This window comes from Mustelus asterias, chromosome 15 (assembly GCF_964213995.1).
Source record: "Mustelus asterias chromosome 15, sMusAst1.hap1.1, whole genome shotgun sequence".
Lineage (NCBI taxonomy): Eukaryota > Metazoa > Chordata > Chondrichthyes > Carcharhiniformes > Triakidae > Mustelus > Mustelus asterias.
Window position 1 is genome coordinate 55583887 of NC_135815.1, and position 60948 is coordinate 55644834.

Genomic DNA, 60948 nt, shown 5'->3' on the forward strand with positions numbered 1-60948 from the left:
GCTGCTCCTTCGTCAGATGAAGTGGAAATCTGCTCTCAAAAGGGCACAGAGACACAAAATCAAGTTACAGAATACTGATTAGAATGCGTAGTAGAGATTCGCATTCTAATCAGTATTCTGTAATTTGATTTTGTGTCTCTGTGCCCTGTTTGAGAGCAGATTTCCACTCCATCTGACGAAAGAGCAGCGCTCCGAAAGCTAATGGCATTTGCTACCAAATAAACCTGTTGGACTTTAACCTGGTGTTGTTAAAACTCTTACTGTTGCTAAATGAAACAACCAGAGCATTGAACCCCTTAAAACATTCTACTGCAAAAGTGTCAACTTTATCACAGGAAACGATGAAATATTCACATCACAACATTAAACATTACTCACAGCAATATCAAATTTAAAGTCAAAATCGACACCATGGCAAAATGTAATGTATTGTTGAAGATGCTTCTGCAGGAAATCAAGCCCTGTGCAGCACTAGATTCCACGAACAAAATAAATCTCGTTGCATATGGTGGACAGACCAAATGCACAGAAGGGATAGTCACCTTGCACTGCACACAGGGCAAGTTCCACATAGTTGACCAGGTCTTCAAACCGCTGCTGGGTCTCCAGACAGCATTGTGCTGGGGATAATCCACCTTGGGCTTGATGTACACACCTTACATCACTAAGCCCCAGAGATACTAGAATATAAAGACCCGATTGACTTTGATATTATTGGGAAGCTGCCTGTCATATATCACATGAGGCTGGATGACTCAGTAAGGCCCCTTGTCTGAGCTCCAAAAAGGGTACTCTTTGCCATGTAACAGAAGGTAGTTGACGAATTGGATCAAATGACAAGATTTGGCCACAGAATGGGTTTCTGCAATGGTAGCTGTGGTAAAGAAAGATGGCACAGTCAGGATCTGCACCAACTCAGTTCATTTGAATAAAGCACTTCTGAGGACCCACCATCCTACGAAGATGGTTGAACAGGTCACAGCCAACATGCCCAATGCTAAAGTTTTCAGCATCCTGGATGAAAAATGCAGATTTTGGCAAATTCCGCTGGGTTGAAGAATCTTCAAACCTCATCACGTTCATGTGTCCACTGGGCACATCCAGGTTTCTCCATGTGTCCCATGGTATCTCCACTTGTGGTGAGTTATTCCAATGGTCTATGGAACCAAAGAATCACTGCACCTCCATGAAATCCCATGGTCAGTCACCACGACAAATATATTTGAATGGAATGGGAATCATATGAGGACAGACTAAGTCAGTTAGGATTAGATTCACTGGAGTTTAGAAGAGTGAGAGGGGATCTCATAGAACCTTATAAAATTCTAACAGGATTAGACAGGGTAGATTCAGAAAGAATGTTCCCGATCATAGGGGAGTCTAGAACTAGGGATCATAGTTAGAGAATGGGGGTAAACCTTTTAGAGCTGAGGTGAGGAGAAATTTCTTCACCCAGAGGGTGGTGAATGTGTGGAATTCACTACCACAAAAAGTAGTTGTGGCTAAACAGTTGTGTTATTTCAAGAAGAAATTAGATAAAGCTCTTGGGGCTAAAGGGATCAAGGGATAGGGGAGGAAGGGGGGAATCAAGATATTGAATTTGATGATCAGCCATGATCATAATGAACGATGGAGAAGGTTCGAAGGGCCAAATGGCCTACTCCTCCTTCTAGTTTCTATGAGAACATCAGGTCCTTGTTGACTTATTCTTGGGTTGATGTGAAGTTTATTACATGAAGAGCACCTCAGTAATTGGAAAGCTGAAGAGACACTTTGCTGCACATGGTATTCCACAAAGGCTAATGACGGATAACACCCGGCAGGTTGTCTCCAGGAAGTTCGAGGATTTTGCACACACGTGAGACTTTGAGCATATTACAAGCGGCCCTTATACCCATAATCGAATGGTTTGGTGGAGAGTGCAGTACGTTCAGCAAAGCAGCTCCTTGGAAAATGCTTCCGTCACAATACTAACATCTACGCCGCACTGTTTAGTCTGTCTAATCTGCCAAGAGAAGGTCTGCCCTTACCAGCACAGAGAATGTTCTCCAGATGCAGAAGAATTATGATGTGTGTCGCCAAGGCTTTGTTGCAACCTTAAGTGGAAAGGAAGCTGAGGAGAACCCTCATACAACAGCAACAAAGAGGGAAAAGTTATTGTGACCATAATGCCCACAAGCTCTGCACTCTGGAGGCATGTCACACTATCTGTAACCCCCACGACTTGCCTGGACTTGCAAAATCTCACCAACTGTCCTGGCTGGAGACAATACACATCTCTTTAACCTGTGCTTAACTCTCCACTCACATTGTCTGTACCTTTAAGACTTGATTACCTGTAAAGACTCGCATTCCAACCATTATCTTGTAAATTGAGTTTGTGTCTATATATGCCCTGTTTGTGAACACAACTCCTCACTCACCTGAAGGAGGAGCAACACTCCGAAAGCTTGTACTACCAAATAAACCTGTTGGACTTTAACCTGGTGTTGTGAGACTTCTTACTGTTCTGGAGCCAGGCCAGATAGTCAGAATGCAAACCATTAGTGGCTATGACAAACTGGCAGTGGTCCACAGCCTTACCCCTCAACCAGACAGTTATGAGGTCACCTCAGATGGTACCCTGTGTGTCATGAATCAGTGTTATATGTTACAGGTACCCGAACCAGCACCGCCAACTGCCACAAAGGTTGACACACCCAGTCCACAATCTATATCCACTACGCTGGTGGAGATGGAGCCCCCTCCTACTACCAATGTAGCAAGCCCTGTAACTGCTGTGCACACACCAAGCATACCTGATGCCATCTGCCACGTGGACAATAACCCAGGCAAACCCCAAGCACAGCCAACTGGTATAATGTTACATACTCAGCGTGGCGAAGCAGACCAAAACCCAAGCTCAAGGACTATGTACTAACTTAGCTGTGTATATGTGCCAGGTTTAACAAAGATGTGGGGGAAGGGAGAAGCTTGGGCTTTGTGGCAAGTTTGGTGGCCCAACCTCATGCTCTGTACAATTTAAATATTTAGGATTATGTTACTGCATTCACTGCAGTAAATATGAAGCAAAGGTCTCGTGATTTATTTGCAAAATGTTACATTGTTGAAGATCTGGGGCTGAAATGTCTTCATTGCCCAAAATGGTGTATGTGCCTATAGAGGGCAAAATATTTAATGTCTGGTAAATTGTTAAAATAGTTGAATAAAGTTGTTTATATTTGTTAAAAGCTTATAGATAATAAAGGTATTTAGCAGGGTACATTATTAAACTTTGCAGAGAACACTGACAGGTAACAGACTTTTCTTTTATTCATTTGTGGACATGGGTGTCACTGGTTGGCCAGCATTTGTTACCCATTTCTAGTTGGCCTTGAATTGAGTGTCTCGCTCAGCCATTCCAGAGGTCAGTTGAGAGTCAACCACATTGCTGTGGGTCTGGAGTCACAAATAGGCCAGACCGGGTAAGGACAGCAGGTTTCTTTTCCTAAAGGAAGGAGTTGTAGTTAATAGACTGATGAGAAAGCTTAGAATTGTATTCAATCAATTTGTTTATAAATCAGCTCAACAACAGCTTCTAAATGTTACTCAAGGATATAAAGGTCAGGAAATCTCAATACCAGGGACAATTGTAACAGACTGTATCTTGTACCTTCAGGTACTTTGTTATTAGAATCAAGCATTGATCCCAAAGTCACTTCATGGAATTTTTGTTTGCTGCTTTCTCACGTCAAAAAGGCATTCATGGTCAACTCCAAAGGGCAGGTGACTGTGAGGCAGAACAAGTTTATTTTTAGTTGATTATTTGGATAACACAAACATAACATGCCAGTGTGCTGTGCTACATTAAGTTGCAGAAATAAAGTAAAGTTTACTTCACTAAAGGGTAACCTGTCTTTGAGGGAACATTTCCAATGGTGGAGCCTGGCATGATGCATGGCAAGAAGCATGGGAGATTTAACAGCAATTCAAACAGGCAGGTCCAATATGTTGAGTTGTATGTTGATGTTGAACATCAATAACCTTCAAATAAAAATAGATGAATCATAGTGACAATGAGATCATCTGAGGCAGTGACATATTTTATTCAGTGAGTGGGAGCTGAGAGCAAAGGAACTGAAGAGAAACTGGAATAACTAACGTGGAAAATGCACCTGCCGACTCTGTGATTACTTTTCTGCCTCTACACATCATGAGCCCACTATAGAACAACACCCCATTTTCCTAGCTTGCTCCTAATTACTCTTCCAGAAATCCACTGCCTCCAGTTCCTCATTCAGCCTAGATTTTTCCAGCCATACATCCACCTCTCCTCACCACACCACCCCGCCCCCCATGTTACATGTACTACAGAATTCTCCTAAGAGGCTAATATTTTATATCCTGTCCCTCTTATCTCCATTTATCTTGACTATAATCTTTAACCCCCATGTCCAACTTAACCCAAACTACATCTGTGACTGTCCTGATGTGTTTTACCACTTTGAAAATGCCAGGTTCTTCAGTCCCAATTGTCTCTTTTTCAATGTGAACGTGCCATCACTACACACACCTATTCTTCACCAGGATCCAAACTCTCCTGTGTTTATTTGAACTATGGACCAAGTCATCTCCATCCACCGTTGCCACAACTGTAAAATACTGAGGATGATGAAAATCTGAAACAAATGTTGAAAACATTCAACAGGCCAGGCAGCATCATCAGAAAGATTATCGATCCTGAGGAGTTAACTCTGTCTCTCTCTCCTCACCAATGTTGCCTGCCAGACATGTTGAGTATTTCCAACACTTTCTATTCCCTCATTCACCACTCATATCCCTCTATGTTCTGATTTTGAATCACTTCTGTTTCAATTCCAATCACTATGGAAAGTCACATGTATCTCAGCAATGCCTGTCTTTGTGGGACATAGTAACGAGTTAATTTATTTGCGAACTGTAGACAACCCATAAGACGTTCTCGCTCTTTATTGGACACAGCCTGACAACCAGTGAAGTCGAGAGATTTGCCAATGCGGTAGGAACGTCAGCCGGTTTCTGAGGAGGCGGAGGGGGGAATTCCCCTGCTAAACTTGAGTACAATCTTACAGTGCCTCTCCTAACTTTGCGACCAGTTCGTTTTGGAGTGAGGACAGCGCAGTTACATATCCGTATAATTGTGTGGGGGTTATAACAGGGAAACGCGGCAAACAGCCATGGACGGTAAGCTGAGTTAGTAATCAAATATTTTGGTAGCTGTGTGTTTGAGGATGAAGATTGTCTGAAATTACTGGCAGAACTAAAAGATTAATTCACTTTTCAAGCATCCGCGGTATTTTGTTTTTGTGTTGTTGGCGGACCTGCGTCTACAAAGGGACTTTTTAAAAACTTTTGAACCCCTTTTTAAATGAAGATAACAAGACGAGTTAAATTGGTGAATAAATCGCGTCTTTTAAAACCGGACTGTTTCACACGCCGATCTTGCGTTTATTATCAATTCCGAATTACTCCTTCAAGTATGTATCTTTCGAGATTACACTGTTTGGGTGAGTTTGTTTGCTGCTCTGACAGTGTTTTGACTTCCGCTGTTTTCAGACAGCGGCCAAGAGTTTGTGGAAACTTTTTTGTGGACATTGGCGCCAACGAGAGAGAGAGGGGAACCCAGAACCTGGGACAAGCTCAGCCCCGCGAACGCCCTAAATGTCTTTTAAAATATCACAAGCAGTGGGTGGGAATTTAATTGAAGACATTTCAACTGCATTTTAAAACGACAAGCGCCTGCCTCGGGGACTTTTATTTACCATTTTTACCGAGAGCTGTCCCAATATCTTTGGCAGTTCAGAGAGAGGAGGGACGGCCTGTACAGCGAAGCTGTTGCATCACCTCCCAACTTAATGAGGAAGTATCTACTGAAAGTCAAATGTGTTTGAAAGATCTCTGAGTTCCTGCCGTGTCCATAAAATGTCTGCTGAAACTCACAGATGAGACGCTTGGTGAAACTCTCGGGGGCGATGATGAGAACAGATTTACCAGAAACTTCCCTGAAGTTCACCAGTTTGAACTGGGGGATCTTTTGTCTGAGGGATGAAGGACTGTCCATCCAATAGGCACGGAGAATATCTCATGTGTAGTTTTATTGATAGACTGGTTCTCTAGAATGGAACATCCCTTAAAGGAGTTAATGTTGTGACTGAAATTCTGAGTTGGATTGGAAGCCTGACATTTTAAGTTGTAATTGTAGTTGGTGGGGAAGGGGGCAGGTGGAGGGAGAATTGTTAGCTGCAAACAGTCTCGTCTGACTAAAGGGAGCTTTTCCAGCCAACTCCTCTAAATGGGGGGCACTTTGTGATATTGAAGTGGTTCAATCCAGCCCGAAAGCGGTTTGGAGTTGCTTTGATGCCGCCGTGCGCGTTATGAGCCAACACCCCTCACTTGCCCCACTGAACAAGATGAGGCTAGATGTTGGAAGGCAGCCATTGGTTTACTTTATTATTTTAAACGTTAAACGAAATCTATCTGTGTATATCCAGTTACTCTGGACACGCGATCTTCCGTGGCTACATAGAGGTGATGTGGAGATGCCGGCGTTGGACTGGGGTAAACACAGTAAGAGTTTTAACAACACCAGGTTAAAGTCCAACAGGTTTATTTGGTAGCAAATGCCATTAGCTTTCAGCGCTCCGAAAACTAATGGCATTTGCTACCAAATAAACCTGTTGGACTTTAACCTGGTGTTGTTAAAACTCTTACTTTACACAGAGATGAACAGGAGTTAGGTGCTGAAGCAGTGGATTATGTCCTACTTTCCACTCTGAAAACGATGGGAGAGGGTTTCGAGCTCCCCTCAGCAGGGTGGGTGAGATTTCTCTGCACATACTCCAGTGCAGCCACTGATTTCTAATGCTGCTGTTTGATTAAAATATAATCAACAGGACATTAAATAAATAGTACTTTTTAAAAATAATTTTTTACTCCATCCTTAAAGTTATCAAGCCAATGTTCAGAGTGGACCAGGCAAACCCAAATCCAATCCTTATTTGCTTCAAAAAACAAATTCAACATTCAGTTGATTCCAATTCATTGTCCCGCAAAAGAGATAAACAAGATTCAAGCTGACAAGATAAGTTAAGATGTGGAGATGCCGGCGTTGGACTGGGGTAAACACAGTAAGCAGTCTCACAACACCAGGTTAAAGTCCAACAGGTTTATTTGGTAGCAAAAGCCACTAGCTTTCGGAGCGCTGCCCCTTCGTCAGGTGACTCACCTGACGAAGGGGCAGCGCTCCGAAAGCTAGTGGCTTTTGCAACCAAGTAAACCTGTTGGACTTTAACCTGGTGTTGTGAGACTTCTTACGAAGATAAGTTAAGGCATTGCATCCCATCCTAGGCTTGATCTGACGCTTGATCTTAGCCAATTTAGAGAGCTAATGTTGAATATACAGGAAAATAACTGCAAGTGGCGCTTGAGGCTTAAAGACATATTTTCAGCTCAGTCCGCAGAGTGATGGTGATGACCATTGATACCATACGTCTAACTAGTGATTTGATTCTGTCTTGTACATACTCTCTAATGTGTCAGATTCCTAGATTTATTGGGTATGGGTTACTATGGTCACAACGTCAACCCACTGGTAACTGCACAAACATTTAATTGAAAGTAAATTAATCACATTGGGTAACTCAGTTTTAATTATCAGTAAATGTTATATTTGCTTTAGATTCATTACCAGCCCCTCAGTAAAACAATAGAATATCAAGTGAAACCAAATACATATGTCACTTTCAACAGCTTACCATTTTAAAAAATACTTACTATAAAAGTTCCCATAGCTAAGCATGTGATCTGAAAACCATACACAGGATACCAGAGAATTATGGAAGTTGGAACAATTGTCTAAAAATTTGGCAACTTTGTTTCCACTTAAGCTACAGCAATCCCATTGTGTCCCAATATTTGGCTCAACTTCATAATTTTTAACATTGTTTGATGCTTTATTCTTTATGTGTTGGCAATTGGACATTTACAGTCCTGAATAGAAGATGTTTTCTTGTTTTATTGGCAGGACTATACAAATTAATTTTCTCTATGACTAACTAATGTGATTTTTTTTTAAACTGTTGGTGAAATTATGCAGAGGTGTGGCTGTCCCAAAAAGGTATTTTTGTGAAAGCAGAAGAATTATTGAATATTCAAATACATAATTATTACAATTGGATAATCTAATTCAATAGTTTTGAGTTCAACTGTTTTGACACTGAGAATAAATGATTTGTGACAAAAAAATCTACAAAGCTATATTTATAATGTATCGAGAATAACTTAAAAGGAAGAGGAAAAAGTCTTGAGGAACATATTTTTTGTTTTTAGTGGGTGCATTTAGCAGGACCTGCATCACTTCTGTTTGAGTGCACACCCACCATCTAGTTGTGGGTGGAACTCAAGTGACCTTTAATTTTAAAGATAAATAATTTCATGATGACCACATTGGAGGGCAACACCAACTATCACTTTGGATCTTCCTTTAAGCATATTGTACAAATTTGCTTATTTAAATATATATTTGTATCCTTTTTACAATTTAATTTTAATCCAAGCATACTGGAAACTTGATGTGTTACTCTTTTATTCCTTATAATAGATAATAAGCAATAATTATTTCTGGAATCCTATCTTTACAGTGCGAGGTCACCTGCCTGCTATGTCAAGGCTTCCCATTCAAGGTAAGAGACTTCTCTATGTTGTAGGAAAGACCTTAACTCTATCTTAGAAACATAGAACATAGAAAAACTACAGCACAAAACAGGCCCTTCGGCCCCACAAGTTGTGCCGAACATATCCCTACCTTTTAGGCCTACCTATAACCCTCCATCCTATTAAGTCCCATGTACTCATCCAGGAGTCTCTTAAAAGACCCTATTGAGTTTGCCTCCACCACCACCGATGGCAGCCGATTCCACTCACCCACCACCCTCTGTGTGAAAAACTTCCCCCTAACATTTCCCCTGTACCTACCCCCCAGCACCTTAAACCTGTGTCCTCTCGTAGCAGCCATTTCCACCCTGGGAAAAAGCCTCTGAGAGCCCACCCGATCTATGCCTCTCAACATCTTATATACCTCTATTAGGTCTCCTCTCATCCTACGTCTCTCCAAGGAGAAAAGACCGAGCTCCCTCAGCCTATCCTCATAAGGCATGCCACTCAATCCAGGCAACATCCTTGTAAATCTCCTCTGCACCCTTTCAATCTTTTCCACATCCTTCCTGTAATGAGGCGACCAGAACTGAGCACAGTAGTCCAAGTGGGGTCTGACGAGGGTCTTATATAGCTGCATCATTATCCCCGGACTCCTAAACTCAATCCCTCGATTGATAAAGGCCAGCACACCATACGCCTTCTTTACCACCTCCTCCACCTGCGGGGCCGATTTTAAAGTCCTTTGGACCCGGACCCCAAGGTCCTTCTGATCCTCTACAGTACTAAGAGTCTTTCCCTTTATATTGTACTCCTTCATCCCATTCGACCTGCCAAAATGGACCACTATGCATTTATCTGGGTTGAAGTCCATCTGCCACTTCTCCGCCCAGTCTTGCATCCTATCTATGTCCCTCTGTAACTTCTGACATCCCTCCAGACTATCCACAACCGCACCAACCTTCGTGTCGTCGGCAAACTTACCAACCCATCCCTCCACTTCCTCATCCAGGTCATTTATGAAAATGACAAACAGCAAGGGTCCCAGAACTGATCCCTGGGGCATACCACTGATGACTGACCTCCATTTAGAAAAAGATCCATCTATACTCTCTCTCTGCCTCCTTTGGGCAAGCCAGTTCTGGATCCACAGGGCAGCAGCCCCTTGGATCCCATGCCCTCTCACTTTTTCTAGAAGCCTTGCATGGGGGACCTTATCGAACGCCTTGCTAAAATCCATATAAACCACATCTACCGCTTTCCCTTCGTCAATGTGTTTAGTCACATTTTTGAAGAACTCCACCAGGTTCGTAAGGCACAATCTGCCTTTGACAAAGCCATGCTGAGTATTCTTGAGCATACTAAACCTCTCTAAATGCTCATAAATCTTATCCCTAGCTTACCAACCACTGAGGTTAGACTCACCGGTCGGTAATTTCCTGGGCTATCCCTATTCCCCTTCTTGAAAATAGGAACCACATCCGCAATCCTTCAATCCTCCAGCACCTCTCCCGTCTCCATCGACGACGCAAAGATCATTGCCAGAGGCTCTGCAATCTCTTCCCTCGCCTCCCACAGTAACCTTGTCTTTCTATTTGTGTGACTGATTGCTGTGGTGTACTTTGTTGAATTCCATTTTGCTGCAATTGTTTTTTACTTAAATTTTAGGTGAACCTTATGTTGAAATTGTTGAGCAACCCAGGCAACGTGGCATGCGTTTCCGGTATAAATGTGAAGGACGATCGGCTGGTAGCATTCCTGGGGATCACAGCACAGATAATAATAGAACATATCCTTCCATACGGGTATAACATTACAATACATAACATGTTTTAAGTTTTCTGTGAAAATACCTCCTATTTCTTAATCATTTTAAAGCTATTAAAAACATAATTAATACATCGATGGGAATGAAAGGCTAATGCTTTAATACAAAAAGTAAATCCCGTTTCTGTGTAGCAGAATTCCAAAGAACTGTGTGAACTGTTTCCTCTTAAATCAATTTTTCAATAAAGAACATAAATGAAGTAGCTTCGACAACAAACTACCCATAATGGGAATATGGTAATTTTTTGCTAAGTCATTTGCTTTTAAGTACAATAACCTGTAAATCATATCTTGCTGGATGTCTTTTGCTGATGTGTTCAGTTGAGATTAGGAACTCCCTGTATGGGTAATTAAAGTTTGACTCAACATTGCACATAGATTATTGATATGACAATATACTGTACTATCACAGCACACTGCTAGATTGCTGCAGTTCACCAGATTGTGGAAGAGTTATGATTTAATATTGGGAAAATAAATTACTGTTATCATTATTATGTTGACAGTTATTTATAAATAAACAAATTTGAAACTGAAACAACTAACTTACCAAAATGTTATATTATTGTCATTCTGGCTTTCTTATTCCCAGTGAATTTAACTAAATTAGCAGTTGGCTTTAAGCATCATCTCTAGTTCATTCAGTGCACTCAATTCTCTCACAGTTCTTGATGCCTTGCTTTGTTTCTTGGTGTTTTTGATACTTAATTAGAGTAATTCTCCTCAAGGTTAATTTTGAAAAAATTAATTTGAAATCATTTACAGATTAAATTGTAGATGAACTGCTTTGATCCTGTCATGATTGAAAATGAATCTAATTTGTACTTGAGGAGCCCGAATCATCTAGGAGCTAGACCTATTTATATTATATTCTCAACAGGAGATCTCTCTTTATAGATAATCCTGCAGAGGCTTCTACTTTACTAAAATTGGACAATTTATAATGTTAAACCTTGCAACAAATCTGTCAAAATTAACAATGAATTTCAGAGATATCTGGTGTGCTGATTTTGCAGTTGTGTCAGCATAGCAGAAAAAAATGCCGTAGAAGCAATTGAAAATCTACCCATCCCAAGAAATGAGAGAGTGAAAGACGTTTCAATATGTCAGACCGTGTTTATGTGACTAACTGTGTACCTTGTTAGCCCCAGTAAAGTACTGTTTGTTTGAATGGGGCTGTTTCCAAGCTAAAGTTTTGAGTTATTCTAATCCGTTAGATTTAGAGTTAGAAAAAACAAAATTTAAACGTAAGAATGTAATTTTACAAGATTTCTTTGCATAATTTAGTTAAGTTACCCTTCCCTTTTATAACATTATGGTTCTGATCTAAATGTTCTTTTATCTACGCAGGTTGTAAACTACTTTGGCAGAGGGAGAGTTTTAGTTACTTTAGTAACAAAAGTTGAACCCTTCAAGCCCCATCCACATGACTTGGTTGGGAAAGATTGTAGAGATGGGTTCTATGAAGCTGATTTTGGCCCTGATCGTAGAATTCTTTGGTAAGTATTCAAGTTTAAGTTGGCACTTGTTATTTTGTTTTCATCATTTTGTTTTAAGAATGAAATGTACACAGATGTTGGTTTGATTTTTGTTTCATGGGTTTGATAACTAGCTCTATACTTTAAGATTATTTCTTCACTGATTTGCATTATGATTTAGGTTGACAATAACAACAAAAACAACTTGTAATTTAGATAGCACACTTAATGTTGTAAATCACACCAAGGTGCATCACAGTGTGCAAAAAACAGAAATTAACACAGCCAAAAAAAAAGAAGACATTAGGCTAGGTGATCAAAATTTCAGTCAAAGAGATGGGTTTTAAGGAGTGTCTTAGTGGTGAAAAGATGATGAAGGTTAGGGGGGAAATTCCAGAGTTTAGCGTCTAAACAGCTGAAGACATGGCTGCCAATAATGGGGTGAGGAAAGTGGGATGATGCATAAAAGGCCAGAGTTTAGGAAAAGTAAAGTTCTTGGAGAGTTGTAGGGCTGGAGGAGGTTACAGAAATGTGAACGAATAAGGTCATGGAAGGATTCGAACAAAAAGATGAGAATTTTAAAATCAAGGCTCTGTTAAACTGGGTGAATGGGATTGGTACAAGTTAGGATCTGAGCAGTAGAGTTTTAGATGTGGTTAAGTTTATGGAGGATGAAAAATGGGAGGCCAGCCAGGAGAGCATCAGAATAATCAAACCTGGAGGTAACAAAGGCATGGATGAGGGACGAATATTGATTGACCTGTAGATTTGTTGATTATATTTCAAGATATCTGTTTTCTTTCTAACTACTATTTAGTCAAACAGAATTCTTATATTACATAAAATCGCTCGCAGCAAATTATTTTTACCTGGATATGATTATGGGGGATCGTTACCCTCAATTTCTGCTGTATGCTTGATTGTCTCGGTCCTTGCAATTATCAGTGCAAATATAACATAATAATAGGTAAAGTATGTAAAATCTTGAAGTAGGAGGCCTGAGATTGAGTTGACTAACATTGTCAATCTAATCTGAAGGGTTGTGTGGGCTTAATTGCATGTATCTCACACATTGTCCTATGGCAATTTGATGAGGATCAACATTGACATTGATTGTAAAGATATTAAAGAGGAGAGTGTGTGGTACAATGGGTTAGCACATTTTCCTTTCACATCTAGTTCCTTGATTTGAAACCTCCCAAACTAGTTGGACAGTGGTCTAATTCTGGTCGTACAAGTTCTTTTTGAAATGAATGTGGGTAGTCTCAACCCACTTCTTAGTGGATGTGAGCTCACAGCACAAAACTGGTCCCAATTTAACACCATGGCATTAGTGTTAGCCATGACTCAGTAGGAACATCCTCACCTCTGAATCAGTAATTTGTGGGTTGAAGTTTCACCCCAAAGACTTGAGCGCACAATGCTAGACAGACATTCAGTACAACGCTTAGTGAGTGCTGCACATTGTAACAGTGCCATCTTTCAATGAGTGATTGATGTGAGAGTCTGCCCTCTCAGAAGGATGTAAGAAAAATTTCCTGGCATTTTCAAAGAAGGGTAATGGAGTTGGGTGTCCCAACCAACATTTATTTTCACCAAAAACCTAAGACAGAATCTGGTCTTTTTTGCATTGTTGTTTCTTGGAGCTTTTTAGTCTGCAAATTGGCTGTCGTGTTTCCCACATTGTAACAGTGACTATTCTTTAAATGTATTTCATTGGCTATAAAATGTTTTGGGACATTAATGAGGTTACAAAAGGCACAATATGAAAGCAGGTCTTTATGTCTTCCTTAAATTGTCCATCTGCCTGAGAAAATGTGTGCAACATTTATGGTGTTTCTTGGAATGCTCCTGCCAAGGTGCAGTTGGAGTTTCTTCTCCCTTTTGTTCACTGGTTTTCTCGACCCCTTCTCTCCTGGAAGGTTTGACAGCTTGCTGGAATATGATTCCATGGGCACCTTGGCAGTCTTTGGTATCTGATTGGTGTAGCCATTCTTCATGTATGGGTGTCAGCAAACTATTTGACTAGGCCTATCACAGCTGAGCCCATTCTGTTTATACCCAACACCTATACACAGTTCCAGATGAAATCAGGAGAACAATTAGGAGTGGAAATTTCATCTGATCACTTTGTTAAAGCAGACATATTGAATCGATGAAGGTGTTGTAATTTTCAATAGTAGCTTTCAAGAAGGAATTGGATAAATAGTAGACAGGTAAAGAATTGCAGGTGCATGAGGAAAGTGCAAAGAAGTGGGCGTACAAGATTTCTCCTTGAAAGAGTTACTGCAGACTTGAAGGGGTGAATGGCCTCCTTCTGTGCTCTGTGATTTTATAATTTATTATTGTGATTGCAAAATTGCCAACAAAGTTAACATGAAGGAATGCCTCATGAATTAGCTATCAAGTAGAAAGTATAGTACACAGATCCAGACCAAATTGATACCAATTAATACCTTGATGAATGGCAAAGTAAATAGTGGATTCTATTACATCCATGTGCCCTCTGCTTATGTAGAATGTATATTCTTCTGAATGTACTAGCATTTTGGCCTGTGGGAAATAGCCACAGCCAAGTCCCACTCCATCTTTTTCCCCTTGCTCCATGACAAAATATACAACAACAACTTGTATTTATATGGCACTCTTAATGTCAAGTTATCCCAATCCATTTTTGAAGAGGTGCAAAGAGACAAAAATGGAAACTAAAACAAAGAAGAAAGGGTAACCAAAACTTTGGTCAAAGAGATGTGTTTTAAAGAGGGTCTTAAAGGAGGAGGGCAATTATAGAGAGGTGACATTTACATATTTTAGAGGCAGCAATGGCAGGGGAATATGAAGGGAGATGCATATAAGGCCAGAGTCAGGAACGGTAAGTTCAAGAGGTGGGAGGATGTTGTAGGAATGGAGATATTTTGGCTGCAATTAGATCAGTAAGAACAGAACCATACAAGAATATTCCCACTGAGTTTCGGTACTGAGGAAAGGTGTTGGAGGAGGGCGGTGTGGTCAATCATGGCAAAGGTTACAGAAAGTTTGAGGAAAATACAAGGAAGGAATTGCGCCATGGGTTACAATTAAAATGGTAGGGAAAATTGAAAAGTAAATCTATTGGGAAACATCAAATCCAAAAACTGGCTGCTTTTCTCAGTAAGTATAAGTAATTGAGTTTGTATGGCTATTGATTTGTTTACTCCATACAACAAGATTTGTCAGAGTTAATGGTAAGAACATAAGAAATAGGAACAGGAGTAGCCCGATGGCTCCTTGAGCCTGCTCCGCCATTTGATATGATCATGACTGCTTTTTAGCCTGAATTTCAATTACCATTTGCTCTCCATATCCCTTGATTTCCCGAGCACCAAAAATCTGTTGATCTCAGCCTTAAATGTGTTCAACAATGGAGCATCCACAACCCCCTGAAGTAGAGAATTCCAAAATTCACAACCCGTTAAGGAAATTTCTCCTTATCTCAGTCCTAAATTGGTTGACTCCTTATCCTGAAATTATCCCTCTACATTTTTGATTTCCCAACCAATGGAAACAATCTCTCAGTCTATCTCCTTCATAATGTTGTATGTTTCAATGACATTGGGCCCTATTTTACCATTTTGATTCTAAGTGCTGGGCGGACTTGAAACTGGGAATGTTTCAGATCTGACTTTTAGACCCGTTCTCAGGCACCCCCATATGCACCCTGCCTGAAAAAATAGCAGCGATTTGGAGTTGCGCTGTAGAAGCCTGTGGGCGGGGCTTAACGCGCCAAAAATCCTACAGCTCCGATTGGCACCTCCAACTGCGCATGCGCAGAAAAAAAAGATAGAGAAATGCTCCCAAAGAACAAGAACAAAGAACAATACAGCACAGGAACAGGCCCTTCGGCCCTCCAAGCCCGTGCCACTCCCTGGTCCAAACTAGACCATTCTTTTGTATCCCTCCATTCTCACTCCGTTCATGTGGCTATCTAGATAAGTCTTAAACATTCCCAGTGTGTCCGCCTCCACCACCTTGCCCGGCAGCGCATTCCAGGCCCCCACCACCCTCTGCGTAAAATACGTCCTTCTGATATCCGTGTTAAACCTCCCCCAACCCCCCCCCTCACCTTGAACCTATGACCCCTCGTGAACGTCACCACCGACCTAGGAAAAAGCTTCCCACCGTTCACCCTATCTATGCCTTTCATAATTTTATACACCTTTATTAGGTCACCCCTCATCCTCCGTCTTTCCAGTGAGAACAACCCCAGTTTACCCAATCTCTCCTCATAACTAAGCCCTTCCATACCAGGCAACATCCTGGTAAACCTCCTTTGTACTCTCTCTAAAGCCTCCACATCCTTCTGGTAGTGTGGCGACCAGAATTGGGTGCAGTATTCCAAATGCGGCCGAACCAACGTTCTATACAACTGCAACATCAGACCCCAACTTCTATACTCTATGCCCCGTCCTATAAAGGCAAGCATGCCATATGCCTTATTCACTACCTTCTCCACCTGTGACGTCACCTTCAAGGATCTGTGGACTTGCACACCCAGGTCCCTCTGAGTATCTACACCCTTTATGGTTCTGCCATTTATCGTATAGCTCCCCCCTACGTTAGTTCTACCAAAATTCATCACTTCGCATTTATCTGGATTGAACTCCATCTGCCATTTCTTTGCCCAAATTTCCAGCCTATCTATATCCTCTGTAGCCTCTGACAATGTTCCTCACTATCTGCAAGTCCAGCCATTTTCCTGTCGTCCGCAAACTTACTGATCACCCCAGTTACACCTTCTTCCAGATCGTTTATATAAATCACAAACAGCAGAGGTCCCAATACAGAGCCCTGCGAAACACCACTAGTCACAGGCATCCAGCCGGAAAAAGACCCTTCCACTGCCACCCTCTGTCTTCTGTGACCAAGCCAGTTCTCCACCCATCTAGCTACCTCCCCCTTTATCCGATGACATCCAACCTTTTGCACCAACCTACCATGAGGGACTTTGTCAAACGCTTTACTAAAGTCCATATAGACGACATCCACGGCCCTTCCCTCGTCAACCATTCTAGTCACTTCTTCAAAAAACTCCACCAGGTTAGTGAGGCATGACCTCCCTCTCTCAAAACCATGCTGACTATCGTTAATGAGTTTATTCCTTTCTAAATGCGCATACATCCTATCTCTAAGAATCCTCTCCAACAACTTCCCTACCACGGATGTCAAGCTCACCGGCCTATAATTACCCGGGTTATCCTTCCTACCCTTCTTAAATAACGGGACCACATTAGCTATCCTCCAATCCTCTGGGATCTCACCTGTGTCCAGTGACGAGACAAAGATTTGCGTCAGAGGCTCAGCGATTTCATCTCTCGTCTCTCTGAGCAGCCTTGGATAGATTCCATCAGGCCCTGGGGATTTGTCAGTCTTTATATTCCCTAAAAAACCTAACACTTCCTCCCTTCTAATAGAGATTTTCTCTAACGGGTCAACACTCCCCTCCGAGACACTCCCAGTCAACACATCCCTCCTTTGTGAATACCGACGCAAAGTATTCATTTAGGATCTCTCCTGCCACATCGTTCCCAGGCCGGATAATGCCTCCCATCTGGAGCCCACAGACATTGCCTCACCGACAACATTACTGACTCCGCCACCCAGACCGATTTCCCCCCCCCCCCATCACACGCAGAGTGGCAGCAGACCTCCCCTGCCCCCTCACCATCTGAGTCAGAGAGCTACCTCCCCCATTATCAATCTGAACCAGAGAGCTGCCTGAAGTTCGAAACGCACCTCCTCAGAAGCTGGAAGGCCCGAATCGGACCTTTGCGGACCATGTCTGTTTCGCGCCGAATCTGGACGGGCGAACGTGGTGGTAAAGGGGGAAGTGCTGGTAAGTTTGGGCATGCAGCCCATTAAGTCAATTTAAATGCATGCAAATGTATTTAAATTGATGTCACGCCCGTTTTGGGCACAGTCCCAACGGCGGCCATTTTCAGCTCTTGCTAAAGGAGGAACCGGTGTGGGGGAGGGTGCAGATCGTGCTACTTGCCTCACATCCGACTTTACCAAGTTTCTGTGCCCAAAATCGGGTGCAACTTGATGGTAAAATCGAGCCCATCATCTCTCATTCTTCTAAACTCCAGAGAGTTTAGGCCCAATTTACTCTGCCTCTCATCATAAGACACCCTCTCAACCCAGGAACTAATCTGGTGAACCTTCATCCTAGCACCTCAAGGACAACTATATCATTCCTTGGGTCTGGAGAGCAAAACTGTACACACTACTTCAGGTGTGGTTCCACCATAGCCCTATACAATTGTAACAAGACTTCCTTTCTTCTTGTACACCTTGTACATAGGCCAGCATCCAATTTACTTTCTTAATTGCTTGTTGTAGTTGCATTCAAATTTTGTATTCCTTGTGCAAGTATACCCAGGTTTCTCTGAACATCATCAAAGAGAACTTCCATGCCTTTAAAACAAATCTGCTGTTTTGTTCTTAATACCACAGTGAATAACCTCACCCTTTTCCACCCACATTTTACTCCATTGCTTGTTGCTGACTCTCATAAACTATCCATATTGTTTTACAGTCTCTTTGTGTCTTCCTTTATAGTTTGTATTCCCACAAAGCTTTGTATCACCAGCAAACATTGATGCATAACTCTCTACCTCTTTGCCGAAGCCATTAATATAATGTAAATAACTGGCGTTACAGCAGTGATCCTTGTAGCATTCTAGTAGTCATGGTCTGCCAACTTGAAAATGTCTCATTTACCTTTATTCTCTGCTTCCCATACATTAACTAATCTTCTATCCAAGCTAATATATTATCCTGAACTCCATGAGCCCTTAGCTTGTATCTTAACTTCTGGTGCGGTCCCTTATTGAATTGAAGTATACCATATCTACTGGTTCCCTTTATCTACCCTACCAGTTGCATCCTGAAAAAAACTTGTAATAAATTTGCCAAACGTGATTTCCCTTTTGTAAAACTATGCTGTCTTTGGCTGATCAGACAATGATTCACTAAAAGCATTGTTAAGACTTCCTTAACAATATATTTCAGCATTTTGCTGATGCCTAATGTTGGACTAACTGGCCTATCGTTCTGTTTTCTCACTTCCTCCTTTCCTCAATAGCAGCAAAGTTCCATTTGCTAACAATCCATTAGAATTATAGAATCTAGAAAATTTTGGAAAATCATAACTGGCACACTCACTATCCCTGCAGCTACTTTGGTTAGAACCCTAGGGGTTAGGTCATCAGATCCTGGGGATTTGTTGGATTTTAGTCCCTTAAGTTTCTCCAATATGTTTGCTCTGCTGAGATGAATTGACTTAAGTTCTTCACTCTTTTTAAGCCCATGGTTACCCTGCATTTTTGGTATGTATCTTTACTGTGAAGAAGACAAAATATTTGTTCAATGTCTGTGCCATTTCCCATGATAAAGGGCGAGATTCTCTGGCCTCCCCTCAGAGTTTTTAATGGCAATGGGAGGCAGTGCACTATTCACTGGTAGTGGGATCCTCTGGTCCCACTGCTGTCAATGGGAATTCCCATTGAAACCACCCCATGCTGCCGGTGGGACCAGAGAATCCTGCCAACGTGAACAGCTGGAGAATTCCAGCTATTGTCTCCTGATCTGTAAGCTTTTCCAAACTGTTTTTATAGTCCTGGCTAGTTTGCTCCGTGATTCTAATTTTTCTCCTTTGCTGGTTTATAAAACACTCCCAACCTCGGGCTTACTACTGTTCTTGCAACATTATAAGCCTCTTCTTTGAATTGAATACTATCCTTAACTTCCTCTGTAAATCCTGGATTAATCTTTCTTGCTGAGTTTTTGATTTTTAATGTCATGTGCCTTTGTTGAACATTTTGTCCCTGCCCCTTCCTGGTCCATTTCTGTTGTATTTACTCAACTTGCTGGACTGCTCTGTTGTTTCAATTTTTCTCTTCAGATTTCTAAATCACCTGATCCCTCTCTTCCCCCCACCCCCCTCCCCCACTTTTTTTAGTTTAAGGCCCTTTTCTAGGTTGGTTATACAATTTGCCAGTTTATGTCAGCCCTTCTCTTTCCAGAGCACAGATGCTAGTGGCCCATGAATTAAAACCCCTTCCCACACTACACCTTGAGCCATGTGTTCAATTCTCTAATCTGCTGGTACTGTGCCACTTGGCATGTGGCTCAGGTAACAATCCGCAGATTATTACTATTGAGGCTCTGCATTTTAATGTGTGTCTTGATTCCATTAACACTCATCATTCCTAGTCCTACCTATGTCATTTGTTCTTATTGGAACAGGACAACTGGATCCACCCCTCCCACTCCAAGTTCATCTCCAGCTGCAAGATGTCCTTTACCCTTGCACCAGACATGTAACACAGCCTTTGGAACTCCCTGTCACGCAGAAGCAGAGAACAGTACTGACTCCTTTCACTACCACATTCCTTTTTATCTCCCTACCATGGTGCCATGGTCAGTTTGCTCATCCTCAATGCAGTCCTGTTATCCACCGCGTACCTATGTGGATGTGGTGAGACGTTCATTAAAGCTCCTCCATGACTTTATCCCTTACACCCAGATCTGCCTGACTCTCAGCTACACCCTTCTGACCATTGAGCAACTCCAAAGTGGGACTTAACCTAAGCGGCGTGGCTGTATCTCAGAAGAACATAAGAACATAAGAAATAGGAGCAGGAGTAGGCCATCTAGTCCTTCGAGCCTGCCCCGCCATTCAATAAGATCATGGCTGATCTGAAGTGGATCAGTTCCACTTACCCGCCTGATCCCCATAACCCCTAATTCCCTTACCGATCAGGAATCCATCTATCCGTGATTTAAACATATTCAACGAGGTCGCCTCCACCACTTCAGTGGGCAGAGAATTCCAGAGATTCACCACCCTCTGAGAGAAGAAGTTCCTCCTCAACTCTGTCCTAAACTTACCCCCCTTTATTTTGAGGCTGTGCCCTCTAGTTCTAGTTTCCTTTCTAAGTGGAAAGAATCTCTCCACCTCAACCCTATCCAGCCCCTTCATTATCTTATAGGTCTCTATAAGATCCCACCTCAGCCTTCTAAGTTCCAACAAATACAAACCCAATCTGCTCAGTCTCTCCTCATAGTCAACACCCCTCATCTCTGGTATCAACCTGGTGAACCTTCTCTGCACTCCCTCCAAGGCCAATATATCCTTCCGCAAATAAGGGGACCAATACTGCACACAGTATTCCAGCTGCGGCCTCACCAATGCCCTGTACAGATGCAGCAAGACATCTCTGCTTTTATATTCTATCCCCCTTGCGATATAGGCCAACATCCCATTTGCCTTCTTGATCACCTGTTGCACCTGCAGACTGGGTTTTTGCGTCTCATGCACAAGGACCCCCAGGTCCCTCTGCACAGCAGCATGTTGTAATTTATTTCCATTTAGATAATCCAATTTGCTATTATTTCTTCCAAAGTGAATAACCTCGCATTTGTCAACGTTATACTCCATCTGCCAGATCCTCGCCCACTTACTCAGCCTGTCCAAATCTCTCTGCAGACCTTCTACGCCCTCCACACGATTCACTTTTCCACTTATCTTTGTGTCGTCTGCAAACTTTGTTACCCTACACTCAGTCCCCTCCTCCAGATTGTCTATATAAATGGTAAATAGTTGAGGCCCCAGTACCGATCCCTGCGGCACGCCACTAGTTACCATCTGCCAACCAGAAAAGCACCCATTTATTCCGACTCTCTGCTTCCTGTCCGATAGCCAATCCCCAATCCACGCTAACACAGAAGAAAGTAACCAGGTAACTCTCATCCCTCCTAATACCCCGTAGTGTCTGCAGCTCGGAATCCAGTCCAGTAACTCTGAGCCAAAGTTGTTCAAGCCGCAGAGACTTACTGTAGGTATGATTGCCGTGACTACAAAACATTCCAAGAATTCTCCACATGTTGCAGTCATGACACACCACTGTTCTGCCATGTCTGTCTAAATTTATTTATTTATTTGATTCGTTAACTAGTTGCTAATTTGGTAAATTAAAGCAATATATTAATCTCCTAGTTTAGAGGCAAAAGAAGAACTCTCACCAGCTGCTGGAGGTAAAATAAAAAGCAGCACCGTCTCACCCTCTCTGTGCCAAATTCCTGATTTAGCACTCAATTCATGAAGCACTCTGATCCCAGACTACTATTGTGTAATAGCAGACACGGAGTACTTCAAGAGTTTACATAGAAAGCACACCCAAGTTACAGCTGCTAAATCAGCTTTCTGCTAGATAATTAACATTTATTTGACAACAAATGTCGGTTGATGGACAGTTAACTGCTAGACAATTCTATTAACTAGGTGTCTTGACTAGTTTGCAGTTTTAATATTCTAAATCAGATTCTAACTGTTAATCTAAATTACAGCTTGAGAAATACTTAGCAGGAAATTTCCATTTGCATTTCTAGCTTGGCACATGGTTCATGAAGCACTCATCGCTTTTTGCTGCCCTACTCTCGTGTATGGCCTTGTCACTCCAATTTGACATTTCTGTTTTAAGTTCACCTCAGCATGCAGACAATACCTTGGTTTAACATCTCTTTCAAAAAAATGGTGCTTCCAATGCAGAAGTCCATCAATGCACTATGAAGTTCAGCTTATATGTACAAATCCATAAAGTAGCTTGCACCTACCACTTTGATGTGTCAGAAGCAAGATTACTTCCAGTATGTGGTGGTGTGTATTCATTCCCCAGGTGGGAAGTTTCCAACTCTGGTGTTCAAAACTGGATTTCCTTTTACTAAGACAAACCCTCAAACTTTCTTGTGTTAGTCAGTTGCCATGGTGCTGGACATATTGTTATTGATTACTGATGCTAGCAGCTACAGTGTCACAACTTTTGTACGAATCTGCCATGTGAGAATCCCAAAAGAGATTTTGAAGAGCACAGAACAGAGTTTCACCATCAACAGTTACAAAAATTTACATTAGGATACCTCGGTGCAGTATTGAGGTGCCAGATAATAGCACAGATATTGCTATTTGGAACAGCCTAAAAGCTTTTGTTTATGTACATCACATGTCAACGCTGAGAGGCCGGAACCTTCATGTTATATCATGTGAAATGCAGGCATCTCTTAGTAATTTGTTGTCAGTTAAACAAAGAAGTAAGATGCCGTGCTTGACTAGACTATCCAGTCTAGTGCAATATTAGGTGGGAAGTTTCCAAGCTCAGCTGAGTCATCAGGGACACTGGTCAATGAATGGCAGGGTATTTTCCCATAGAGAATCATAAATCAACAAGTTAGTCATCCTGGACTAGATTTGTATATCTCCACGTAGCTGATTCTGAATAGCATTGGCAAAGGCTGAGAAGAAGATAGTCTGCTTGGCCTCTGATAGATCATATGGGGCAAGGAGTAGGCCACTTGGCCCCTTGAGCCAGCTCCACCATTCAGTAAGATAATGGCTGATCTGTCTGTAACTTCAACCCCACATTGTTGCCTACTGATAATCTTTCACCCCTTGTTCATCAAGAGTCTATCTAGCTCTGCCTTGAAAATATTAATCTTTGCATGTAGGATCAAACCCAAAGTAGGTGGGTGTTAGCACACTAAAGTCTTTCAAATCTATGTCCTATCTACATCATTATTATGTATTGTTTAGTCGAACATTATTGATGACAGAATCTATTGGAACTTTTCCTTGATTTTTAATGGGAAGACCATTTTATCTGATAACAGATAAAATGAAAGCTGTTGCCTTATCATTGATTGATGGACCTTGATGGGAGAAAAGGGCTTCATCAATCAAATTACATTTTCAATGTATGTAACAAGTCAGCTTTTTTACCTTGCACACCCTACTGCCATGAAAAAAGCTTTGTTGAATGAACAATGCAAACTTGTATTCAAAAACCTAAACATATTTATCCATGTGAGGAAATAAATTATCTTACAATTGGCCTTGGGTAAATATGTTAGTTTTGGTATTTCAAATGAGAATGGCCAGTTTGAAACTAATCCTAATCTTGTGATAATTTACTTGATGCAAACTTCCTTCTATTCTGGGACTCCTTGCTTCAACTAATTGCTGATATGAAATCCTGTCATACGTTTGTCCATCACACCAATAATATCTTTGGATTATAGTAGGTTCATTTAGCATCATTTTCCTTCCCTGATTCAGTACTAACTTTTGACAAGTTATGTCTTCAAGTGTTTTTCTTTTAAATTGTTTTGAGGTTCCTTACCAGCATAGTTTGCAGATGCGTACTTCCCTTTTTAAAATAATAATAATGATAGACACTTTTCCAATCCTTAAACGTTTCTGATAAATACAGCACAAAGTTAGTTAAGCACCATTAACACTCATTTATTTCCAAAATTCACTAGACAAGCATAATTAAAGGCTCATAATGGTATGGTATCATACTACATCCAAACGCAGGCAACGTGGGAGGGGATTGTGTATTTTGTAACTAAAATAAATACTGAAAGCATAAAAATCTATAATTAGCCAAGAGTGAAGTTGAAAAATACATAGATGCTACACTTGACAGTAAACATGTCTAGTCCCTGTGGAACAACAATCAACAAAGCAAAAACAATGTTGAGCCACATTGTTAAATTGGTAGATGGCAAGTCACAAGATGTCATTCTTACACTGTAGAATCTTCTGATCTGACTGCATACTGTCCAGTTTTAGTTATTAAAATGCAGAGGAGCCATTCAAGCCTAGGAGACAGTGCATTGAAGAGCCACAAAAATGAAGCTCAGGGTGATTTATAAGGCCAGACTAGAAAATTTGTGGCCAGAAAATGTGGTAATTTCTGAAAACAGACAAGGGGATCGCAATATGTGAGTAGCAATCCCCATTGCTTTTGTTGCAATTAACACAGAAACTTTATTTAGCCCTCTAATCTAAATGATTGCACCGTACAACCTGTGCTAAGCACACTGAGTGACTGCATGCCAGAGTAAAGTCATGAAAGGCGAGCAGGAGATTAACCTAGCCTACACCACTTAAAGGGGTGTATTTTGGCTGGAACAGGTGCTGGAAGTCATTGTGAAAGTGAGTTTGACCTTGGCAATACACAAGAATGGCAGAATGTGGCAAGCAGCGCGCTCCCAGATTTTATTACTGGAGGCCTTGGTGCAGGAGGTGAGGAGCAGCTGAGACGTAATCTAACCACAGAGCGCAAGGAGGTGTTCCAGATTAACTTTGAGAGAGTCGTGGGCCTGGATAGATCATGATCGATGCCAGGTGTTCAGCCCTGAAGACCAGGCTGCAGTGCCACAAGAATTCAGTGACCTGACTCAAGAGACAAGGTCAGGTCAGTGTATGTTCAAATGCTATATCACCAACTGCAGCAGTAGCCTCACACACATCTCATTATACCACATCCCCATCAGCAACAATGTCCATAAATTATGACTCGTACCTAACTAATGTTCAAAGCTTCACCTCATCCTCACACACTTAGCACTACTGCAAGCCTCACACCCACATCTCACAGCTTGCACAAACTGCCAGCCTGGCACACTGGCAGTGATGATGTGGAGATGCCGGCGTTGGACTGGGGTAAGCACAGTAAGAAGTCTCACAACACCAGGTTAAAGTCCAACAGGTTTATTTGGTAGCAAATACCATAAGCTTTCGGAGCGCTGCCCCTTCGTCAGATGGAGTGGATATCTGTTCTCCAACAGTGCACAGAGACACAGAAATCAAGTTACAGAATACTAATTAGAATGCAAATCTCTACAGCCAGCCAGATCTTAAAGGTACAGATAATGTGGGTGGAGGGAACATTAAACACAGGTTAAAGAGATGTGTATTGTCTCGCATGTGTATTGTTCCGCACATATGAGGACGGCCTAAACCGGGATGTTGGATTTATGTCACATTATCAGTAACCCCCACAGCTTTCCCCCTGATCTTGCAGAATCTCACTAGCTGTTCTGTCTGGAGACAATACACATCTCTTTAACCTGTGTTTAATGTTCCCTCCACCCACATTATCTGTACCTTTAAGATCTGGCTGGCTGTAGAGATTTGCATTCTAATTAGTATTCTGTAACTTGATTTCTGTGTCTCTGTGCACTGTTGGAGAACAGATATCCACTCCATCTGACGAAGGGGCAGCGCTCCGAAAGCTTATGGCATTTGCTACCAAATAAACCTGTTGGACTTTAACCTGGTGTTGTGACACTTCTTACCACACTGGCAGTGTCCAGTGGGCATTGGACAGTGTCAAGGAGGTAGGGCCTGAGGGGTTAGATGGGGTGGAGTCAGTCCAGGGTTGTGGGAAGTAGGAGGGAGGTAGGGGCTGGTGGGAGGTTGGGGATCGTAGGTCAAATCCAGCCTTCAGGAGGCCGACGATCGGGGATTGGTGGTGGTGGGGGAGGGGGGGCATCAGGGCTGGCGATCAGGAGACCAGCAATCGGGAGGCTGGCGATTGGGTGGGAGGTGGGCACTTGCCAGTTGATCACTGGGAGATCAATGTGTGCGTCTTGGCCTCCTCAGCATGCTGCTGCCGATTTCTCAGGCGGAATTAGCCCCTCCGCCCGGAGTAAATCACCTGACGGCCGATGTGATGCACAGAATGGCGGAAATTCATTTCACTAAGGTTGCCCAAAAGATGGACAGGAAAAACTCCCATATTCCCGCCCGTTGGGCACTTTGTTTATTTTTTGGGAAAATTGCACCCAGTGTCTCTGTGAGGGACCACGCCCAGAGGGACCACGACCTCTGTTTCACCATTTTGATTCTAAGTGCTGGGCGGACTTGAAACTGAGTGTGTTTCAGATCTGACTTTTAGACCCGTTCTCAGGTGCCCCCAATACGCACTCTGCCTCAAAAAAATCAGCGATTCCAAATCGCGCTGCGCAAGCCTGTGGACGGGACTTAATGCACCTGAAACACTGCAGCTCTGATCGGTGCCTCCAACTGCGCATGCACAGATTAAAAAAAGATAGAATGCTGCTTCCCTGCCAGGTCGGATAATGCCTCTCCCTGGCCCGCACCCCCCTGCCAACATTATTGCCCCCTTATCCCCCCACCCCTTCTGCCACCCAGACAGATCGCAGGCCCCTCCCCCCTTCTTCCCCCACTAATCTCAGGCAGAGTGGCAGCGGACCCCTCCCCCCACCACCGATCTCAAGCAGAGACGCTCGGCACTTACCTCTTCATTAACTAGAGCGTCCGAATCAGACGTTTGTGGAGCATGTCTGTTTCGCATCGATTCTGGATGGGTGAACGTGGTGGTAAAGGGGGAAGTGCCGGTAAGGTTGGGCGTGCAGCCCATTAAGTCAATTTAAATGCATGCAAATGCATTTAAATGGCCATTGCGCCTGTTTTGGGCGTGGTCCCTTTCGTGGCCATTTTTGGGCCTTGGTAAAGGGGAGGACCAGTGCGGAGGTGGCCGCAGATCACGCTACTCTCCTCACGCCCGACGTTACCAAGTTTTCACGCCCGAAAACAGACGCAACTTGATGGTAAAATCGGGCTCAGTGTGTCTAATTCTGAGCAGCACACAATTGTTGGATGTCAAGGCTTTAGAGAAATTGTGGAGGAGATTTACTTGAATGGTACCGGGGATGCGGAACTTCAGTTACCTGGAGAGGCTGAAGAAACTATGGATGTTTTCCTTCCAGCAGGGAAGTTTGGAGATTTGATAGAGATAGTAAAAATCATGAATGGTTTTGATTGAGGAAGTAAGGATAAAGTGTTTCCAGTGACAGAAGAGTCGATAACCAGAGGATACAGACTTAAGGTATTTGAGAAAAGCACCAGAGACGCAAGGAATGCTCTCTTTACATGGCAAGGTGTTACATCTGGAATGCATTCAAACTATATTGATAACTGATTTTGAAGAGGAGTCTATAAGAGGAATGTTGTTTGAATTGGAACTAATAGAGATAGGTTAGCAGTTAAGAATTGTATCGTGTCATGTTTATGTACTACTTAAAAGTCTTGTATTTGGGCTGCCAGTCTTTGAGCCTCCAGAACACCTCTGGAGAGAGAGAAAGAGACCTGTTTCTTTTATCAGGCCCCAAACAGCAGACCCCATAGAGAGAGAGAGAGACAGCTCTTGCTTCTTTCAGAACCTGGAAGTAAATGCCTGCTTTTCCCTGTAAGCATAGTTCCTCCCCTTAAGCACATGACTGTCTCTGTCAATCAATCTAATCAAAACCTTTAATGTATGTCCTCTGGTTCTTGATTCCTCTATCCAAGGAAACAGTTTCTCTTGATCTCCTCTGTCTAGACCCGTTGTGGCTTTGAACACTTCCATCAAATCTCTTCTCAACCTTCTCTAAGGAGATCAATCCCAGCTTCTCCAGTCTACCCATGTAACTGAAGTCCCTCATCCATGGAACCATTCTTGTACATCTTTTCTGCATCCTCTCTACTGCTTTGCACCCTTCCTAAAGTATGTTGTCCAGAATTGGACACAATACTCCAGTTGAGGCAGAACCAGTTCTTTGTAAAGATTCATTGCCATGTCCTTGTTTTTGTGTTCTATGCCTCTTTTTCTATAAAGTACTGGGTCCACTATGACTTTTAACTACCTTCTCAGCCAGCCATGCCATCTGCAGTGTTTTATGCACATACATGCTCAAGCTTCCCTGTACCTGCAGCCCTTTTGGAATTATACCTTCCAATTTAAATTGCCTGTCCTCATTGTTCCCACCAAAATGTAACACTTCACACTTTTCTGCATTGGATTTCATCTTCTACCCATTTCACCAGCCTTTCTACGTTCTCTCGAAATCTATCACTACACTCTCAGTTCACAATATTGTCAGGTTTGTCACCTGCTTTTGAAGTTGAAAATTGCAATAGACTTCCAGTGAAATTCAGTAAATTTGATTGAATAATAGATGACTTGTTTGAAATGTGCAAAAAAATCCATTATGAAAAACACTAATGCAACTTATTAAAGATACACTTTTAATTCCTGGAGTCTGTAATGGTGAAAGCTGAACGGCTCAATTTTGAAACTAGAATATACTCTTCATTTTAATGTGAATGATGCAAATGTTCCATCTTCAAATGTTGTGCTTTGTAATGTTCTTAGGGCTAATAATAAATGAGAAGTATTTAGAGATCATTTTACAAAGAGGTAAAATGTTTCCTGTCTGCTCTCTGTGATTTGAAACAGTTCTTCTCAAAAGGTTTATATTTTGACTAGTAAATTGTGTGTTGGTTTAGTAACAAGAAGCAAGTCATAATATAGACAAATACAGTATTAACACTATAATATTAATTCCCCAGATAAAAGTTGAGTTATTCCAACCCAGCATTTTGAAATAACTACTTCCTAGTTGTCACATCCATTATGCTGTGATGATGTCATGGTTTTTCCATGTGGGAAATATAATGGGGAAATCCCAAACAGTGAAATAGAGTGTTATGCAAATCAGTCAAGAAATGGACTCCTGCACAATTTTCCATCGCTCTACTTTGTGCTTGATATAGAAAAGAATTAGCATTTATATTTCAAGAAAAGTGAAAGATATGAAATGGAGTTTTGCTTGTACATGGCCAATGCTGTTATTTAATAAGTAGCTTCAGTTTATTTCCATTGAGAATTTATTTGTTTGCCACAAAGTAACCATTGCTGCTGCTGTTGCTCACTGTTCAGATAATGTGCTGGATTTTATGGCCTTGCTCGTCCTGAAACCGTAAAATCCCGCCAGAGGTCAATGGACCTTTCCGTGTTCCGCACTTCGCCCACTCTAATTCCCGTGGTGAATGGGCAGGGCGGGAAATTTCCAGCCAAAAGGCAATTAAAATTTATTCAAATATTTATTTTAATTTATCTCCTAGATGTACAGTGTAAGTACAGTTTCCTTTTATTGTTGTGCTGTTTTTTAAATTGCTCCACATTCTTTTAGTTTTCAGAACTTGGGAATTCAGTGTGTGAAGAAGAAAGAAGTAAAAGGGGCAATTCTGCTTCGGATTCAGCGACGCCTCAACCCTTTTGTGGGTAAGGAATTCTCTCCACCCCTGCCCTGTAACCATGTTCAGTTTATCATTTCACTTTACATGTAGAAGGGAACACTGGCATGATCACCACTTTGAAACCCTTGATGCTCAGGATATTTCTCAGGATAAATGTACATTGGTTGCTTGCAGCTAATTGCAGTTGCTCAGTGCCCTGTGATTGCTGCCGTAAGCTCCATTTGCAAATGCCTTGAATTTTCAGTCAATTTGAGGACTCTACTCCAGTTATTGGGAGTTCAGCCCCACTAAACAACTTGTTGAGCACATGTGTTGTTACGGCTGCTTGGTGCGAACTTAACCCCAGGTAGAATCAAAGGAAGAGAAGATGCAAGAGATTTTCAGTTGGATATACAGAATAAAGGAAACCTCATACTTTTACCATAAATAATATGATTGTGCTACAAATTAATAATGACTGCCAATGCGTAATACAGGTTTAAATTACTGGCAAGGACCTGTGCAATCCAAACTAAGATTGACTTTAAACATCATGAAAACATTTTGTTCGGTTGCTTAGTTTGAACCAAGTAAGATTATAGAATAATTGTAACCGGTTCTGTGGTTTTCAAAATTGGCTAAAGATGCTGTACTTGAAGGAATTAGATTTGTGTTTTTTTTTTAAAAAGGTAAGACAAAGTGATCAAACTGTTTTTTCAAAAGCTTAAAAACATTTTAATCATTTTGCCCCATATGAATATACAACCTCTCCTACCCCCCCCAACTTTGCTTTTGCCCCTATCCCTCAGGCTGTATATCATCTACAGGTAAATGGGTGAGGTGGTCCAATACTCTGCCACTACCACTCTACTAGTAACAGGTGAGCAAAACCAGCCTAGCGATGGCCTTTTGTTAGTATCTTTTACTTTGTTGCATTGGCTTCCTTCAGCAATCTGCTGAGTTCATAAACTCTCAGAAATGTGGGAGTGTGCTGGGTACTTGCCCAAAGTATCATTTATGTTTAGACTTAGCTAATTTGACCAATTGTGGCCCACAGGCATGGTCCACCCATAACTCTAGCTAGATCAGCTTCATGTTACTTACCTTCTTAATTAGTATTCAGCTGAACTAAAAGGTGAAATAAGAATATTTAGTTTGCATATGTTGAAAAGTCAAGATGTTCACTATAGCTAAGATTGAGTTAATCCCCCTACATCAAACTGGCAGCAACTTTAAATTGGGGGTTGTGATTGAGTACTCGAGAGGTATTTCTTGGTTTTGTCAGCCCTCCCCCCACCCCCAGGCTTCTGAAAGGGCAGATGGAGAAACCAATGAAGAAGTTGTTATAATGTATTACAATTTTTTTATATCGAAAGAAAAGCATTTTTTTCAGTGACATAATTTGTAAATTGCTCCAATTTTTTCACCATCGCTATATGCAAAGCAGATATAAATAAGAATTATGGCTTGCTCGTAATTTAGCATCTTGTTTTAGCCACGTATGCATATAAAGAGAATGATTTTAAAGACTTCTGTTTGATGTGTCTAAGTACTGTATGAAAATTTAACAATTTCCTGCACTTCCTGTCAACTTTTCCTGTTAGAAATTCCTATCTTCTTGTTTATAATGGGAATGGTCTTTATAAACTGCTGTAATTACATTCAAGTTAGTGGACGTGCAGCAGCTGGAGTATAATGACAGCATGATACGTTTACTTTGGCAGTTTCTATTTCATAAGCAAATACAGGAATTTAAAATGGAAATATCATAATGACAGTAGAAGTTTTAAAACGGGTACTGAATTATTGTGTCCTGATCCAAGTACCCAGACCATTAGAATTAGCGATAGACTCTTTGTCATTTGAGTCTGTACAAGCTATAGGTGTGTCCTCTCATGACTGAAGAGTTCCCTGAGGGATTGGCATGGAGTTCCGCAGAACTGACATTTCATTTTGTGTTTATGCTTGGAGGAGCTTCTGCATCTGCTCCCCCTTTGGTTTTCCTCTGTGCGCGTTGAATTTTGTGAGTTTTGCATAAGTGCTCTTCTAAATATGCTGAACCTAATTTCAGTGCTTGTCTTCTCATGGGTTGGTTGGCTGTAGAACCATAGAAATCCTACAGTGCAGAAGGAGTACATTCAGCCCATCGAGTCTGCACCGACAGCAATCCCACCCAGGCCCTATCCCCGAAACCCCACATGTTTATCCTGCTAATCCTTCTAACATACACATCCCAGGACACTAAGGGGCAATTTAACATGGCCCAATCAACCTAACCTGCACATATTTGGACTGTAATGTTGGCTGTAATGTTTTCCCAAGATACACAGTCTGCCACAAATAAGTTTGTAAGGCTCGTTTCTTAGGGTGTCCTTCTATCTTTTGTACTGATCACCTTGATGACGTTTGCCCTCGTATAGCACCACATGGAGGATCTGTTTGGGGATTCTGTAGTTATCCATGTTTGAGAAATGGCTCACCATTTTTAACTTTGAGTTTGGTCTCCATGCTGTTGAGCCCTGCATGGTGAAGGCCTTGTTTGTGATTTTGTTCTGTCATCAAATTCTGATGATGGACCTTGGGTGTCTTTAGTTTTAATGTGGCAACTATGCAGCAGAATAGTAAGGATAATGGCGCACTTGATAACCATACTTTACCCTAAAACTGTACCTGGTTTTCTTTCTGGAGACATTTCTAATCTTTATCATGCCGGCAGTAATCTGATGGAGTGAATCGCCCACCTAATTTCCATTCCATTGATGTCAGTATATAATGTTCTATCATGAAAAGGTAACCCGTTCAATGAGAACAAAATTTACATTCCTTCCCCCACTGTGTGCACTGCCACAGGAGGTCAACTAGTACATGCGTGTAGGTTGGTCACTTGTTCCTTCAGTGGTATAACTAAAGAAATGTGATTATTTTAAGTCACCCAGTGTGTTCTGTGAAGAAAAATCTGTTTCCTTACCAAACCACATGTAACAGTTATAAATACTGTCGTGTATTGCAAAGTGTAATGTTAATTAGAGGAATCTGCTTTAACTGCATAGTTGAAAACAGGATGCAGTCATCAGAGCAGCACAATAAACAATGTAGCAAAAAGAGAGGCACAGCAGCAGTTCCTAAATTTGAAGCATTTGAACTGTCAAATGTGTGTGTGCACCAAAGGTTTTGCTACATTAACCTGTTGGTAGTAATTGTGCAGTAAGCATATATCAGGAAGTTGGTGTCTGTGAAACTGTGGTGTCTAAAAGGGAACTGAATACAGGAAATGAGCCCTGAGTCTGAAACTTGTTTTACTGTCTGTAGTAAAACTAAATGTGAACTGCGCAAGTATGGTGCAAAGTGAATCTGTTTCATTTTAACATTAGCTTTGTTAGTTAAACTCTGTAATTGTGTGTCATATTTATTTAATTAAAAGGTAGATTGCAGACAATTTGAAAAGGCTTAAACGATATGTTACTTAAAAATAGTACAAGAGGAAAAGTAGTTTCTATCTGGTTTCCTTTTAAAATGACAAAGGTTGTAAATAAAAACCACTTTAGTAAAAGTTTTAGAGTTTGCAAAGTTTTAAAAATTGATGTACAATAATGTATAAATATTTTCCATTTGGTATATAGCTTTGCAGAAGAGTTGATGCATAACATTTCACCGTTCAGTAGCTCTCAAAAACTTCTTGGACTTGTAACTTTGCAAGTGCTGGCATTAATGCTATTTTAATTACCACTTTTCATAAGTTTGCGATCACATAAAATAAATCAATAGTTGATTCAGGTGAGATTTCTTTCTTTCAGCTCTTCTTTCTACTTGAGGTAACTGTCTGAAAATGGAATCCAGAATCTTGATTCTTGCTGTATGATATGCTTACCTTTCCTCAACTGTTTTGCTATACATTATCCTAGTGAACCCAGTACATTTTACATGAAGATTAGTATTATCCAACAGTTTTACATCATTCCTCACTATACAAGGTCTCTGTCTCCTTCATTTGGAATCCCTTGGCATTATTTCAGAATCTTTACAGTGCAGAAGGAGGCCATTCAACCCATTGAGTCTGCACTGGCTCTCTGAAAGAACGTTCTATCTTGTTCCACTCCCCTACCTACCCTTGTAACATTGCATATAAAAGCGTGCCGATTCCAGAGAATAGCTTGCGAGCCTAAAAATCCATTTCGTGCCTGGCACCAAACAGTTTGCAATTCCCAATTGCCTTTCTAATGGCATGAACCAGTTCATGCCCAGAAAGAGCGCTAGGCTGATTTGCATGAGATTGACGGCATTTCAATCTCATTAGTGAGATTGGCACGCTACCCACCCCCCTCCCGAAATGCACCCACATCTCCAGCGAGACGTCACATGGGCGTGAATCACTACTACTCCTTTAAAGTGTGGTTCCACGCAACAGTTGTCAGAGAGTGCGAAGAGATGAGTACCGCTGTGAACCAAGCTCCAGGGTGCAAGAGGATGGTTCATCCGCTGTCATGGTGCGGGAGGCCTATTGGCGGAGGGGCTGGTGGTCCTCAGATGGGGGGTCATCAATGGATTGGGGTCGTGCTGCGAGCATTCTCCCTACCTGCTGAAAGGCTCCTACGGGTTCTAGAGGCCGAGGTTTAATGTAGCACCCTCTACTCTGCCACCCCTTGGCTGGAAAGGCTCCATGGTTTATCGTGGACATCCCATCCCAGGCCTCACTAACAGTCACAAGAACCCGGCAGGTGTTAACACAGTGCAAAGGCACCTGTGCCATATTCTCGTGAGGGAGGAGGACAGCACCAACTTCTATGCCACTGGATCATTCCAGGGCTCAAGGACTTACGAGGAATATCGTTGATCCACAGGTGCATCCGGGAGCTGACTGTTGCCCTGTACACCCGGGTAGGCCACTATAACCACTTTGATCGTGTCAGGCCCAACAAGATGCCCGGGCTACAGGCTTCGCCAGCATGCCTCAGGTGCAGGGGGCTATAGATACCACATGACGAATTCCTGTCATCAACCGCAAGGTGTTCCACTCCCTGAATGCGCAGACTGTGTACAACCACCTGCTCAACATCATGCACGTGTGTGCATGCGATCCGGGGAGCATGCGTGACAGCTTCATCCTGGGGCACTCAGAGATCCCCGGGGTCTTCGAGAACCAGCTCAGGCTGCTGGGATAGCTTGTGACAAAGGCTACTCAGAGATCATGGCTGATGATGCCGGTGTGGAGGCCTGACCGAGGCGGAGACCCACTATAATGAGTCCCACAATGTCACCTGATCTGTCATTGACCGGTGCATTGGCCTGCTCAAGATGCGGTTCCCATGCCTGGACCACTCTGGCGGGGCCCTGCAGTATAGCCGCACAGAGGCTCTCCTCCATCGTGGTGGTCTGCTGTGGGGAGACATCCTGGAGGAGGAGGAGGACTAGGTGGATGCCCCTACGGAGGAGGACAGGACAGAGGAGGACCCGGAGGCTGAGGGACCGCTGGCAGCAAGGGCCCATCAAATCAGGAGGACCAGGGAAACCCTCATGATCGCAAGGTTCACTGGTTCGGAGGCGTGGTGTCTGGCAGCCTAAGCCACCCCACCACCCCCAGGCAGGAGGGTGATGATGACTCGCCGTGAGGCAAGCTGTGATGCTTCACTGACGCTGCCTAAGCCTCACTCCAGCCTGTCCCCTAGCTGCACACAGACGCCTGGGCCCATGTCTGAGTGAGGGTCGAGGGCACCACCTCGCAGTCCAATGCTCCAAGAAGAAGGGGGGAGTTGACAGGGGATGAGCCAAAAGATTGCAGACAGGTGAGTTGTATGTCAGCAGTGGGGGCATTGTTGCCGAAGATTCAGATCAGTGAGGCCCCCCCTTGAGGAGGCATGGGTTGATTCGTGTGGGAAGCATGACTTTGGCAGGGGGAGGTCAGGTCTTGCAATTTTGATAGGTTTTGGAGAACAGTCGGGTGCGTGGATGGAGTGGTAGTGGGGACACTTGGAACCCTTGCCCGCATCAGTTGTGGCATAGGGTCGAAGGGTGGGAGGTCATGTCAGCACTGCACGGAATGCTGGAGCTGGAACACTGTATTTGGTTCTGGTCAACTCACTATAGAGAGTGTGTGGTTGTAGCGGAAGGGCTACTGTGGGGTCTCCAGGCTGTTGCCTGGAATGGAGCATTTGTGCCATCGGGGGAAACGGGGTGGGTTTGGACTGTTTTCTGTAGCGCAGAGGAGGCTGAGAGGGGACATGGTCATGGTGCATGGGTTCATGAGGGGTGTATGCATGGTGCACAGGGAGCAGGCATTCCCTTTGTTCGGGGGCTATCACTAGGGGCACAGTTTTAGGGCACGAAACAAGGTCTCATGGGGATCTGTGGGAGACAGTCTTCACCCAGTGGATGGTGGGCGTCTGGAATGCACTGCCTGGAACAACTTTTGCCACATACTCGGCTGAGCAATTGGAATACCACGGCATTCTGGGATATGGCGCAGGTGCTGGATGATGGGATTCACGTGGCTTCAATGGTAGTTATCGTTAGTGCAGCTGCAGGGCCTTTCCCGCGCTGTACCACGCTCCATGCCTCCTATGGGTGTGGGTAAAGTAAAGTTTATTTATTAGTCGCCAGTAAGGCATACATTAACACTGCAATGAAGTTACTGTAAAATTCCCCTAGTCGCCACAGTCCGGCGCCTGTTCGGGTCAATGCACCTAACCAGTACGTCTTTCTGAATGTGGGAGGAAACTGGAGCAAACTCGATGGGCCAAATGGATCTGCACTGCAGGGATTCTATGTTGGAGCTCCTGCAGTGACCTGAGAAACCCACTTTCAATGAGTGGGAATGTGAATCCTACTATGTGAGCAGGAACTGTGGAAAATTGTATAGAAATGAAGCTCCCACTTATTTCAGACAGGAGCTTACTTTAAAATCTAATTTATGTGAGCTCTAATGCTAACTAATCGGTAACGCACAGATTTCAAGTACAGTATTTTAATTACTAATGTGTTCAGTCCTGGCATTATAGAGGACAACTCTTGTTAATATTGAGGTTGTAATACTGACCAGTTAGGATGCTAAATGTTGACTAATGTTTAAAATTCCGAAACAGCATCAGTTAAACTTCAGCAAACCTAATAGCCGTTGAAGTAAAGAAGCACCATCTACATTTTATTTTTAAATGGGAGTGGTGTTGACAAAATGAGGAAGTTCTGAACTGGCTGATTTCCAGATATAGCTGTTCTTGTGGTACACTTTTGGACAAAACAATTAATCATGTCTTCTATGTAGGATTTTTTTCTGATTTTTATTTTAAAAATCAGTTTCATGACACTGACACAATTCCAACAGTATATCACTGAACACCCTATTCAGTATTCAGCTGTGAAAGAAGCAGGGTACTGCTCCATCCCACCACAATGGGACATGGGTTTGTCCCCACTGTTTCCCATGTAACTTTTCAGATTTCAGCCCCTGTCATTAGGGGTGATGCTGAATGGAGAGTGGGTGCTTCCCCCCATAGCAAGTTCAAGGAAGTCAGAAGATGAGGGACGGTACTGTGGCACAGTGGTTAGCAGTGCTGCCCCACAGCGTCAGGGATCTGGGTTCAATTCCAGCCTCGGGTCACTGTCTGTGTGGAGTTTGCACATTCTCCCCATGTCTGTGTGGGTTTCCTCCGGATGCTCCGGTTTTCTCCCACAGTCCAAAGATGTGTGGGTTAGGTAGATTAGCCCTCGGGTCAGGGGGTTAGCAGGGTAAATATGTCGGGTTCCGGGAATAGGGCCTGGATGGGATTGTGGTCGGTCCAGACTCGATGGGCCGAATTGCCTCCTTCTGCACTGTTGGGATTCTATGATTAACTTTGCTGCTTTCTTCACCTCCTAGCAACTTGGTGACAGAAGTTTGATTTTGAAGCAATCATGTGAGAGGGATCTTGGACAAGATGAATTTCCAGGTTGTGCCCAAGTTGTCTGACTTAAGGAATGCACCAATCAAAATATAACCAATGCTCATCCACTACTTGTGTGATAAGTCACTTGCCTAAAATTAGTGAGTGACTAGGAAACAAATGGGGTAGGGCTAAATTGATTTTAAAAATGCTGGAAGCCTGTTTTAAGACCAGTAACTCTTTATAATTTTATAGTATTTACAGCGATATAACTGAACTTTTTAAGGTTACTAATTTACCATTAGATACCACATAGAGCTATTTTTAAAAAGTTTCCATTAATTTACTTTCAGATGAGATTCTTTTTTTAAATTGCTCTTTCCTTCAGGAAAATGTACTCAGCTGGAAATAAGTAAGGCAGATGATTTGTTCCACTAAATCCTGTGAATTACTGCAATTTTGCATACAGTGCCCAAGTGTTGAGTAAAAAATCCCCATAGACAGTGACATGCCGGTTTCTGATCAGATCTCAGTGATAATAAATCGCTTGCTCTATCTCTGAGCACAACTTGACTAATATACAAAGGGATTAAATATTTTTTTGTCATAAGAACATTAACCCTGTATTCTTGCAAGTTAAAGCAATTTTAACTTCCAAAGAAAATTCTTTATTCAGATATTACAATTGTTCCGAAAATGTAATACAGTGCATATTATACAGCATCTTTAAACGTATTTTTGCATCTAAATTCCTAAATTGCTGTGTTGCCTTAGCTGAAATTTTAAGAAGGTAAAGTGTTAAATCCACAGCTTACTTTCCTGCCAGTGTTGTAAAAAGTACTATGCAACTGAGATGTGGTTAAATTATTTTGCCATTTTAGCCAGAAAGTGCAAAATACAATCTGCCATTTATAGTTGCTGCCAATTTGTATAGTAGGCTTGACATGAAAAATACATTAAATTTGAAGACTGAACTCTGTAACATAAAATATTGTACTGATTCTGTTTAGTGTTAATATCACACTGGTATACCATTTAATTTGTGCTCTATCATTGGTGATGCAAATATTAAAAGCTGTAAATGTCAACATGGTTCACTACATTATATGAGAAGCTCTGGTAACACAATGTGAGAATTGAGGAAAATGTTCTTTTCAAGACTGAATGCGAAATTTTCTGCAGCTGACCTTTTTTGGATTAAAAAAAAAACTGTTGACATTAGCAGATGGTGTTCCTCTTGTTGCGTAGATTGGTTTGCAATAAACCACCAAAAAATAGAGTGGGTATCAACATTGCCTACTCACAACTGGGGGTGGAATGACTCGGCTGTGACAACAACTTTTACGTTTAGCTGCCGCATTATTCAAAAGGAAGTGTAACCTCATTTATGGTTTGACCTTATCAGGCTTTGTGACTTTGTTGTGAGGCATAGATTAAAATTGGGTGGCTTTGGATACTAGTAGATGTCAGTGAGACCTGAGGAGGAGGTGATAATTATTAAGTGTAGTTTAGTGTTGTTGGCTATTATTTCACCACTTTGTGATTAGTTCTTTTTTATGATTACTTTTTAACATTTTAAGAGCAAAAACAAAGTTAAGATATTTATTATATTACAATGTACTCAATCATGGAAGTTTGCAGCTTGAAGGCACAATGTGAGATTGTAATGCTTTGTTTGTGATGTCTTATAAATGCTCAACAGTTTGGAAATGGAGTACTGGTCATCCAAATAGCCTGTCACTTTGTTGATCTCTCTTGTTTCACTGGTAAAGCTAAATTGTTATTTTAATGTAGTCAAAAGAATCACAGAAATGCAATTGGGATTTTACCATATAAGAAATTGGAGCTGTCAAAACATGTCATGTTGTGCTGCAGTAGTGTCTTAGAATATCAACAAATGTAAAGATATGTCATCTACTGTGGTACAGTGTAATATAACATCCACAGATGTAAAGCCGTGATATATTACTACATGGCACAGTGTATTAGAATGTCAACGCACCAATATTACACCCTTTAATTAACAATATTACACTCTGTAATTCTACAATTTCAAATTCTGATACATCTCCGTATCTTTTTTTTATTTCAGTTCCACAGGAACAGTTGCTTCAAGTTGAGGATTATGACCTGAATGTGGTGAGGTTGTGTTTCCAGGTGTTTCTTCCAGATGAACATGGCAGCTTCTCAAGGGCTCTTCCACCAGTTGTCTCTAACCCTATATTTGATAACAGTGAGTTTCAATAATTATTACCTAATCACTTTGTCCTGTGTATTGCCTGAATAATAAACATGGTCTCATTTAACTTTCTTCTACAGTACTAAGAACAGGAGTCGCCACTTTGTCCCTTAAATCTATATTATCATTCAATCAGATCATGGCTGATCTGTGATCTAATTCCAAATGCCTGCCATTGCTCCATAGCCCTTACTGTCTTTGGTTAACAAAAATCTATTAATCTCAAATTTGAAATTAACAATTGATCTAGCATCAATTGCCATTTGTGGAAGAGAGTTCCAACCTTTACACTTCTGTCACCCTTTGTATGTAAAAAATGTTTCCTGAATTTTACTCAGTAAAGGACTGGCTTGTAAAAGGTTTCTTGGTTGTATATGTGAGTTTTCTCACATCATGGCAAATATAGATTGCCCAACCAGCATCAATAATGTAGATGATTTGGTCATCTATCTCATTGCTTTTTCTGGGAACTTGCTGTGCACAAATTAGTTGCATCATTTCTGACGATACAATTGTGACTACATTTCAGAAGCATTTCAATGGCTTTAAAAGTGCTCTGAGATGTACTGAGATTGTGAAAGGTGTTACATTAATGCACCTCTTACTTTCTACACAGATAACCATATTTTAAACATGTGTAAAGTTCTCAAAAGCTTACTAATATAACGATCCGTTCTATATTACTATATCTTCAGCATCTTTTATTTTAATAGATCTTCTCTCCTCATAATGGCTTCACCTTTCCATTTGCACTGTCTGCAAGGGTCCAATTAGTTTCTGGTGTACTCTCGCACTTTAATGTTAAGTTAATTTTAACAACATACTCTGATGTTTGTTCTTCACTCAATGACTGGACACTCTGGATACATGTGGCACTTGACTCCCCAAGTGGATCTTTTATGTCCTTGTGTTCATGACTCATGTCTCACTTTAGTAATAAAAACACAGTTTATTTTTCCTGCATCTATTATTTTATGGCAGTAATTCAGTCCACTCTCTTGGGCATGCTTTACTTGATGATTATGGAGGCTCACTTCATTCCATGCTTGATGACTGAACCAATATTTCTTGATTCAAATTATCGCCTCCCCCTCCCTTCGTTTGCAATATTGATTCAAATCAGGGCTAAAGCAGGTATTGAAATTCAATTTAATTGCATTACTCTTTAAAAAATAAAATTCTGTCAATGCACCTTCTCCTACCCCAATCAAACTCTTGTACATCTAAGCCTTTTAATGAAATCCAGCCCTGCAGCTTTTCCAACTGCTGACTCCCTACATCAACTAATACTCTAGGCATGATATCCAAATGTGTTTTTTGATTGAACATGTACAGTTCCAGAGGAGACATTGTAGTATGCAGAAATTATGCACATCTCAGCCTGTCACAAGCAGTATCAATTGCATATAACTTAGACATATTACTTAACAAAAAGCTAGGAGGCCATTTTTACAGTATTCGCTGTTAACTAACTTCATGCTGGTAGTAACAGAGATTGCTATTTTAATCCATCATATGTTAAAGTGTATTAAATGAACAAGACATGGAATGGACTAGAAATTGATGCAAATGTACAATTTAATTTCCTTTATCCTAATATATCTTCCAATACATTTTACAAGCAGGACATTAACCTCTCACTTTACACTCTCAACAATAGTGACATAATGAATAGCTGGGCTTTTTTTTTTGCAGTTACTCACTACTTCCATTATAGTTGGGGTAGTAGACTGAGAGGTCGATGGGTCCACCACAGAACGTTTCTGCTTTAGTCAATTTGAGCACTCCAGGTACTGGATAGAAAAAGACTTGGGCATAATCTGAGAAACCAGAGGACGGAATTGAGTGTATCAACTTGCTAGAAGATGCTCTTCACCTTTGGCACTTGAAATTTTGAATCTAACTCAATGGACAAATTACTATTTTTCCATGAAATCAACTTTCTACCTGTGCTGTTGAATAAAACTGCAACTGAAACCTGTACCCCCCAAATTGATTATACAGGGGGTAAAATGTTATAATCTCAGGTTGAGATCAAATAGAAAAGGAAAAATTGTTCCCATTAGCTGACAGTAAAAGTACCAAGGACACAGATTTAAGGTGTTGGAAAAAAGATGCAGGGGAAATGTGAGGAAGAATGTTGTTACGCAGCAAGTGATAATGATCTGGAACTTGCTGCCTACAAGGGTGGTGGAAGCAGAGACACTGATTTCAAAAGGAAATTTGGTGGGCACGAGTAAAATAAACTTACAGGTCAATGGGTCTGGAGTGGGAAATGGGATTGATTGGATTGCGTTACAGAGAGCCGGCTTGGACGTGATGGGCCAAACAGTCTCTTTCCGTGCCATTATTAATTTATAGAGCCAAAATGCTCAAAACCAGAAATTGGGGGTATTGTAAACTGAAAGGGACACTGCTCAGCAATGAGGGGATATAGAATGGGAAAAAAACTGTGTGATTTCTGATTAATGACATTCCCATAAACAAGGATAGATTTGATTGAAGTGTGAGTATATTGAATATGACAAATTTGATGACTCAAATCATCTTTCCATCTGCAAAAACTCTTTCAATTTCACAATCTAAATGTGTAATTCATCATAGGAGGGAGCAGGGATCTCCACATATCCAGTTTATGACCACCAGCCCCTGACAGCTCATTGAGTTTATGGTACAAATCACTCAGCACACAGATTAGAGAGATCATGGACCAGATTTTACAGCTTTGCTCGAGCAAGACCGGAAATTCCCACCCGAGGTCAACGGGCATTTTTTGTTGTCTGCCCCTCGCCCACTGCGATTCTGTGGCAGGCGGGGTGGTAGAATTCCAATGCGTAAGTTTTACTTACCATTTTACGGTGAGTTAGCTATTTTAACCGAGAGGTCTTATAGATGCTACGAGTGGCCTGGATTAGAGAGTGGAAACTAACCAAGATTTTTGTTACCTAGCGGCACATCCTCATCCAGTTGCCTGGGGCACAATCATTCAAGCAAAATAAATGCAGGGTTGAGGTTGGATGTTATGTTCCCCAGACTGAATGGTCACTCAGAAAAATTAGCAGAGAGCACCAGTGAAACCCCATTCCACTATGGAGTGTCTGCCTTCCAGAGCAGGGTTAACAAGATTAGCAGAAAATTCGTACTGTCCAGAGAATAATTGTTGCATTTTACTTTGAAAGAAAGAAAAGCAGTATAGATATAGCAAGATAAGAGTTATAAATTCTGTAAACTAATGTACGTATACAATTATATGGGAATGAGTAGTTTGTATATATTCTTGATTTACAGGAGCACCAAACACAGCAGAGTTGAAGATTTGTCGTGTCAACAAGAACACAGGGACTGTTAAGGGAGGAGATGAAATTTTTCTTCTATGTGATAAAGTTCAGAAAGGTAATTCATCATCTTTGGATTTTTAAATTGTTGTGTTTCTGTCATACCATTTTTTTTTAAAAAAGCGCTTGCATGGATGGCACCGTGGTTAGCGCTGCTGCCTCTCAGTGCCAGGGATCCAGGTTCGATTCCAGCCTTGGGTGACTGTGTGGAGTTTGCACATTCTCCCGTGTCTGCATGGTTTCCTCCCACACTCCAAAGATGTGTGGGTTAGATTGATTGGCCATGCTAAATTGACCCTTAGTGTCAGGGCGATCAGCAGGGTAAATACTTGGGGTTACGGGGATAGGGCTTGGGTGGGATTGTTGTCGATACAGGCTCGCTGGGCTGAATGGCCTCTTTCTGCACTACAGGGAATTTATGATTCTATGAAAGCTGGGTAGCTTTGACTGGATTCAATCACCTAAAGAGATTGATGAGCAATTTTTAATTTTCTCCCCTCCTTGATTAGCCTGAATTTCTTTGCCTCGCTTATTACATGACTTTGCTTAGGTTTGGGGTGTCCATACCCTGATGCATGAGGCATCCTGACTGTATGGGTCTGGCTAAATGGACCAGATTGTTTTTTACTGTATGATTATTTCATACTTTCAGAGTAGAATAGAAATTGTGGGGTTTTTTTGATGAATTGAAAGATCCAGAGCCACTCAAAATGAAGGATGTTGATATTAGTAAATGGACTGTGCGACCAGAACCCAGAGTGAATTTCAAACATTTCTTCATTAGGTTTACACAACCCTAGACCTTGAATGTCAGAAATCCTATTAACCAGGCACGGAATTTTCATTGCCAATTACTAAGATATGTACAAGAATAATAAAATGTTTAACATTTCTGTTGTCAGTAATCTTTTAATATTTAATTGTTTTAATTTATACTTGAAGCTACAGACATTGGTTCCTATATTTTTTAGATGAAGGATTGAATTTTTACTATAATTTCTATTTGTTTCAGAGAAAACCATTAATGGGGCTATTATTGGCTTATCCTAAAATCAGTAGAGCTGTGATTCAGGGGAAGGAGAGAGAGGAGCCAGAGGCAGGGTGGCACAGTTTAAAAGTCTATTTTGAAACTAATAAAAAAGGTCAACTTTACATTAGCCATTAAACATCAACCGTGGATAAACATTGTGTGTTTAAAATCTTTTTATGCATAGTGTTGAACAAATATTAATATTTGCATCCATAGATGATATTGAAGTTCGTTTCTTCACTCAAAACTGGGAGGCGAAAGGTTCGTTTTCACAGGCTGATGTCCATCGACAAGTTGCTATTGTCTTTCGAACACCAGCGTATTACCAAGTAAACATTACTGAGCCAGTATCAGTGAAAATGCAGCTTCGACGACCTTCAGACCAGGAAGTCAGTGAACCTATGGAGTTCAGATACCTTCCAGATGAGAGAGGTATTATATAATAATTATTAAACTGTACAGTAACATTTGTTCTGTATTTAATAGAATTATTCCACAGTATTCAGCTGTGGCTATACAAGCGATTTTTGGTACCTAATGTTTTTAGATATTCAAGTGGAATTTTATGCTCCACCCCCTCCCGCACAAACCACTGACCTGGAGCATAATATCAGGTGGCACGGTGGCAGTGCTGAGTCCATTGCCAACCTGCTGCTAGGCATAGGACGGCACACTTGCCCAAAGGGCAGTTGAGGCCCTAAAAGCTTTATTCCACTGGTGTTGGAGGGTGCCCGGGCCAAATGACTCCTAATGGCCTTGATGTTGGTATGGAGGGTTACTTCCTGTTTGGGGCACTGAGTTTCCTTGCACTCCCTCCCTCCCCCCATGTTCCCCACCACCTGCCCAGCTGAACTTAGTCCCCCTCCCCCCACCCCCTCCCCCACACCTCTCTGGGACCAGCTAGCCTGGCCCTGGCAAAACCCCAGAGTTACCAGGGTGTCTGGCATTAAGGTTCCACTTTGTTGGAGACTGTCCTTAGTCCCAGCAGTGACCAGCACTGCTAGAGATCGGCTGACAGCTGTTGGAGGTGGGACTTCCTCTCGGATGGGGGCAGTCTCACCCTTGAGCAACTCAACAGCCTGAAGACCCGGGGCATATTGGCTCATCCCGACTTTTAAGTTGGAAGAATAATTCCTCCTATTATTACTACGTTTTTAGTGTGCCTCCTGAATTGCAACTGTATAGAATATTCATTTTTTTTCCTGGCATTTGCTTGTATCTTAATCCTGAACAATCTTTCTTGTTTTGGACCAAGGTAACCATTCTTCACGTGGGGGTTAGACTTTAGAATTGAAAATCTGTTTAACTGCACAGGCATCAAAAGGTGAACACAATCCTGATCTTGCCGAGCTTGCACTTTCCAGCAGTGATCGCGGGATACAATATGGGAGCTCTGGCTACATTGTTTCCTCACACTAGATAGCTCAGGCCAATTTTATTTAATTCAGTCGATTAACTTATAAAGTTTGGGGCCACTCCAGTTTTTATGGGTGATCTTTGTTGTTATTTTACTTTTAAGGGTTTATATTGACATATGCTTCTTCTGATTACTTGGTGCTTGTGGGAGCCATATGTCAGTAGGACTTTCTGTCCGTGTTAGTAATTTGCTAACACACTGTGTACACTTGACACCCTGGTGTTGACTTCTCGACCCCTCCACCATCTCTATATTGTCATACTGCTTATCTGGCATCCAGTACTGGGTGAGCAGAAATTTCCTTCAAGTAACTGTTCAAATGACCAAAACAATTGTCTTTCAGCCCCATGACAAACTCCGTTCCCTGGCCATCAAGCTTCCATTCCTCTCCCTCGCAACTGCCTGATGCTAACCCAGAACATTCGCAACCTACGTGTCTGATTTGATTTTTGAGCTTCTAACCATGTATCTGTGTCACCTAATTTTGTCCCTGCCTCAGCTCATCTTCTGTTCAAACCCTCAATGACATTGTTTCCTTTAGATGACTATTCCAGCACTTTGCTGGCTGACATCCCAATTTCCACCCTCTACAAACTTGAGTTTATCTAAAATTCTGCTGCCCGTATCTTCCTACCATTACCCCCGATCACTGATCATGGCTGGCAGTCTGAATTTGAAAATTTATCTCATTGTTTCCAATGCCCTCCATGGCCTTGCTCTTCCCTATCTCCAAAACCTCTCGCATCCACTGAGATTTTTGCTCACCTCTCATTCTGGCCTTTTGCACATCCCTATTTTAACCTTCCACCATTGATAGCTGTGTCTTGAACTGCCTACTAAATTGTAGAATTCCCTCCCCAAAACCTCTACATTTTTCTCTCTCTCTCTCTGTAAGACACTTCTTTAAAACTTATATCTTTGACTTAAGCTTTTGGTTATCTGTCATATTATCTTCTAATATAGAATAGAATCATAGAATCCCTACAGTACAGAAAGAGGCCATTCGGCCCATCGAGTCTGCACCGACCACAATCCCACCCAGGCCCTACCCCCATATCCCTACATATTTTACCCACTAATCCCTCTCGCCTACGCATCTCAGGACACTAAGGGGCAATTTTAGCATGGCCAATCAACCTAACCCGCACATCTTTGGACTGTGGGAGGAAACTAGAGCACCCGGAGGAAACCCACGCAGACACGTGGGTGATTTGGTGTCAAATTTTGTTTAATAATGCACCTGTGAAGTGTGTTGGGACATTCTCTGTTAAAGATGCAATGTCAATTAATGTTGTTGATTCTAGCAAACAAGGTCAGAAATATTCTTGTATTTTTACTAGTATGATGTTTGAGTATTAATGTTGAGAATGATGTTTGAAATAATTTTTTGTATCTTTATTTTCATTATACAGAAAACTGTTTTTACGAAAAAAGAAAGAGGACCGCAGTTGTTTTCCAAAAGTTGCTGCAGGATTGGGCACCAACAGGTAAGGATCACAATAAATTCCACACCCCCTGACTGCAAGGGCCTTGAACTCATTTTACTTTTAGGGTTGCATTTGTCTGTCCTGTGTGCGTAGCATCCTGATGGAACCTCATGTCACAGCCTCTTCCCAGTATGCTATTTTCCAATCAACATTCACTGAGACATTAACACTTGTTAACATAAACCCTGGACAAGTTACTCCTATCTTTGATTTCCAGCAATTATTTCTGAAGTGGTGCGGGTACTAACTCACAGCAGCCTGTAACATTGCTCAGAATATTCAGGGTGACTTTCGATTTGCTAATAAAAGCTGCGAAAGTGATTGAAGTTGTGAAGTGGGTGGCATTGCATGCACACCTGGACAGCTCCCTCTCTATGTTGCCATACACTGACGGCCAGTACATAGTTTCTTTTGCCCTATGCTTTGTCGCTTCCATCTCTGGGTGCCCTTGGTGGAGCTGCTGGTGTTTGTATTTTCCTGTAATAGCTGATGTACATCAGCTAAAATGTAATTAAGTTAAACTTGGCTGAATGTTAGGCTCACAATCACTATGGTTCAGTTCCATGATTTTAAACATAAAAGAACTAAATAATGCTGGCGATAAATGCAATGAATCAGTGCCAACTCTCTGACACTTCCTCCTACCTCCCTCTGGATGACGACCCCACCAATGAACATCAAGCCATTGAGTCCAGGACTGTCACTGATCTCATCTACTTTGGAGATCTTCCATCCAGTGCATCCAACCTCATAGACCCCCAACCCCAAATGGTCCTTCCCAAGATCAACAAACAGGACAGCCCTTGTTGTCCTGTCATTTGTCTATTTCTGCCCCACTGAATTAATTTGAACTGACTTGGAACAGTTGCTGGTCAAAATCCTAGAATTCTCATCATAACAACACTGGATGTATCTATGCCACATTGCAGCGGTTCAAGAAGGCAACTCACCATCAGCTTCTCAAAGGCAATTAGGATCACTTAGCCAGCGATGCCCGCATCCTGTGAAAGCATTTTAAAAATCTCTTCCTATCTTGGCTATTCTTTCCTCCCCTTGTCCACTCTTCCCACCTACATCTGATTCTTCCGATGCTGCCCATCACTTAATATTGTCCAGGTTTCTGGCCCTAATTATCTTCTCTTCACCATGAGCATTCAATCTCTCTCAGCCTCCACCAGCATGGTCGCAGGATGTTCTGCTACATTCGTGAAAGGAGAGAACCGCCGTCCTCCCCTGGCGGACCATGTTCTCATATTGAGCAACTTCTTTAACACCACTCACTTTGTCCAAATGAAAAGTGTTGCAATGGGTACCCACATGTGTCCTAGAATTTGTGGGATATATGTAACTTTCCTTGTTCCAGTTTTATATTGGCCTCTCTCCCTCACTTTTATCATTCTGGTACATTGGTGTTTCCTGCTCTCTGAACTGGAAAACTTCATCAACAATGCTTCCAATTTCAATCCAGCTCTCAGCTTCAAACGGTCCATCTCCAACTCATTCCCTCCCTTCCTCAACTTCACACTCTCCACTTCTGCCATTAATAAATATTTACTATAAGTCCACTAACTCCCACAACTATTTTAACTACATCCTCACATCCTGAGGATTACCTGGAATCTGGTTGACAGGACCTTGACCATTTGTCTCCAAGTTCCCGCTCTTCTGCTTTCACTCCTTTCCCTCCCTCCCCGAACACTGATCGGCTTCCCTTTGTCCTCACCTTCAGTCCACAAGCTTCCATATTCAATAGATCATCTTCTGCCATCCCCAGCATGATGCCACCACAAACTGCATTTTCACTTTCCCTTCTCTCTCTTTTACATTCTTTCATGAGATGTGAGCATTTCCGACAAGGCCAGCATTTGTGCCCATCCCTAATTGTCCTTGAGAAGGTGATGGTGAGCTGCCTTTTTGATCTTTCGGTGTCCTGAAGGGACTGTTCCTCCTGGTTCACTCTTCTTTCCTTACCATTCAAAACACTCCTTTCAGGTAAAATAGTAATTTTTGTGTGCTGTGCATTTTTCAGTTTAGTTACACTATGGGCCCGATTTTACCATTATCATTCTAAGTGCCCAATCTGGGCATAATGCAGATCCGACTTAGAAATCTGCTTTCAGAGGCCCCCATACGCACTCAGCCTGAAAGAGAAAATCGGCAGTCCCATTCACAATGTGGGCGGGACTTAGTGCGGCCAAAATGATCGGAGTTCTGAACTGCGCATGCGCAGTTGGAAAAAAAATTGAAAAAGCGTGCCCGTGTCAGATCCCTCCCAGGCCGCAGAAAGCGGAGACAGCGGCCCAGGAGCGAAAAGCGGGAGTGATGGCTCCCACACACATCACTGTCCCCCTTATCTACTGCCCCCACTACCCACACACATCACTGACCCCCTTATCCACCCCCCCACTACCCACACACATCACTGTCCTCCCCTATTCCACCCCCCACTACCCACACACATCACTGTCCCACTTATCCACCCCCCCCTCTACCCACACACATCACTGTCCCCCTTATCCACCCCTCACTACCCACACACATCACTGTCCCCCTTATCCACCCCCCCCACTACCCACACACATCACTGTCCCACTTATCCACCCCCCCTCTAACCACACACATCACTGTCCCCCTTATCCACCCCCCACTACCCACGCACATCACTGTCCCCCTTATCCACCCCCCACTACCCAGACCAATCGCCACCCCTGCCCCCCCCCACTAATCGCCCGCAGAGTGGCAGCAGACCCCCTGCCTCACCCCCCGCCAGAGATCCATCTGCTCCCCCCGTTTCCCCCCCCCCCCGTCCCCCCCACTGGAGATCCATCTGCCCCCAGTGAGCGATCGGGACTCCTCTCTCCCCCCCCCCCCAAACAACGATCTGGCCTCACTCACCCCCTCACCCCCCAGAGAATGGTCTGGCCTCACTCACCCACCCCCCCACCCCCAACCCCGCCCCCAGAGGAACATCTGATCCGCCTCCTCTTCCCTCCCCACCAGACACCAATCCGCCCCCCCCACCCCACCAGACAACGATCTCCCCCCCCACCAGAGATACATCTGACCCGCCTCCTCCTTCCCACCCACCACCCCCCTCCCCCCCCCAAACCATACCAACAATCTGGCCTCACTCCCCTCCCCCCCCACACCACTGATCTGAGTCAGAGAGCCGTTGGAAACACTGAACGCGCCTCTTCAGCAGCTGGAGCGCCCGATTCAGACTTTTATTTAGCAGGTCCATTACAGCGCGGTTCCGGATTGGCAAACGCGATGGTAAAGGGGGAAATGCGGATAAAGTTGGGCGGGCAGTTCATTAATTCAATTTAAATTGCTGTTGCGCCTGTTTTGGGCGCGAATCGAATCACCGCCATTCCCGGGTTTCGGTAAAGTGGCAATCTGCGCAGGCGCGGATTGCATTAATGGCCTCACACCAGACTTTACCATGTTTTCACACCCGAAAACGGGCGCGACGCAATGGTAAAATCGGGCCCTATATTTGCTGCTCACACTGTGGTCTGATATACATTGGGAAGACCAAACACATATTGAGCAACCACTTTGCGAGACATCTCTGTTCGGTCCCCACGCATGACCCTGAGATTCTGGTCATGTCATTTTAATTCTGCACCTTGCTCTCACGTTGATCTCTCTGACCTACAGTGTTCCAATGAAGCACAATGTAAGCTTGAGGAACAAAATTTCATCTTTTGATCAGGCACTTTATTGCCAAAAAGACTCAACATTTTCAACTATTTCAGACCATAAATCTCTGCCCCAATTTTGCTTCCTTTTTCTTTGCATGTCGTTGTTTCAGTCTCATTTTCCCCTTGCTTTCACTTTCAGATAGCAGCAATCTGTCATTCTCATCCCCTTTGGACAAGCCTTTTGTTCTTTATTAGTCCCAGTACCATTGCATTAGCAGCTGTTTTGTTGTTTGACCCCTCATGTCTCCCACCCTACGACCTTCCTTTTTGTTCTTTTTCCACCCTCCCCCCTTTCACTTGTTTAAAACCATTATTGTGGAACTTTTCCCAGTTCCAATGAAAAGTCATCAACCTGAAGCATTCATTCTCTTTTTCTCTCCACGTGTTGCAGGAGCGGTTGAGTATTTCCAACATTTTCCGTTTTTATGTCTGGATCAATGTCTGTTACTACCCAGGAGAAACTAGCTCAAACACTGAGCAATCTGTTCTACATTGGCACTAATACATTGGTTGCTAAATGGGACACTAGTTCTTACAATCTTGAACACTATAGATCTGACTTAGATTCAGATAATCGAACACATGAATTGTATGCCCATTTACTTAAACTTTTTCTCTGTATCAGATTCTTGTTTAGTTAGGTTAGGGCACAACAAATATTCCTTGGAATTTATCTTGCCACTTTTTCTTACAAAGGCCAGCTGGATGCTCAGGATAGCACCATCATGCTCTTGATGAAGCTTTTGGTACTTTCATTTTCACAGAATCATTACAATACGAGGCCATTCAGCTCATCCTGTCTGCAGCAGTTCTTCATATGAGCAGTTCATTTAGTGCCATTCTCCCATCTTCTTTCTATAAAGTTGCATGGTCTTCCTTTTCAGATGACAGTCTAATTCCCTTTTGAATGTTTTGATTGAATCTTCCTCCATCATACTCTCATGCATTCCAGACCTCAGTCACAAGCTGCGTGAAAACGTTTTTCATATCACTTTTGCTATTTATTTTAAATCTGCATCTTGTTATTCTCTCCCTATCCTTTCACAAGTGGGAACAGTTTCTCGCTATCTATTCTGTCCAGGCCTCTCATGATTTTGAATACATAAATCAAAACCTCCTCTCCGTCTTTTCTTCTTCAATGAAAACAGTCCTAGCTTCTCCAATCTGTTTTCATAACTGAAGTTACTCATCCCAGGAACCATCTTGTTAATCTTTTCTGCACTCGCTCCAATATCTTCACACACTTCCTAAAGTTCGGCACCCAGAACTAGATGCAACACTTCAGCTGAGGCTGAATAAGTGTCTTCTACAATTTCAGTATAGTCTCCTTGCTCTTGTGTTCTATACCCCTTTTAAAAAGGTGATGATACTGTATGCTTTGTTAATCACTCTCTCAGCTTGTTCTGCCACCTTAAATGACTTGTATACATTTAGACCCAGAGCTGTACCCTTTACTTTGTGGTGTCCCTTCATTCTCTTCCTACTTTGGAAATAAATTTAACATTGCATGCCATTGTGATGCCCCCATGCACTTTGTGAATGAGTGCATCAAGTTCTTTTTCCATTTTCTGTATTGTTCCAAAGCAGGTACAGTGGTTGGCACTGCTGCCTTACAGCACCAGAGACCTGGGTTCGGTTCCAGCCTTGGGTCACTGTCTGTGTGGAGTTTGCACATTCTACCCGTGTCTGCTTGGGTTTCCTCCGGGTGCTCCGGTTTCCTCTCACAGTCCAAGGATGTACAGAATGGGTTGATTGGCCATGCTGGATTGCCCCTTAGTGTTAGGGGGATTGACAGGGTAAATGTGTGGGGTTACAGAGATAGGGTCTGGGTGAGATTGTTGTTGATGCAGGCTCGATGGGTCAAATGGCCTCCTCCTGCACTGTAGTGATTTGAATATTCAGGTGTAGAGAATTCCTCTATTTGTACTGCAGCTAGGAATAACTTGTCTAATTTCACCAGTGGGAGCAGACAGACATTTTTGGGATGCTTCTTCCAGCTCTGGTCCTGAGATCCATGCTGGCAAGTGAGTAGCAGCGAATTGAGAACAAGCATGAGATTTCTGCACTCCTCTTTGATTTTCCATCATTGTCAGCCGTGCCTTCTGCTGCCCTGGCCATAAGCTCTGCAATTTCCTCCCTAAACCTCTCCAACTCAAGCCCTGTCTCCTCCCTAAGACACTCCTTAAAAACTATGGGCGGAATTCTCTACCTTTGAGACCAAATCCAGTGACCTGCTGGCTCCACTGGTGCCAGCCCCACTGACCAGAACAGCGGGAACCCGCACCAGATTCCGCGTATGACAGACTCGAAATGTTGACTCTGTTTCTCTCTCCACAGTTGCTGCTGGACCTGCTGCATTTTCCAGCGTTTTCTGTTTTTATTTCAGATTTCCAGCATCCATGGTAGTTTGCTTTGATTTTACTCCCCTTGGCCTGAATGGAGAGTAAAGTTTGGTAGGTTTAAGTTGGGAGTCTGCCCCATATCCACCCATTGTCCAGCTGACTGGGAATAGGGTCTGGGGGTGGGATTGTTGTCGGTGCAGACTCGATGGGCCGAATGGCATCCTTTTGCACTGTAGGGATTCTATGATTTGGGATTCACCTTAATGCTGGCTGCCAGTCTCTTTTCATGCTCCCTCTTTGCTTGTTTTATTTGGTTTTTCAATTTGCATTTGGTACTTTCTCCTCAGCTAGGAGTGATAGGTAAGGAATTCTTGGGTCTCTGTCAATGCAGTTAGAGGTTTCTGGGAAAGCCATAATTTGTTTTCCCTGCATACTCATGGAAAGGTGCCTGATCTATGCTTGGCATCTTGCCACCCAATTGTATGATTTGGATAGAAGAACATCCTTGTGAGGAATCTAGCAACCTAGCGTGACGTAGATGTTTTGGTGTTTGACAGAATTGTGGATCTGTCTGCTGTGCTGCACCAACAAAAGATATTAAGTAGAAAATTATGGAAACAGTTGGAATGTGATTCAGAGCCCATAAATGGCTGATACAGGAGGTGTCAATCTTGATTTAATGCCATCTCGCTAAGATATGCAAATACTTTATGGAATAGTTGTTAGAATATATGTTAGAACGTTGGGTTCATTCAGATTAAAATTTCCGAATGTGTATGGTTTTGCTACCACTGTTCAGTTGGCTCTGCTTGTTAGATGACATTTTTCCCTAACTAGATTTTGACTTACAGTTTCAAACACCACAGATGTACAATGTATGCAAAACCGACCAGACAAGGTCACAGTTGGTGTGCCTACTGCTAGAAGGGCCTATGCACTCTCAAAGACCATCAAACAAGGTAGGAAAGAAATTCATCACAAACACAATCTGATCGGAGTACACTTTACAGGCATTGTACCCTAGATTCAGAACTACTTTTACTATTTGTTAACATTACAGATCTGCCCACTTTTTCTATAGTGTAGTGAAATCAATCTAATCTTACGTCATCATATCCTGTTACAGGTATCATTTATTTCAGGAGAAAAATTATTTAGATGAGAAAAAGTTTTGAAATTCCTCACTAGAGCTGGTGACGGAGAACTTCAGAACAGTGTTGCCACAGCACAAGGGATTTTGCATATCATGTAACTTTGTGTATTATGTATTTAGTGTAGTATGTTATATAACTTCCAGTTTCAAGTCAACATTTCAAAGCCTGACTTTCACCAATTCATTTATTTATAGCTGATCATTTAATTTAGAAATGAATCGGAATGTTTCCTTGGGTAGTCATGGTAAATGTTTCAGATTGACAGATATTTGGAGTGTAATGTATCTTTTATTTATTTTAAACTCAATGATTACTGACTGGATGCATGATCAGTTCAAATGTATCAATGTAACTTGCTGACTCTAAGCATAAACGTTTTTAAAAATAGCTCTCGTCATTTGTCAGAGGATTCATTATTTTCGTTCCTTACTTCATAGAGCCCCAGGACCCATTTATTGGACTCCAACAGGCACAAGTAATGTCAAGTCAACAGCAGACCAAAAGTGTGGCGGCTATGAACCAGAATCATATTTTTAATAGCACAGTTCTCAGAAATTCAAATCAGGTTTTCAATTCTGGCCAACAAACATTGGTATCGACAACCACAACACCAGTTGCCCATCCAAGCTGGCATCAGATACCTTCTTACAACGCTCGAAAAGACGACTTGCATCCACATGCTCCTGCAAATCATAATTCCTTGCCAGTGCTTAGTGACGATGTGCTGCAATGTTTGGAACCTCCTAAACAGAACTGTCCAGTAGATTCAGTGGGGTTTAGACATGATATCAGAAACAATGGTATCGGAGCTCAATGCATTCAACAACCTGCTGCTGTTTTGAGCACTTCCAATACCATGGTAAATCAGAACCCACATGTAAATATGCAGATACTTGCCTGTAATAGCATTGACCATACTGATGGACATTTGATAGGTACAAACCGTGAACAAAGATTGCAGATGGCAGATCTATGGAAGCTACCAAATCAGCAACAACCACCATCCATTCAAAGTGTTCAATTATCTCAAAATACCTTTGGAAACACTGCTGCTATCAAAACTGCTCAAGGAAATTCACAATTACCCACTGACATTCAGATGGATGATGTCCTTGGACACCTGACCAATGACCTATCTTTTAATGGAGGCATGCAGATGACAGACAGCATGACGAATAATATGTTCAGTGTTGATGGATTTGAAGGTAATGACTGTATGAATCCAGTCATCTCCGACCCTGTAGACATGGGTTTCATTAATGAACTCCAGAACCCTTCTGGCGATTTCAATGACTTCATTCAGACTCTTTGACAGTAAAAGGAAAGTGAACACCTTGGGTGGAATCTTGTCCCCTTTAAAAATAGGGTTGCGACCCTACACTTGCTGGCAACATGCATGCTGGTGTGATATTCCGGGAGGCCACCTCCATGTCTGTTGTCCAATTGAGGACAGTGGGCAGGTTCCTGAGATTGCAGGCCCAATCATAGGACCTGCAACCATGAAAGGATGGCAGCCCCACTGACAAAGGTGGATTCTGCTTCTGCGGATGGGGACCACAAGCGTTCCTCAACATTGAGGCATTTTCTGAAGAGTTCCCCTCCAAGTCACATACTATCCTGACTTAGAAATATATTGCTGTTTCTTCATTGTTACTGGGTTAAAATCCTGGAATTCCTTCCCGACTTGCACTGTGGTGAATCTTCACTACGTGGACACAAAGAACCATCTCAAGGGCAGTAAATACGATGAAGTTGTTATCCCATGAATGAATGAAAAGAAGCTTGAATTCTATAATAAAAACACTGGCACACAAGCTGTCCCTTAGTTTTCCTCGCCAGAGTTGCTCACCCTGGTGGAAGCCCCATGCCAGCTACCTGGATCTTGATGGTGTCCCCAAACAACTCACAAATGACTTAGTTAATTATTTAAATTGGCCAGCCAATCCTGTCAGCTGGGTAATAGTTACCAGTGATATCCCTCCTCTGTCAAGCTTGTCAGAAGCAGAAACACACCTGACTGTTGATCGGAAACCCTCATATGTAAATTTCTTCCTGGTCAATTGTCAAGCCCACCTCTGTGGGACTAGGAAGATTCCACCCATTAAGTGTGGATCGGTTCAGGAATTCCAGTTGCTCCTTTTAGTTGCAGATTTTTACAGATACATTAAAATGTTAAGAATGTTGTTGCAATTATAAGGAATGAGTTGGAAGTAGTGTCCAAAAGAAGTGGTTAATGCTATTCCCCAAATCTCGCTGATCTTGCAACTTCAGATTTTAACATAATCTGTGCAGCAAGTGTTGCTATTCTATGCTGTTCAATTCATTTTTCCAATTTTATCATAGTATTTAAGTTCTCAAACCAAGTGGAAGACTAGGCTAAAATTCAGAATTTAGCTCAACGTGGTGAATGTTACATTGTAAAGTTGTAAATTCATTGTTTTATATAAAAGGGGACTTCCCTTATTGTCTGTAATGACTGTGTCAATCTAACTACTTAGCACATAAACTTTGCAAGTTAAGTTCTCAATTTATAAATCTGTTTCAGGGAATTTGAATGTACAATTATAATATTGCTTGTTATGAAACTTTTTGTGATATGGGATTTTAAAAAAAAGTTACCATACCTGCATCATATTTTTTCTAACATTTATTAATGTTTTTCATTGTTTATATGCTACTTTTTTGAAAAAAAACATATAATTACTGCTACTATTGAGTTTAATTTTATTCCTCTGTATCTTCAAATAAAATTAGTTATAAGTTCATCCAATTGTGTTTCCATTAATTAATGGTGGAGAATGATCCATTGGATGCAGAGGGAGCAGACACAGTTCAAGGCCCCATCAATGACAGTTGTGCAGGGGCAATGAATTCTCAGTTGAGGATATATCTGAAATACTGGTTTGGAAGTTTATGTTGTTAGAATAGGTATGCAAAGATGGAAAAACTGGGTGAATGGAATAAAGAGCTCATGGGAAGTGGGTGTGAGGAAGTGTGGTCAAGGTAGCTGTGGGAGTTAGTGAGATTAGAGTGACTGCTGGTTGATAGCCTATCGATGGTAGTCCATCCCCTAGTGGCGTTTGCTACCAAATAAACCTGTTGGACTCGAACCTGGTGTTGTTAGACTCCTTAGTGTGATAGCCTATCCCCAGAAATAAAGACAGAGAGATTGGGCAGTGAAGTCAGACATTGCTTCCAATTCCTATCCTTCCCACAAATGGTCAAAGTTGATCATTTTTCAGTTCATGGCTGTTGTGGGAAATTTACCACTTCGGAGTCAGACTTGGAGGTTCAACAAAACAGTTTTATTTCGGACAAAGCTGTGGGAGAAAGCACTGGTACTCCGCAGTACTTGGCAGCTCTCTTCTCAACTACACAATGGTAGTTGACCATCTTTATACCTTTTAGACAATAGGTAGTACGGACATCGACAGTTAACACATCGTTACAAGCAGACAGGTACGGACATGGAAAGTTAACACATCATTGTACATAGAATGGATACATTCATGCAGTTATGTCCTCTATCAATGACTGGTTTCGATATATATACATTTATGTATTTATGTCCCCATCAGTGGCTGACCTTGTTATATTTGTGCATTCATGTCCCCATCAGTGGCTGATCTTATTATCAAACTCATTGTTCTGAGTCTGCTCCTTATCTCAAGTCTTAAAGTGCCCCAGGTCTGACCAGTTTCCTGCAGCAATTCAGATACTGCAGGTTTTAACTCTTCGTGTAACTGTCTGTGCCCAAAGCCACTGCCTTTTAATGTCCCTTCCCAGAGTCCATTTTGTGTGCCAGGTAACCATTTTGTGTCCATCACTTTAATTTCACCATAACAGCTCCCCCTTTTGGTCAGGATTATTATTTAATAATCCCCAGACCAATAACAGCATCTTTACAGGTACATGTTCATCTTCTTTCCTTCCTCGTAGCTCTCGACGTCTTCAGCGGTTCCCATTATGTATTCTTCCTCGATGGTTACACTGGCTCCTGGCACAATTCATGTCACCATGACTTTGCAACAGACACCAAGGCATCCAACAATTAAGCAACAGACAATTACAATTGCAATGAGTGTGATCAGTCCATGTATTAAATAGGATCCCCCCACCAGCCATTCCATCCAGCTACTCCCTTTCTTGGGTCCCTGTCTGAAGTTATCAAGCTGTTCTCTGATGTTATTAATGACTTGGGTAATGTTATAGGATTCGTCTGTGACATGGGTTATGCATTTGTCTCCTATGATTGTACATACTCCCCCCTGTTGTGCTAACTGGTAGTCTACTGCATATCGGGTCTGCTGTACGTACAATCTCGGTTCAGCCATTTCTTGGTTGACAGCTTCCAGTGCTTTTGATGTACTGTTTCCCAGGACTGTTAGTCCACAGACAATATGTTTTCTATTTTTTTACACTAATTACTCCTGCTGCCCCCCACCCCCTCTCCCCCAGAGATAGGGCTCCAAGGAACCCGTATCCCAGTGAACAAAGAACAATACAGCACAGGAACAGGCCCTTCGGCCCTCCAAGCCCGCGCCGCTCCCTGGTCCAAACTAGACCAATCTTTTGTATCCCTCCATTCCCACTCCGTTCATATGGCTGTCTAGCTAAGTCTTAAATGTTCCCAGTGTGTCCGCCTCCACCACCTTGCCTGGCAGCACATTCCAGGCCCCCACCATCCTCTGTGTAAAATATGTCCTTCTGATATCTGTGTTAAACCTCCCCCCCTTCACCTTGAACCTATGACCCCTCGTGAACGTCACCACCGACCTGGGGAAAAGCTTCCCACCGTTCACCCTATCTATGCCTTTCATAATTTTATACACCTCTATTAAGTCTCCCCTCATCCTCCGTCTTTCCAGGGAGAACAACCCCAGTTTACCCAATCTCTCCTCATAACTAAGCCCCTCCATACCAGGCAACATCCTGGTAAACCTCCTCTGTACTCTCTCCAAAGCCTCCACGTCCTTCTGGTAGTGTGGCGACTGGGTTCGATTCCCGGCTCGGGTCACTGTCTGTGTGGAGTTTGCACATTCTCCTCGTGTCTGTGTGGGTTTCCTCCGGGTGCTCCGGTTTCCTCCCACAGTCCAAAGATGTGCGAGTTAGGTTGATTGGCCAGGTTAAAAATTGCCCCTTAGAATCCTAAAATGCGTAGGTTAGAGGGATTAGCGGGTAAATATGTGGGGGTAGGGCCTGGGTGGGATTGTGGTCGGTGCAGACTCGATGGGCCGAATGGCCTCCTTCTGCACTGTAGGGTTTCTATGATTTCTATGATGAGAACTGGACGCAGTATTCCAAATGCGGCCGAACCAACGTTCTATACATCTGCAACATCAGACCCCAACTTTTATACTCTATGCCCCGTCCTATAAAGGCAAGCATGCCATATGCCTTCTTCACCACCTTCTCCACCTGTGACGTCACTTTCAAGGATCTGATTTTGTGTCGTCCGCAAACGTACTGATCACCCCAGTTACACCTTCTTCCAGATCATTTATATAAATCACAAACAGCAGAGGTCCCAATACAGAGCCCTGCGAAACACCACTAGTCACAGGCCTCCAGCCGGAAAAAGACCCTTCCACTACCACCCTCTGTCTTCTGTGACCAAGCCAGTTCTCCACCCATCTAGCCACCTCCCCCTTTATCCCATGAGATCCAACCTTTTTCACCAGCCTACCATGAGGGACTTTGTCAAATGCTTTACTAAAGTCCATATAGACGACATCCACGGCCCTTCCCTCGTCAACCATTTTGGTCACTTCTTCAAAAAACTCCACCAGGTTAGTGAGGCATGACCTCCCTCTCACAAAACCATGCTATCGTTAATGAGTTTATTCCTTTCTAAATGCGCATACATCCTATCTCTAAGAATCTTCTCCAACAACTTCCCCACCACGGACGTCAAGCTCACCGGCCTATAATTACCCGGGTTATCCTTCCTACCCTTCTTAAATAACGGGACCACAGTAGCTATCCTCCAATCCTCTGGGACCTCACCTGCGTCCAGTGACGAGACAAAGATTTGCGTCAGAGGCCCAGCGATTTCATCTCTCGTCTCCCTGAGCAGCCTTGGATAGATTCCATCAGGCCCTGGGGATTTGTCAGTCTTTATATTCTCTAACAAACCTAACACTTCCTCCTTTGTAATGGAGATTTTCTCCAATGGTTCAACACTCCCCTCCGAGACACTCCCAGTCAACACATCCCTCTCCTTTGTGAATACTGACGCAAAGTATTCATTTAGGATCTCCCCTACTTCTTTGGGCTCCAAGCATAATTCCCCACTTTTGTCCCTGAGAGGTCCGATTTTTTCCCTGACAACCCTTTTGTTCCTAACGTATGAATAAAATGCCTTGGGATTCTCCTTAATCCTGTCTGCCAAGAACATTTCGTGACCCCTTTTTGCTCTTCTAATTCCCCGTTTGAGTACTTTCCTACTTTCTTTGTACTCCTCCAGATCTCCCTCCGTTTTTAGCTGCCTGGACCTAACATACG

The 60948-nt window shown here is 42.4% G+C and overlaps 1 protein-coding gene across 1 annotated transcript; it reads left to right on the forward strand.

Annotated features, from left to right (window-relative positions):
• The first annotated feature begins 4993 nt into the window (after nucleotides 1-4993).
• rel (v-rel avian reticuloendotheliosis viral oncogene homolog) lies at nucleotides 4994-57209 on the forward strand. Its single transcript, XM_078229901.1, has 11 exons — nucleotides 4994-5202; nucleotides 8658-8699; nucleotides 10339-10475; nucleotides 11848-11996; nucleotides 29838-29929; nucleotides 39829-39969; nucleotides 43264-43368; nucleotides 44557-44772; nucleotides 47170-47244; nucleotides 54142-54249; nucleotides 54882-57209. Exons 1-11 carry the CDS (start codon nucleotides 5196-5198, stop codon nucleotides 55754-55756), a joined length of 1947 nt encoding a protein of 648 aa, XP_078086027.1. The 5' UTR covers nucleotides 4994-5195; the 3' UTR covers nucleotides 55757-57209.
• Nucleotides 57210-60948: the final 3739 nt, after the last annotated feature.

Excerpts from the sequence above, each read along its gene's own strand:
- rel (XM_078229901.1), top strand. Across the intron at positions 10,476-11,847 it reads GAACATATCCTTCCATACGG|GTTGTAAACTACTTTGGCAG; the intron begins GTATAACATTAC and ends TTATCTACGCAG. Across the intron at positions 11,997-29,837 it reads CCTGATCGTAGAATTCTTTG|TTTTCAGAACTTGGGAATTC; the intron begins GTAAGTATTCAA and ends ACATTCTTTTAG.